Below are 72,089 nucleotides of genomic sequence, written 5' to 3'. Positions count from 1 at the left end.
GCCAGTCCCACATCACATCCGAGGATGATTTCTGTTTTATTTCCTGCTTTACTTGCATTACAAATTTGTGGACTTAGCATTGTATAATTCAATTTTATTTTAGAGTTTTGCTATGTGGCGTCTTGTATTTATTTTGTTATGGTTGTGTAAAGCCTAGCAGACTAGCAGCTTGTCATTTTTGGTTTATGGGTTTTCCTTTTGTCTTCCGTTGTATTTTTGGTACAACCATATGGGTTGTTTATATAACTACATGGTTGTGATTATTTCCAGCTGTATGGGATGCATATACAACTACGTGGTTGTATTTGTTCTTTTCAGCCATGTGGGTTGTAGATATTATTATTGTACAGCTATGTGACTATGTATTCAGGTTTCAATTGTCATAATTACAGGAGAGATGTTGTCCATTTGTCGAGCAGAGACTCCTCTAGGGCGTGATAGCACAAGTGGCAAAGATCAAGTTTGAGTCCAAAACTGGATCTGAATCCAAAGCTGAGTTCAAGAGAAGCTACAGATCCATATCTATTTCAGACGATCCAAACAATGAGGCATACTCTGTTTCAGTCTAAAGATTACATAAGTTAATTAATTATTTTACTCAAAAATTAGCCAAATTGAATGTTCAGTTCAAGTCACTCTAAAATGAAGTAATAGTCCTTAAGGAGAGATTAACCCAAGTTCTTTGAATGAGCAAGTTCAAATTAAATCAAGTCCAATAACTTGAGAAAGAAAATTCCACCTTGAAACTTAAGTAAAAGAACTTAAAGATTCATTGGAATAATTTACTTTGGGTTTCAAAAATCTTGATATGAGTCTTGGAAAACAAAGAGTCATATATAATTGATCCAGACTAGGATATAAGTCTCATTTTAAATCGTACTTATCAATTTTAAATCAAAATAGAAACCAAGTCTAAGCATGAGTCCTTAAGTTAAGCTTGAATAATTGATAACCATGATTTTACTATATTATTTTGATTCATACATGCATGGTTTGATGCTATATTCATAGATGAAACCTATATATGCATCACATTTCATGCATTATCTTTATTCTTGGACTTAATTATAAATTATCTTATTTTTGGTGTTATTTGATGCTAATATTTGATTCTTATTTTGTAAGTATCAAAGGATCTTGGATTTGGATCTATTCGAACCAAAGTTGTGCTCAAATCGGAGTTTAAACGAGAAGATCAAGCTGCGGAGCATTATGGACCGTTCATCAAAGATTGGACATATCTGAACCATCCATTGAAGATCTAGTCCATCCGACCTATGGGAGAGTAGATCTAGACCCTTAATCAAGATCAACACCGTCGGATCGGATTTTAGGCAACTTTTCACCGTTGATCAAGTCCAAATCAATCACAGCTGCCCGTTCAGATCTGGATCTGATTCAAAATAGAAGCTATAGTAGCTTCATCCTTCGTCGCCTCCTCCGCGCCGTGTTCGCGTCCCGCAAGCGCCTCCGCCGATTCCGACCCCATTTTCCACCTCCGATCATCCTTTCAAGCAACGACTTCAATAGAGAGCTTCAAAGCAACTGGATTCCGATCATTTGAGACATCGGCGGGCATTCCCTCTGGCGAAATTCTGCATTTCGGTGATACTCTGTTTCCACAAATTTATTGGGTGTTCCCTCAGATATGTGCTTCTCCACCCATCAGCTACACTCAGCGGCATTCCTCTGGTGTTCCTGAGCTTCATCTGACGATCATCCATCATCCGTAGGTTCCATTTTAGATTTAGAGTTGAAGGTTTGCAGATTTCTAGATTTTCGGCACTTGATTAGATTAGGGTTGTTTCCATCTTACCCGAGGTGTTCCATCGGCGATGCTGAGCAATCCTGGAACGGATACGCCGTAGAGATTCTCCACTGATGACCGGAGTAGGGCATTCTCGTCTCCGGCTTCTTGTGTTGCATTCCCTATTTTATTCAATGCTTTAGGTTAGATTTAAATATGTCTTGTTATTTCATTTGTTTGTTTAAGTGTGTTAATGATTTAATCACAACGTAGAGTGACAATGCGTTATGGTTTGATTGTTGACACCTAGGTAGATTTCATTTATGCATTAGATAAGTATCTCATTGCTTGTTTTTCATTTATTAAGTTTCGAGTCAAAGTTCAAACCCCCAATTACATATTAAAAAACTCAAAAATAGGAATAAAATACAATCCTAGATTACATTCTACCGTTAGTTCCTCGAGAGATCGATCTTGGGCTCATTATTACAACATCATTGTGTAGTTAAGGGGTTCAGTGGATATCATTTGTTAATTTGATAAGGTCATTCGTGACACTCAATTTTTCGGCATATCAAATTTTGGCGCTATTGCCGAGGAACGATGTTTGATAATCTTAGGATTGTTCTTTATTTTGAAAACTTAAAAAAATTTTGTTGTTTTGATTGCTTTCATGTTCATATATCCATGAGTTTGATTTTTTATGTTCCTGAGTCTTCTGATTTTATTTGCTAGTTGTCAGTGTAAGAACAGGAAATCTATTTGACCATGGATCCATATTATCAGCATTTTGGTGGTAGGAGTGAGAGTTATTATTATCAGCCTCAGTCTGGGTTCTATCAGCCTGAATATCAGTACTACCCACCTGTGGAGCAACAGAATAGGTATGAGTCATTTCCTAATACCTATAATTCTAATAGGGTGGATTTTTCACATTTCAGGTATGAGGATGCACAAGTACAATTTGCAGAGTCAACATGGAAATTCAATGAAATTATTCAACAATGAGTGAGCATCAAGAGCAACAATTTGCGAGGATACAAAACATACAATTACAATTTGATCAAATTGCATCATCCATCAACCATTGCAAAAACAAAATGCCAATGAAGAGATGGATTGTAGAGCTCTTGTCAGGCCTGACACTACATCTACTTCTTCACTAGACTCTTTAAGTACATTTTATTGTTGTGATAATGTAGTTGAACGTACTTTTGGTTCTACTGGCATTGTTGTTTTAGATGATGTGAATGATGCAGATATTGCTTTTGAAGATGATTTAAGTGTAGGGGAATGCTTACTGGAAGCATTACCTCAAGGATCACCAAGAATAGAGGATGTAAGTCTAGGGTCTTGTGCAATGGAGCCAAGTACCCAAGAATCACCACATGAAGTTGTACATTCACCAAAACCAGAACCTGAGCCATTACTTGATGAGAAAGAGGTAACAAACACCACTCTAGGTACCTTTCAACATGATAAGGTTAGTATTTCTTGTGATTTTCCAAGAAATTTCTTTAAGGTACTTATTTTTGACTTTATAGTATGTGATACTCATTTTTATCCATTTGGTTTAGACACTAATTGCATTTCATTTTCTCCTAATCATGTGAGTGCACGGGAGGTGTTTTTCTTTGATCTTGCAGGTAGTCATAGGATTTTGAAATGGTTACTTGATCTGAATCACCTCAGACCTCCGGAAAGAATTTTGAAAAAAAAAATGATGAATAAAAAGGATTTGATTGGAACCATGAGAACTCCACTTCCGACGTGGATTCTTTTGCTAAGCCCTCTTCAACCACCGGGAATTAAAGGGGAGTTGGTTCCAATTTCATTTTCTTATGCTTTTTAATTCATGCTTTGTTAATAAATTCTTTATGGGCAATTTTCTTTAGTTTAATACTTTATATTTGCACTTTGTTTCCATACTTTGCATTTTGTTTGGTATATAGCATGTTCTTTTGAATAAAATTCTCCATGAATTGTTTAGTAATATTTTTAAGATGGTAAAAGTTTCTTAAATTTGATCATCAATTTTAGGTCATATGACATAATTGGATGCTCTACTTACATGATGTTGGTTAGTTTGATGGTGGATTCCAATTTGATTAATTGAGCATCGATTGCATTAAAAAAACCTAGAGATGACTACTTTAAGACTATATTCTATTATTGTCTTTTGTGTGACATGTACTCATGACAATTGAACTCTAGAACTTGCTTTGTTTTTTTTCAAAGTCACAATAGCATATGTATGCATGGAAATGAAGGATATTGTCATTTTTGTCCCTCATAATTTCCAATTTCTTTCCCCATAATTTTCTTTAAGCATTCTCATCTAGTATTTTAAATCTTGATCATTTTTGCTTGTCATTCTTCTATTATTGAGAGTTTTGGTTGAATCCTTGATGAGTTAGATTGCTAAGATAACAAAGGATTAGGTGCGGGGGAGGTGTGTATTGTTTTTGGAATGTTTGGAGTCATTTGTTAATGTTCGGGATTCAAATTCAAGTTAATGATGGAGTTTTGGAAAAATGCAATTGAGTTAAATGCTAAAGGTTTTAAGGTTGGGGTGCTACTGTTCTAGAAAAGAAAATGCTGAAAATGTTGTTATGAATGAAGTGCTCTTAAGTGTATGCTAAATGTATCCATATCTTGAGTTTTATCATGTCAAGAGTAAGCTCCAATGGCTTTGAATTTTAAGAATTGATACTATGTTGATACATTCAAAACTTTGAGAGACATATGTTGGAAGAAGGTGTTAAAAATGCTGAATCTGAACATTATGTTGGAGCTGCTGACCAGGAGCTTTACTATATCCTTTTGAGAATGTGGTTATCAGTAAACCTAAATGGAGATAGGAGAATTGAAGCAAGTAAGTTGGGTTAGTGTAGGTCACTGAGGATAGTGCAGAGGAGATGCTGTTGTGCTGAATTCTACATAAATAGACACTGCAACTATGAAGCAATGGAAGACTGAAGGAATTCTAAGGAATATGATTGCATCTGAATTTTGCTGGTGTCGATGAAAGACTTGTTTAGAGTAGGTTGTAGAAACATGAATCTGTAGGAAATTGAAGGCTGAAGTAACATGGAAATGAAGGATCTATTATCAATGTTGTGTCGTAAATCAGGAGGAGTTTTAAAACCAATGTGAAACTCAAGTTAAGTTCAATATTGTGCTGAAACAAATGGTATTCTTGCTTCCACGGCATCTGCAAAATAAGAAAGGATGAATTCAGAAACTCCATCTGGACACCAGAAATGCAGAAACAATGAACTTTTGTGACTATTGAAATCTGATCACAATAGACTATAATTCAGAATTCAATTGTTGCTGATTTTCTGTGCCAAGTTGCTGATTTTTGTGTTATATGTTGACATTGTTTTTGAGCTATTATGGTTTGAATGAAAGCTCTGAATATGGAAGTGCCTAATGCAATCATTTTCCAAGTTTAAACCTTTGAACAACAATTTGAAATTATAAAATTGGATACTGCAGATGGGGATTTTCGTACAAGAGATTCAGGGTGTAACCCCACTTGAACCATTGGAGAACATGTGTAGAAGGGAAGACTTGGGAATGATCATAAAGCTAAGGAAGTTTATTTGGTAAGCATATAAACCATTTGGAGTTGAATTGGGAAAGGGTAGTGAAGAGGTTGTTAAATTGTGTATCAAATGAGTACCAAAATTTTGGAGCAGCACTAAGTCATTGAAAAACTCAAGTGGAGCTCATGTACTGAAAAGTGGTACGATGTCTTACCATGACCTCCATGAATTATATATATGAATTTTAGAAGCTTGGAATTATTGAAATAGTGAAGGAAATTTAAGAAACTAGAACTGAAAAGTGAGCTGGAAATTTCTTTGTTGGTATCAATTCTGTGGGGGTTTTAAATTACAAAGTGAAGGCAACTTCCACTAACCAAACTACAGGAGTTGAATGCAATGAAGATGCGAGTTTTAGAAGCTATAGTTGGGAGTTAACTTCAATAATGCAGTAAAAGCATATTCTGGAATGGAATTCAGAATGAAGAGATGTTGGATTTTGAGTAATGAGAATAGAATTGTCTAAGAGATGACGAATTATATCTTTCTCATCATCAAATAGTGAAGATTAAAATGTGAGTTTTACATTGATAGATATGTATGTTCTTTTCAAAGAATTTTGATGTCAGAGCTGGATGGACAGATAATAGAAAGTCTGGAACTGTGAACTGTAGTTGTTGGAAATCTGATCACTATGGTTAGGATTCAGAATTAAAGTGATATTTTTCAGTAAACCAAGAAAGAAGTATTAAATACAAATGATGAAATAATCTTTAGAGGCTATCAGTGGAAGAGAGCTTTAGAAATGCTATCTAAAAGGAGCTTAAATGACCATTATGAAGCTTTAACTCCAGAGTTCCATAGTCATGGAAGCTTAATAAGGACTCTCTAATTTGAACCATACAAGTTGGGTTAAATGAAAAAGCAGAATAAAGTTAAATGTCACTAAAGCTGCTGAAAAGTGTACAAATCAGAAAAGTTAGTGAAGAGTATTGAACCTTAAAGCCCAAACTGAAGTTCAAGAAGGTCAGAATTGTGTTGAAATTTTGACATCAAAATTTTGTTTGCTCCTTTAACCATGTGGTGTTGTGCTACTGCTAAGGAAGATTACAAGATATTTGAATAAAGTTTTATTCTGAATAGGAATGCAGAGAACAGGAATGGATTGGAATTTCTAAGCATTTATTCTGAAATTGTTTGCTGATGTAACGAACACCCTTCTTAATACTCTACTACTCTCTAAGAGTGACCGTTACTTAACTACTAACTCTACTTAACCGGTATAATTAAAAACCACGAGGAATCCCTACCGAAAAATTTCGACAAAATCTCCCCTATACCGGTGACCATAATCATTAATACATAATATAATATACACAGCCACAGGCAGCTGAAACATTTATCAAACAACCACGCAGTTTATAAGACACAACAACTAAAAAAAAATAAACTATTCTAGCAATAACAAATGAATAAAACTCTAACAGTGGAAAATAACCAAACTAACAATGCGGAATGAAAATACAATCTCAAAAGACATAAACCATAAGGTACAACTCAACTATTTCTATCCACTAAACATGAAAACTCAAAACTTCCCAGGTCTCTCCATAGTCCTGGCATCACACATCCTTCGTACACCTCCTTGTCGCATTCCTTTCTATATCTTTTCCTTTCCTGTATCTGCAGTAAGAGGAAATGCAAACTATAAGCAAAATTTACTTAGTAAGTGCTATCTAACTCACAAAAACACGAATATGCATGTATACAGAAAACTAGAAACTGAATACTCTAAAAGAAGACATATAAAGCTGCTCATATCAAAAGTACTGAAACTAGAAATATAACTGTTCATGCATAATCAATAGCAAAGCACTATAAACTGTATACTCATGATATACAAGGATAAAACTGCATGCTAGGAATAAAGCTAAACATATGAAAGCTGCTCATCTAATAGGTAAACATGAAAAACTACTCATCTACTAAGCAATGGTAGAATAAAGAACTAAACTTGCTGATTTTTAAAACTATATGAAACTTATTTCATTTGTTCTAAACTTAATCTTTAATACTTTATGTTTATGTAAAACTCGTTTTACTTGTTCAAAAACTTATACTTATAATACTTCAAAATAATAATCAACTACTTCTTGGGCCCAGGCTTAGTACCATCCTATGCGCGTTCCCTAATAGGTTGGGGTAGCGAGCCACCAATCCTAAAAGAGCAGACCTTGGTCTACCAGGGCCAAGACCTTGGAATTGGACACTTGGATTTGTTTAACGACAACCTTGTGAAGTCGGGTACTAGCCTCTTCTTAAAAATAAAATACTTATAATCTTAATTACTTCTTCTTTAAATGCCTTGGCATTTTAATAGGCACCTTGTGTGCCAAAATCCCTAAAGTCTTGACTTTGGAATTTACTTAAGGCCTTGGCCTTTCTCTTTCTTTTCTTTTTCTTTCTTTTACTTGTTAATACTTCTAAAAGTATTTAATAGGATTCTTATTTTTCCACTAGAATACATGGTTGTTCATGCTTGTTAAAATAGCAAATGAAAAATATAGGAAACTGCTCATGTGTATCTAGTAGTAAGGGACTAAAAATAGGAATCAATACTGCTCATGTTAAACTGATAGCAAAGAAAAACTGCACGTCTAATAGCAATAGAAAAGAAGTCTGCTCATACTTACAAATAGCTAAGGAAAAGCTAGAAAAGGAAAACTGCACTTCTATTACTTAGAAAAAATCTGCACTGCTCTTCTTAATAAAAGTTTGCACTGATCTACTTAATAAAAATCTGCACTGCTATTCCTAATAAAAATCTGCACTCTAAAGATTTAATCAAACTTCACTATAATCTTTTAAAACTGCACTATGAGGAGATCTAAACTACATTAAAACTTCCAAATTGATTCCAATTATCTCAGTTTCCCCACTCATCTAATATCAACCACTACTTTCTAAATTTTCTGTTTCATCATCAACATGATCTATTTATGATTAGAAGGATACTTACTCCAATTTTCCTTACTTTTTAAGTCTGTTCCTACTTCAACCAATATGAAGAAGTGATCTAACTGGAATTGTAAACTATGAATATTCAATCCAAATAACTTAAGTGCATATTGGAAAAACATTTGCTTAAGCATCATAAGTTCAGATTCTATTAAATCCATTCAATAGTCTAGGTGATCCACTAAAATGATCCTGCTCCTCTCTACTTGGTCTATCACTGCACAAGCTAAAGTCATTCAACATCTCTCACTTTACACTAAAGAGATTGCACCACCTACTTCATCTAGAAAAAGGATTCTAATTGAAATGCTTAAGGGAAGGAAAAATGTTCTGTTCGTGTACATCAAAATCTGTAGTGCAGATAGGCCAGCTAATCGTGGTCATTTCATGGCACAAAATCAATTAAAACTTCTCTGGAATTTACATTCCTCTAATTCTCACTTTATGTTCCTAACACGTATAATCAACTTCATAGGGAAATCCACTAGAATATTTTCCATAGTTCTCGAAAACCTTACGAAGAAACAGAATAGCGATCATCCAACTCAAACCATTAAATTGCTACACACTAATTTGGTACATAACCCAAATTAAACAAAACTTAAGTAAATCTACCTATTACTGGTTAAGGATACAATAGATCCGTGCACAACATATTTATTACACCATCACAAAACTGCAGAATTCAAAATACATAAGCTATTCCCAATTATTCTTTAACCTCCTTATTCTATGCTTCAAAAGAGAACTGTTAACTTAAACACTCCCTAAATTGAATGCTCATGATGTTAATACAAGCAAAACCATATAGCACAGCAACAAAACTTGCTGCTCATGATATTTATAGGTTGTTCAAAACTGAATGGCAAAGAACTAAAATCTACAGTGCTAAATACAAGGCTGCTCAAGCTTACCGAATCATTAACAAAGGAAATCTAAACAGCAAGTATCTAAAGCTAACACTGCATGCTTTAAACTAGAACAGATCTAAAACCATTCACAATCCTTCCTTGAAACCCATGGCAGCAAGCCCTTTAGACTAAGTTAACCACAAAAATCTGTACAAGAATTATCTTCCTAAATATAGAACTCAAGCTTACATCAAACCAATTCCTTATCTTTGAGTCTCACGACAGCAAACCCTAAACCAAAAGTCTTTACAACAAAATTCAAAAAAAACTGAAAGAAAAACTCTACACGAGCAGAGCATGCTCATCAAGGTCACCACAAAAAAATCTAACTTAAAAGCCGCAAGTACTAATTTCAAAGCTTGAAAGAATCCACAAACAGGAATTAAAATCCTTAACAGTGTTGGTGCAACATTCCTCAGGTCAAGGTTGACCTGGTTGACCAAGCTTGAGTCTTGGTTTGGATTTCGATGTTTGACAATGCAAGGGATTGAAGAAGAGTCAAGTAGGTCAAGGATGACCGGATACTTGACCAGGAGAAAAATCCTGGTGAGTGAAGCCAGGTGAAAGACCTAGTGAGTGAAGCTAGGCGGGAGAAAAATCCTGGTGAGTGAAGCCAGGTGAAAGACCTAGTGAGTGAAGCTAGGCAATTGGGAAAGTCCTGGTGAGTGAAGCCAGGCATGAGAAATCCAGATGGGTCAAGGTTGACCAGACATCTGGTGAGAGTCCAAGTAGGTCAAAGGGATTGACCGGATACTTGGCACGTGGAAGAAAAGTCCAAGTAGGTCAGAGGGATTGACCGGATACTTGGCAAGAAGAGAAAAGTCCAAGTCGGTCAAAGGGATTGACCAGACACTTGGTGAGAGAGTCCTAGCCGGTCAAGGGTGACCGGATGCTAGGTCTTATGTACCAACAAGTCATGGTTGACTAGATGTTGGTTTAGGGGCTTTGGGCGTGGTTTTGGGCAAAAACCAGGTTTGGATTGATCGTGGATTGATCCGCAGATTGATTGATCCGGGGATTGATCGGGCAAGTTTGATTGATCCGTGGATCGATTCAACAAGTTTGATCGATCCGGATCGATTCAGCAGATCTGAATCGATCCACCGATTGATCCGGTGAGTCCCCGCGAACAGACTTTGGATCGATCCGTGGATCGATCAGAGGTCCCAATCGATCGCGATCGATTGGGAGCGCCCTTCGCGCGATAAGCGCCGGATCGATCCGTGGATCGATCCGAAGTTTTTACAGAAGGCGCTCGGATCGATCCGTGGATCGATCCAGCCTCCCGATCGATTGGGAGCATTCCAATCGATCGGAATTCGACCGTTAGCGCCGATTTAAGCCGCAGCGTTCATTTCCTTCGGCATCTCTTCACCGATTCACTCCAGATCTCTCGCCAACTCCTCCACAGCGCTCTCAAAGATCAGATCGCCAGTTCTTGAAGGATCTTGGAAGCTTTCCAAGTCAAGAGGCGGATCAAAGGCAAGAAGAGAAGCTAGGGTTAAGGTTTTCTGTACTCATTGTAAGCTTTGCGCTTGTATTTTGTTTCCCTTTCCTTTCTTCTTGTACTGAGAGTCTTGTAGGGCTTCTCCGCCCTCGGTAGTTACCGAAAAGGAGTGTTTTCATAGTGGAGGGTGCGTGCGTGGTGTGGATCCTTGGATTAGTCATCTCCGTTGGAGGTGGATACCAAGTAAACTCCTAGTGTTAGCGTGTTTGTGTTTGTTTATGTATTTTCCGCTGCATATTCTTGAAGAAACAAGCAACGCCAAGCACCGAGCAAATGCGACGAGCTATTCACCTCCCCCCCCCCCCTCTAGCTACTTTTGGTCCTAACAAACAGCAAGTTTCAAAAATCAATACGGCAGCAAGCTTCGAAATCATGAACACAAATATCCGAAACCTCAATTCACAGCAACAAGGGCAGAAAATCTCGGAACTACTCTTACTGCAGGTGAGTGAGCAACTTACAGCGTGTTCTTGGATTAAAATCGAGAAGAAAGGAAGGTTCTAGGGTTCGGATAAACTCGCTTTCTCGACAATCTCTCCCTATCTTCTTGTTCTCCTTGGTGAGACGGTCCCGAAGATATGAGAAGTTCTCGGAACAACCCCTCGCCGGCCGCCGAAGGAAGAACCCTAGCTGCGGTTCCGTTTCGCCCGAAAGAGGAAGCGTCGACGCCGCGTGAGAGGAGAAAGGTGAGAAAATTTTCGGGGAAAAAAAAAGAAACTTAATTCTTTTCTTATACTAGGGTTTTGTATTATCTATCTACTGCTTAAAAATATTTCATTCCATATTTGATCAGTAATAACCGTCGGCCCACTTGGTTAGTCGGATTTTGTCCAGATCAGAGGTTGCTGGTTCGAACCTCGGTTTGGATATTTTTTTGTCAGAACTTCCTTCGTTTAGTAAAGATACCAAACGACCTCCAAAAATTACATAAAAATTTCTAAAAATCTCTAGAATTTTTCTATAATATTTTTGAATTATTTTTGGGGCTCAAAAGGAGGAAATTTGGGTCATTACAGCTGAGATACATTATTGATTCAATTTCTGGAATCTATTGGATCATATCTTTATAATGTGTGACCACTTAACACTTGAACTTTGCTGCTACAAAATAGAATCTACATAATGAAAAGGAAAGCAGTGGTTAAAAGAATTTCAAGCAATTAGATAGCATAGTGTGTTTTATTGTCCGAGACAGCCAATTTTAAGTGTGGGGGAGGAAAACTCTTCTCCATAAGGTGATTTGAGATTATTTTAGTCTCCAAGTGATGGAATTGAGGGTAAAAAAAAATAGTGAAGAAAAAAAATTGGCAAATCAAGAGTGTATCAAGTGGAAGATAGAGTATCAAGAATTTTGGATTGCCATCAAATTGAAGGAGAGGTTAACTTGATATTTTGAATTGGTAACAACAAATGATATTCATCTCTTTTCACAGCAAATTGGTTAACTCATCAAGTACATTCCTCCAATACTCTCATCTTCTCAATTTTTCATTGAATTCTTTTCTTTTGCCTATTTCATTCACTTTCATTGTTCTTTTTTATTCCATTTCAATTCTTGTTGATAAAATCCTTTTGATTCATGTATGCTATATTTTATAGTGGTGGAGAATTAGAAAATAAGCAAGCTTATGGTAGTGAAATGTTGTGAGTTGCATTGAGTGAGCTCCACTTATATGCATGATTGAGTGTGAGAGTTAGAATAGGTAAATCCCTTGTGAGATTGCAACTTGCTTAATTTTTCAATTGGATTGAAACTATCATACCTACTAATTATTGTTTGGATTGTATTCATGATTATTTGTGATCTTTAGATGGTCTTAGTTAAATTCCTTTTACTATCTTCTAGGTATTGCTAGGGAATTTGTGTGAAGATGATTTTTAGATTTTCTTTACTTGTATGGGACATTCAAGACTAAGTGTGGGGGATTTGATAACCATGATTTTACTGTATTATTTTGATTCATACATGCATGGTTTGATACTATATTCATAGATGAAACCTATATATGCATCACATTTCATGCATTATCTTTATTCTTGGACTTAATTGTAAATTATCTTATTTTTTGTGTTATTTGATGCTAATATTTGATTCTTATTTTGTAGGCATCAAAGGATCTTGGATTTGGATCTATTCGAACCGAAGTTGTGCTCAAGTCGGAGTTTAAACGAGAAGATCAAGTTGCGGAACATTATGGACCGTTCATCAAAGATTGGACAGATCTGAACCGTCCATTGAAGATCTGGTCCATCCGACCTATGGGAGAGTAGATCTAGACCCTTGATCAAGATCAGCACCGTCGGATCAGATTTTAGGCAACTTTTCACCGTTGATCAAGTCCAAATCAATCACAGCCGTCCGTTCAGATCTGGATCTGATTCAAAACAGAAGCTACAATAGTTTCATCCTTCGTCGACTCCTCTGCACTGCGTTTGTGTCCCGCGAACGCCTCTGGCGATTCCGGCCCCGTTTTTGACCTCCGATCATCCTTTCAAGCAACGACTTCGGTGGAGAGCTTCAAAGCAACTGGATTCCGATCATCTGAACCATCGGCGGGCATTCCCTCTGGCGAAATTCTGTATTTTGGTGATACTCTGTTTGCACAGATTTATTGGGCATTCCCTCAGATCTGTGCTTCTCCACCCATCAGCTACACTCGGCGGCATTCCTCTAGTGTTCCTGAGCTTCATCGACGATAATCCATCATCCGTAGCTTCCATTTCAGATTCAGAGTTGAAGGTTTGCAGATTTCTAGATTTTCGGCACTTGACCAGATTAGGGTTGTTTCCAGCTTATCGGAGGTGTTCCATCGGCGATGCTGAGCAATCCTGGAACTGATACGCCGTAGAGATTCTCCACTGATGACCGGAGTAGGGTGTTCTCGTCTCTGGCTTCTTGTGTGACGGCAAGAGGTGTTGTTTGAGTGGATTGATTGTGAGATTGGAATGGTTTATCATTTAGTTCCTTTTATTACTATTTTGTAGCTTGGTACAGGTTTCTTTTAATGCTTGTTATGTTTTAGCAAGTAATCTAGTATTTCTTTACCTTGTTGAAGCTTAAGTTTTGTTTAATTTGTGCTTAGTTAAGTGTTATGAGTTTAATTCCATGTTAGGGTTTGAATTGTGCTTTAGATCAGATTTATTTTATGTCTTGCTATTGCATTCCCTATTTTATTCAATGCTTTAGGTTAGATTTAAATATGTGTAAAAAGCATGCTAGTTCAAGTTTATATCATTTTAATGCTATTTACCATGAAAATAGGAGGCATGATAAAGTTAAGGAAAATCATGTAGCTTATCATGCTAAAACCTCTCAACCTAGGTTTAGAAAGGTAGATAGGAATTTAGACAAGAACCCTAAGGATTCTTGGTATTTACCTAACAAGAAGAAAAATCAAGGTTTTAGTGAAAACCTAAGGTCGAAGAATTATGGAAGGAAAATCAAGTCTTAAGGTCAAGACTTGACAAATTAGAGAGGACTTTTAGAAAAATCACAAATATGACACAAGGGTCCAAGAGTCAAAACCTAGGTCTAGAAGTATCAAAGTCATCCAATGGTCATAAGGGTTTGGGATACAAACCTAAAACCAAAAAGGATGTAATTTCTTACCATAGGGTTCTATATAGTTATGGAACCAACCCTAGGCCTAGTGGGCAAGCCAAATATACTAGGGAGGTCATCCCTAAGAGTATTTTTGCGATAAATGTGACTAAGACTTCTAAGAAGTCTAAGAAAGTCACTAAGAACGTCACAAGGGAAGCAATCCCTAGGGTTGACCTAGAAAATGTGACTAAGGCTTCTAAGAAGCCAAACAAGGTCACTAGGAAGGTATTTAGGGAAGTTATCCCTAGTGAGTACCTAGAGCATCCAAGGAGCACCAATAGGTTTTGGGTTCCTAGGAGCATCTTCTCTACCCTATAGATGGGTTAGAGAGTGTCAACTCTAAGTGGAAGGGTAGTTAACCCGATCATGATGAAGTTGACACTCAAGGAGCATTTTCAAGGTTATTATTAACTTTTGAAAATGAAAAGGATAAAGGGTTTACTCTTGGAAAGAGTAAAATGTGTCATATTTTGAGAAATTGGATGAAATTTTAAATGACACAAATTTAAGAAAATAATAAGAACTATCAAGTTGGGATTTTGGTATGTTCTTAGAAAGTAAAAGACAAATTTAAGCCTTAACTCAATTGATTACTCTTTAAAAAAGTAAATGTATCAAAATTTGAGGAATATGCTTAATTTAAATTGGCACAAATTAGGAAAAGCAAACGAAATGTCAAATTTGGTTTTTGACATCTTCTTGGGAAATAGTGGGCAATCTAGGGTTTAAGTTTTTAAGTTAGCTAAGAGGTAAGGATACTTAGGTAGGTAATCTAGGTATTTTATCTATGCTAACTTGCCATGCTTTGCTTGCCCATAAAATGCCATGACATCATATTTACTTATTTGTGTTTGCACTCATGCCTTATTATGAAAAATACAAAAATACCATGTCATGTCATCCATACATCATATAGTTATAGGAAGTTTTCTTTTGAGAATTATTTCTTGTTGATGTATGCCATAACATCATCACGCATCATTTTAATTCTTTGTTTATTAAGGACTAATAACATTAATTAACAAGTAACATCCTTGGTGGATGTCTATAATTCAAAAATGCCTAGATAGATATACATGATCGCTAGATTAGGGCAAAATTAAATTTTACATCTCACAAAGACCCATGAGGTGACTTGTATGTGTTTAAATGCACATTAGATACAAGTGAGATGGTAGGATGATGAACAAAACTCAAGATGTTAATGTAGTGCATTCTTTTGAGTTTTAAGTTTATCAAAACACATAGTTATGTATTTTCCCATCATTGGGAAAGCTAATGTACAAATCATGTGCATTAAGCCCAAGGAACATGGTGGGATATTATTTTTGAAAATCTTTTTAAAATATTTTTAGAAAACCTTGGTGAAGGTCATCTTTTGATAGTAATCACCATTGAAAAGTTAAGCACCAACTTGGAAGAAAACACTAAAGTTTTTGCAAGTTTTCAAGTTTGTGTCAATCTTGGAAAATTTGAAGTATTTTTTTATAAAACTATTTTTCCATGGTAATATATGCCCTAAATAGTGTCTACACAAATTTTTATGATTTTTAGAACTTTGTAGAATTTTCTAGGGGTTTCTGAAGTTGACTGAAATGAAATTTCAACAACTATCAGACCTCAATCGATCACCCGATCGATTGAAGGGTCTCAATCGATCGGGAGATCGATTGAGAGCAAGCTTCTCGCGAACAGAAGCTTCCTAGATAGATCCACTGATCGATCCAACCCTCCTAAATCGATCAGTGGATCGATTCAGCATGGTCCGATCGATTGCGACCCAACTCCAATCGATCGAAGCTGCTGATTTTGGCTGGGAAAGCCTGATTTTAGTATTTTTGAACCATGGTTAGTCTAGGTAACCATTCCTAACCCCTCAAAATACATGTGTATACATAAAAGGGGTGTTTTCATATTGAAAACAATGATAGATTGGTTAAGGAAGACTAAATTGAAGTTTAAGTTGAGGTTTGGTTTCAATTTTGAATTTTTCAACCTCAAAACTTCAAAATTTGGATTTCCTAAAGGTTTAGGGATTCCAAGTCATTGTCGGTGTAATGATAGAAGTTTCTGACCATGTCTTTAGGGGGAGTTACTCTTTAAGGACATGAAAATTATTTTTCATAAACCTTGGAAGGCGGTTAACCTTCTGGCGTGCAAATGCTCAAGGTTGAGCATTTAAAATTAATGGGGAGTGGATATCCTCATTGTTTAAGTGGTGTTTGCTCATGGATGAGCATTCGATAAAAATGAAGGGTATGAGACCTTTATTTGGATTATTCATGTAGTTAATGCTCAAGGGTGAGCAGTGATGATAATGAAGGGTATGAGATCTTCATTATCGTGTTGATCACAACGAGTGAAGTTATGAACAGCGATAAGCAACTCTTCAGGGGGAGAGGTTGTGTTTGATGTGTGCCAATAGGGGGAGAATGTGTGGTTTAAGTTAGGTCTTCATTTCCTGAAGAGGAAGGTTACCCTCTAGGAAAGGAGGAGAATGAAGGGAACCATCATTCATACTTTGGCATGAAGAGAGTTAAGACTATGGGATTAGCTTAACTCAAAGGTGTCCTAACTTAAAGGTATTGTCAAACATCAAAAAGGGGGAGATTGTTGGTGCAATATCCCTTAGGTCAAGGTTGACCTGGTTGACCAAGCTTGAGTCTTGGTTTGGGTTTCGATGTTTGACAATATATTGGGTTTATATGATATGGACAATGCAGGTGCAGTTGTTCATTTGAGGAGATTGTTGATACAATTCCCGTTTGGTCAAGGTTGACTAGTTGAGATGTGAAGGAGAGTCAAGTAGGTCAAGGTTGACCGGATACTTGACTGGAAAGTCCTATTGAGTGAAGCTAGGCAGAAGTAAAGTCTTGATGAGTGAAGCTAAGCAGAGGAAAATCCTGGTGGGTGAGCCAGGTGAAAGACCTAGTGAGTGAAGCTAGGCGAAGTAAAGTCCTGGTGAATGAACTCAGGTAGAGGAAAATCCTGGTGAGTGAAGCCAGGTGAAAGACCTAGTGAGTGAAGCTAAGCAGTGAGGAAATCCTAGTGAGTGAAGCTAGGTGAAAGTCCTGGTGAGTGAAGCCAAGCAGAGGAAAATCCTGGTGAGTGAAGCCAGGTGAAAATCCTAGTGAGTGGAGCTAAGTGAAAGACCTGGTGAGTAAAGCTAGGCAGAAGGGAAGTCCCGGTGAGTGAAGCCGGGCAATGGAAAGTCCAAGTAGGTCAAAGGGATTGGTCGGATACTTGACACGAGGAGAAAAGTCCAAGTGGATCAAAGGGATTGACCAGACACTTGGTGAGGGAGTCCTAGCAGGTCAAAGGTGACCGGATGCTAGGCATAATGTACCAACAGGTCAAGGTTGACCGGATGTTAGTTTGGGGGGGCTTAGAACTTGGTTTTGGGCAAAAACCAGCAGCTGGATCGATCAGCCGATCGATTGGTTGGAGCCCAATCGATCGGGCGATCAATTGGGGAGTCCCCGCGAGAAGCCTTCGTCCCAATCGATCAGTGGATCGATTGGGAGGCAGTCGCGAGCGCACAGAAACCTGCTGGATCGATCAGCTGATCGATCCAGAGGTCCCAATCGATCAGTGGATCGATTGGGAAGCTGCGATGTGTCGCGATAAGCCCTGGATCGATCGACCGATCGATCCAGGCAAATTCCCAGAGCACAAAGGCGCTTTGGATCGATCAGTTGATCGATCCAAAGCCTTTCCGATCGATTGGGAGCAATCCAATCGATCGGGATCCGACCGTTGGCGTAGATAAAGGTCGTTGGCGTGCGTCTTCTTCGGTAGAACTTCACCGATTCATCTCAGATCTTCACTGTGCTCCCATAGCTTCTCCACAAAGTTCATATCACCAGTTCTTGAAGGTTCTTGGAGGTTTTCCAAGTCAAGAGGCGGATCTACAGCTGAAGAAGAAAGCTAGGTTAGAGTTTTCCTGTAAGCTTGTGCTGTACTTTGTTTCCCTTTCCTTTTCTTCTTGTAGTGTGAACTTGTAGGGCTTCTCCGCCTTTGATAGTTACCATAAATGAGGGTTTTCTTAGTGGAGGTGTGTGTGAGTGTGTGGATCCTTGGACTAGTCACCTCCTTTGGAGGTGGATACCAAGTAAATCTACTTGTTAGCGTTGTGTGTATTGTTTCTTGTATATTTCCACTGAACATCTTTGTAGAAACAAGCAACGCCAACCATGAGCACGTGATGAGCTATTCTCCCCCCTCCCTAGCTACATTTTGATCCCAACACACCTAATATGGATAATTATATCTAACATCTTCTCTTCTCACACATGTTTTTTCCGGATTACTTCCTCTCTCTCGCATTCTGTTTTTTTTCTCCCGTCATAAATTCGAACTACAACTTCCCTCAACGTTGTCGACCCCGAACTATAACCCGAGTAGATTAACACACGCCTGGGAAGAAGAATGTAACTTTCTTTTAAAATCTTAAATCTCTTTTTTAAAAAATAAACAAATCTAGTGAAGTCTCTTCAATACTTGTTTATAATTTAAACCAATTATGTTTGAAATATGAAAATAATTATTTTTACTATTTTAAGAAAAAAAATTCTTGCTTTTTTTTCTTCATATATGCAGAACCAAAAAAACCTAATATATATATTTCAAAAAATAAAGATGATTCAAAGGGATATTGAGGTATTGTTAATATCCGATCAATAAATTTATATTTTAGGCGTTTCCAGGATTTAAAACAAAAAAAAAGACGAAAAATTAAAATGATCTAGAAATTTTGGGGATAATTCAGCCCTAAAAGCAACTGTCAGTTGGGCCCAAACCGTAGGGTTTGTCCGATTCGGAATCTTTTCAACTGAATTAAATGGACCTTTCACGGGCACTGCCCTTTCTTTCACGTGCGCTGCGCGTGATCTGAGTCCTTAATAGAATCCTCTAGCCATGGTTTGCATCTCGGTGCGCCGCCGGTGCCCTCGATCTCGTCGAATTCATTTCGGGCCTTTCTTTTTCTCTATTTCTCGATTCGGGGTCCCGGAGTCTGGATACTGGAAGAGGTAGGGATTCTTGATATTGCTTCCCTTTTTTATTTACTGTTGTTTCTTGATTTGATCTGTAAGTTTTTTCCTTCCTCCGATCTATCGAGCGATCGAAATTTTTCTGATGGGTTTTCACTGATACCGATCGAATGATGCACGCAGAGTAGGACTAGGGCTTTTGGTCTCGCACCATGGACGAATCGTTCTCGGATGCTGCAGTAAGGCCTCGAGTTCCTTCTTTGTTTCTGAAGCATCTTAAGATAAATATGATCGGATCTGTTTTGGTCTAGTTTGACTGCTGTAGATCCTATTGTCTTTATAGAAAGTAGCCATGATCTATTGATTGTGCACATGTTTGATCGCTCTCAGTACTCCTATATCGATTGCCCATGACTATATGCATAATTATTCACAAAATTAACTTTGCCGACAAGTATGTCCATGACATTATTTCGGAAGGTTTTTAAATTAGTGTAGTCTGGGACTGCTTGAATAAGCAAAATCCTCTTGAAATAAGTAATTTCAGAATCTAACCATATAGTATTTGTATGGCATTTCCAAATCTACCGACTTATTTTGTATCATCAATTGCCAAACTAGTTATTCACACAAGCAGGTTAGTTGTTTTTTTTTATTATACTTATGTTTTGTAACCTTTTTCAAGTTTAGTTACTTAATTGTGATAGCTAAAATATTCTATTCCATAGTTTATAGTAATATAATAGTAAATTATAGTCTACAAGTTCAAATTTGATAATCTATTTATGCATTTTTTTCTTAAATGGTAGAATGCCTTGAGACCTTTACTTGCTGCAAATCCTTTTGTAGCCTAGTCCAGCATGCACTCAAGCTATGTGCCAAGCACACATCCCAGTTAATGAGCTTGTACTTGTGGTGGCTGTACTGGCAAAATACCTTTTTTCTAATATCAACATGTTTGTGTTGGTAGTCCTTGATGAGAGGTAGCATCAGCCTTCATACTCAGAGGCTCACTAGAAACAATTATCTTTAACGAGATGACAGTAGGTTGAGTACCTTTTTTTTGGGGCATTACCCAAGCATTAACCTAACCAAGTGATTGCTACCTAAATCCGAACTCATCTCTTATGATTTATTAGTATGTAAAGCTCTTAATATCTGACTTAAATGTGTATAAAATGCATGTACACATAAATACCCATGAATTTAGCCAAATCCAAACTTTACCTAAACTCCATTTGTTTATATGATCTTACTAGCTAAACTTGGCTAAAACCAAACTATTAGATCTTTGAACATCACTTAAGTGTCTTGAGTAGGTCTGGGTTTCTATGATTACTATGTATTGCTATCCCTAAAATTTTAGAAGTTGTCTCTTGATGATAGATAATCAACTCACTGTATGGTATGTGAATGCAGGGGCACATGCAATCAAAATTAAAAAAAAAAAAATGTTAGGCATACTCAGATGTAGCTCACGTATACGGTATATCCAACAAAGTATATGGATTAATTCATCCAACTCACAATTCCACATAGAATATCTAAAGAATAATCTTAATGTGCAATGCAATATAACATGTTGAATAGGATATGTTTATTTGTAATGTCCATATGATTAATATCTAAAGCGTTTATCACTTACAGAACAAATGTTTTACTTGACACTACAAATTATGTGCTACCACTTCAAAAACATGATTTAGTATGTTGCAATCATAAGGATCTTCTTCATTGGAGAAAAAACATTATATAAGTCTTCATTAAGTTCTAGATCATCAAATGAACCAAACTAAGTTTTTCCCTTTTCACTCGATAGATGGCCCTCTTAGCTCGCATATGCACTTGACCCAAGTTGGTTGTAGAGGTGCTTGATTAGGTTCTTGAATTGTCTATTGGTACCTCATATTGCATATGTGATGTGATTCCTTGTCTAAAATGAGTAGGTGGTTACATATGTGCCCACTCAGAGCACTTTTTATCTTTAGTTTGGCAGATCCTCAATTTTGGCGAGGGTATACAAACAATATTCACAGATTACCTGACACAAGGGTCTGTCATGGTTTGAACTGGTGAGGCTGCAGGATTTGATGGATTAGTGGCCTATCATGCCTATAAAAAGGGTTTGCATTAAGAATTTATCTGCTCTGTTACTTGTGAGGGCATCATATCATAATGCAGGCAAAATGACTTCCTTAACTTAAGCAAGAGTGACAAATTTAATAAATGTAAAAAAGAAAAATATGAAATTCAGAAATGAAAAGAAAAAAGGTTTTAGTTGTAATGTGATTCCTATCTATTTTTAAGTTTTTGAAAAACTTTGTTGCTATCTAGGTATATTGGATATAGATGATGACAATATTCATTCATTTTGATCAATATGATGAAACAAGAAAGAAAAGGACATAGGACTATAATCTTCTCAAAAGATAGTGTTATTTTATATCTGTGAGATTTAAAAAAATAGCTAAATTTTCTTGTTCCTTATTAAATAGTTTTATTGTATTTGAATGGATTGTGTTTTTTAGATACTTTTTCTAAATTAAGATAGAAAATAAGTTATCACAAAATATTTGAAGTTACTCGAATTAGTCAATAACTTGAAAGATCGAAAGATACGATAGAGGGGGGATGAATATCACACATTAAAAATTTTTCTTTTCAAGCGTTAAAACAAGAGTAGTGCAACGAAAAATAAAGACAAGTTTCGGTTACTTGGTTCGGAGCTTAAGTCGGCTCCTACTCTAAGGCCCGCGATCCTTGATCGCACCGTTGGGCAATCCACTAAAACTCTTCTTTCCAAAACTTTGGAAATAAGCAATTCGTACAATGAAATATAAGATAGTAATAGTCTACTATCTTATTTGAATTTAAGTACAATGCAAGCTAAAATAAAGTATATTGAAAAAGAGTATAGATGGAGATTGTTGGCGGCTTGTCGGAGTAATAGTTTACTTGAAGATGTGTTGCAGAGCAGTAGCACGAACTGAGCTTTTGCACAGAGGTGAACAGAAGAATTGATGCCTGCCTCGGACCTCGAGCTCTCCTTTTATAAGCATGGTTCGATCGATTGATAAACTCATCGGTCGACTAATCCGTTCGGTTGACCGAACCTCCTATCGGTAGACTGTGTTTTCCTTCTTTGATAAGATTTGATCTTCGTGCATTTATGATCTTTAATGGTTCGGTTGACTGATTATCATATTCGGTCTATCAGATAGTGAACTTTCCTTGTTCGTCGAGATTCGCATTTCTTCATTAATGATGTGATCGTTCGGTCAACCGATCCCTGTGTTCGGTCGACTGATCAGCCTGGCTTCCTTTTTTTACTTCGGCTCGAACCTTTGAGTGAACTCTGTTCTACTCTGGTCTGAATTCTGGTCTGAGTCGATCTGGTTCGGTCGATCGATCCTTGTGTTCGGTTGATCGATCCCTGTGTTCGGTCGACCGATTAGGTCGATTCCTGTAAAACAGAGTTAAACACAATATAGCAAAATAAAGTTAGGACAATAATATATGAATAGTAAGATGTATGAGTAGTATTTGACAGTAACTGTCTTGATCTCAATTTGGAAGCCTTTCCGGTTTCTTCAGTTGGATCAGCGACCTAGGGTTTGCTCCTTCCCGAAACACGACCTCACCTTCACTCCTCTCTAATTTGTTTACCTCAACCTACCTGCTAACCATTGGTCCTCCAGACCTGTTTGGACTTTGCTGCTTAGCATCAGATCGGCTCACCAAGACTTCCTCTCGATCTTTGGTGCTCCAAACCTATTGAGCTACCCTGCCAAGTGTCGGGTCCTCTCGACCCACTTGGGTTTCCTACCTGGCCTCCACGATCTGCTAAGACTTCCTCAGTTGAGCAAGCATCATGTACACTTAGTTAACTTATTAGATCACAACATGACTTAACTTGAACTTTTGACAACATCAAAACTCAGGTTCGATTCTGGTCCATCCTACATCAACAATCTCTTCTTTTTGATGTTTGACAACTAAGATTCACAGTTAAGTTGATAACATATGCAAAGATAAGTAAACAAATAATTTTTTTACTTAATACTTCCCCTGAGTATGTTGAAATATACGATGACTCTAATACAACATGAGATAAGATGGTATCAAAGTTGAAAATAGTAGCTAAAAGTGTACTCGGTGAGTCAAAGGGACATGCACCACTAAGTAAAGAATCTTGGTGGCGGAATGAGAAAGTATAAGAGAAAGTGAAAGCAAAGCGAATAGCTTATAAGGAATTATATATTTGTAAGAACGAAGAAAACTTAAAAAAATATACAATAGCCAAGAAAGAAGCTAAGAAAGTAGTGAGTGAAGCAAACAAAGAAACTTTTGAACGGTTATATCAAAAATTGGATACAAAAGAAGGAGAAAAAGATATTTATAGAATAGCTAAAGTGAGAGAAAGGAAAACAAGAGATCTTAGCTAAATAAAATGTATTAAAGATGAATGTAATAGGGTATTAGCAAACGATGAAGAAATAAAAGAGCGGTGGAAGAGATATTTTCATCAACTTTTTAATGAAAGTTTAGGTGACCAACTTAACTTAGGTAATTTAAGTAGGTCAAATGAGCATAGAAATTTTAATTTTTATCGCAGAATTCAAACTTCAGAAGTAAAACAAACTTTAAATGAGATGCACAATGGAAAAATCTTTGGACCAGATGATATTCCGATAGAGGTATGGAAGTGCTTAGGGAAACAAGGTATTGAATGACTTATAAAATTATTTAACATGATATTGAAAATGAAAAAAATGTCAAATCAATGGAGGATAAGTACTCTAGTTCCCTTATATAAGAATAAGGGAGACGTACAAAATTGTGCAAACTATAGGGGTATTAAACTAATGAGTCATACTATGAAATTTTGGAAAAAAGTAATAGAAAAAAGATTAAAAAAGGAGACCACAGTGACAGAAAATCAATTTGGGTTCATGCATGGAAGATCGATAATAGAAGCTATACATCTTCTTAGACAATTAATTGAAAAATATCGGGAGCAAAAATAAGATCTACACATGGTATTCATTGACTTATAAAAAGCTTATGATAGAGTCCCAAGAAAAATTATATGGAGAATTTTAGAAAAGAGAGGTGTTAGCGTAACATATATTGAACTAATTAAGGATATGTATTAGGATGTAACGACCAGAGTAAAGACTTCAGGCGGAGTAACTGAAGCATTTCCAATAAAGATAAGGTTACATCAAGGATCAGCTCTAAGTCCCTATCTTTTTACACTAATTATGGACGAACTCACTGCGCACATTCAAGACACAGTACCATGGTGCATGTTGTTTGCAGATGATATTATTTTAATAGATGAGACACGTGAAGGAGTAAATGCTAAACTAGAATCTTGGAGGAAAACACTAGAAGGAAAAAGTTTTAAGCTTAGTAGATTAAAGACATAATATATAGAATTTAAATTTAGCAATATTAGAAGTAATGAAACAATTGTTAAGATAGGAGAGGACGAGTTGCTCGGAACCGAGAGATTTAAATATTTAGGATCATTTTTGCAAAATGATGGAGGGATTGAGAGAGATGTCTTATATAGAATACAAGCAGGATGGGTGAAATAGAGGGGAGCGTCGAGTGTTTTATGTGGCCGTAAAGTACCTTTTAAACTTAAAGGTAAATTCTATAAAACCGCAGTTAGACCTGCTATGTTATATGAAGCTGAATGTTGGGCTATAACTCGAGCTCATGAGCAGAAGATGAGGATGTTAAGGTGAATGTGTGGACATACGAGGATGGAAAAAATACGAAATGAGAGCATTAGAGAGAAAGTCGGAGTTGCATCTATTGAGGAAAAACTCCGAGAGACACGTTTAAGATGGTACGGACATGTACTTAGATGACCATTAAATGCTCCAGTTAGACGATGTGAAACTATGATAAACATACATATCAAACAAGGTAGAGGAAGACAAAAAAAGACTTGTTAGCAACAATAAAACAAGATAAAATTTATTTAAATATAGATGATGATATAATAGGAGATAGAGCTCAATGGCGTAAAAAGATTCATACAGCTGACCCCACCTAGTGGGAAAATGCTTGGTTGTTGTTGTTCTTGTTGTTGTGAATACTCCCCTGAGTTTAATAATTCCCCCTGAATTCACTATCTCTTTCCCTTTGACACACATCAAAAATAGAGGAAACATAAATAACAAATGTGAATCCATGAAGATGTCAAAAATATGGTTTTGAAAATAAGGACTGGTTAAAAAAAATTTAAGTAAGATTCTAAGATATTTAGATTTAAAAAGTAGACTTTTGAAAACTTATCCAAAGATTATAAAGATACATTCTGAAGATAAATTTTGAAAAGAAGTTTGAAAATTTTGGAAGTCAAATAAAAATTTGAAAGTAAGTTTGAACATTTGTTAAAGTTAAATTTTTAAAAATTTGCTAAGATAAATTTTTAAGCAGGGTAAGGTTGCGTACAATGGATCCTTCCCTGGACCCCGCATAACTGCTCTTGCTAAGATAATTTTTTTTTTTTTAAAATTTGTTAAGTTAAAAGTTTTCAAAATAATTTTAAAAATTTGTTAAAGAGAAATTTGAAAATGATTTTGAAGAAATTTTGTAAAGATAAGGGTTGAAAATAATTTTAAAAATATATTAAAGAAAAAATTTGAAAATAATTTTTTTTAAAAAATGTAAAGATAAAGGTTAGAAATAGTTTTGAAAATATGTTGAAAGAAATTTTTTTTTGAAAAATTAAGTTTGAATTTCCTTAGTCTTGAAAATTTTCAAAAATTGATATTGAAGCTTCTCCTAAAATTGAAAAGTACCTAAAAGTTCAAGCATGATTTTAAAAACTAAAAAAATATCTTTATGATGAAATGTCCAACCTTCATACTTAGCTAACTACCATTAGATAGCAACTGCTAATTTAAGTTGGTCAGTTTGAGTGTTTAGGTCTATCTAGTTGGTTACTAGCCAGATAACTCAAATTGATCAATATATTTGTTTAAAGTCTAGATTTATAGTGATTGACATAAGTTTCTGAAATCTTAGGCTAAGTCCTAAGCATCTCACAACAGTCTATGTTTCAAAATACACAAGCAAGGTATCTTATTGTGCTTGTGAGATGCTGGCTGCTAAAACTATAGGAGCATGCAATTCTACGCTAAGGCTTTGGCTAGTATGAAAAGATAAAATATTTTGAAAACAAATTTTGATAGGGGAATTTTGAAAAACTAATTAATAATTTTCAAAAATGTGTTAAGAAATAAGGAAACCTATTCTATAAAGCACATACCTAATTGCCTTTTTAAGTTACTAAATTCAGTTTTAGGTAAAGGCTTGGTGAATATATTGGCTAGGTTAGATTTTGAATCAATATAGTTAAGTTTGATGTTTCTTTTAGTAACATGATCCCTAACGAAGTGATGTTTAACTTCTATGTGTTTAGTTCTAGAGTGATTGTTCGATCGACCAATCCCTGTGTTCGGTCGATCGATCAGTCTGGCTTCCTTCTTTGCTTCGGCTCAATCTGATCTTTGCTATGTCATCATGGTTCGGTCAACCGATCATCTGGTTCGGTCGATCGATTAGTCTTTGATCGAACTATGTTATGCTCTGGTATGAATTTTGGTCAATCTGGTTCGGTTGACCGATCCCTGTGTTCGATCGACCGATCAAGCCAGTTCTTGCAAAACAGAGTTAAACACAATATATCTCTGCAAAACAAAGTTAGGACAAAATATACGAATAGTAAGATGCATGAGTAGTATTTGACAGTAAAACTGTCTTGATCTCAACTTGAAAATCTTTCGGGTTTCTTCATTTGGATCAGCGACCTAGGGTTTGTTCCTTCCCGGATACAACCTCACTATCGCTTCTTTCCAGTTTGTTTACCTCAATCTACCTGTCAAACATTGGTCCTCTAGACCTGTTTGGACCTTGCTGCTTAGCATCAGATTGGCTCATTAAGACTTCCTCTTGATCTGTGGTCCTCCAAACCTATCGAGCTACCCTGCCAAGTGTCGGGTCCTCTCGACCCACTTGGGCTTCCTACCTGGCTTCCACAATCTGTTAAGACTTCCCCGGTTGATTAAACATCATGTACATTTAGTTAACTTATTAGATTACAACATGATTTGAACTTTTGACAATATCAAAACTCAGATTCGATTCTGGTGTACCTGCATCAACATATCTCATATTTCATAATAAATTTTATGTGACCATTCCTGCCTTCTTTATTGAAAAAATACAAAATTTACAAGATTGTTAACAACAAAAGATAGTGTAGCCTGAGCATTCGCGAGCGTAGTATCATGTGACTTTATATGGCGAGTAACATGACTACTTCCATTGGAAGATTTGCAAGAAAATTCTTCCTTTCAATTCTTACATTCACTCTTCCCTTGCCATTTTTAGAAATGATGAGGGTCACCTAATGACAGTCTCATCCTTGTATCCTCAATGGAAGTGCTTTGAGGCTCATCTCCAATTTTGGTGCTTGCCACAACTTTTTTGACACAATGATGAGGTGAAAGATGATGTTGAATCTATTGGTAATGGTAATTGTCATATAGCCTTACCCAAGCTCATTCGCGTATGTTGATAAGAGACTAAAATGGTATGCAACTAAAATTGAGCAATTGAATAATGAAACAATATCTAGTAGAGTCGTCTATGTTGATTAACTAACATACACTAAATTAATCATCTTGATGCCTTGTGCATAATTTAGATACATATCTGGTAGAATAATAGATTAGCTCAGCCGTGTGTTGTTGATTAGAGACCCAAATGATATGTAACTGGGCATTCCTCTTTGTCCTCAAAAACCTCTTTCTAATGCAAATGTGTAGGATTAGTCAGTTGCCTGACTCAGGACCTGTCAAATATCGACCAGTAGTACTTACTTTGAACCTCTAAAATTAATTGATTTATCTGCTCTCTCTCTCTCTCTATATATATATAATGCAAAATGCAGAAGTTATAAAAGAATTCTAGCGTCATGCTTATTGGATGACCCTTTAATTTTATTTATTTATTATTATTGTTATTATTATTTTGCTTTATTCTTTTATACAAATGCTCACTTCAATATCTTGTTTGCTTTGATTCATCTGAGTGCTATAGCTGATTTCCTTATAAAAATGTCTCATTTGAAGTATATGTATTATCTTATCGACAGGGAAACGTAATCAGGGAGAGAGCAACTAACGGACTGAACCCTGGACTGGTGGTCTTGCTTTTTATTGGTGGACTTGTATTGTTATTCCTTGTTGGCAATTATGCTCTCTATACTTATGCACAGAGAACCCTTCCGCCTAGGAAGAAGAAGCCCGTGTCAAAAAAGAAGATGAAGAAGGAAAGGCTCAGGCAGGGGGTCAGTGCCCCTGGAGAATAAACATGCCCTAATAAACGAAGTGGGAGAACCCTATCAACTGTTTCGAGGTTTGGTTCCATGCCGATATGCATTTGAAACTGAGTTGTGTTGTAGCAGTGTGTGTGAACTTTGAATTTCCCTGTTCAATTGGTGTCAGTCCAACTAGTACTGCTTGTCTGAAGAAGAATTGTTGTGATTTACTAGTCTTGAATTGGTATATTAGGGTCCGATCTCCTAGTACATTTGTTTAGTATCAATAGTTTGTGTTTTTTCCTTTCAGTTAATAAATAGTACATCAATTTCTAGTGTAACTATCTTTTTTATGTTCACCAATTTCTGCTAAAGTGAAATCGAAGAGAAAGGGGCCAAAAGGGAATGGATAGGAAACTAAAATGACGAGATTTTTTGCGTTCTTCTTTTGAGAGAGACTGAAGAAAATATGAAGAATTTTTGCTTACGTTTCAGAAAATCCTTTTTATCATAGAAAAAAATATTCTTATGTCAGAAAGCTATGTAATAATCTATACAGTATTAACTTATTATTTTCGGCAATTTACCAAAAGGCGTATAAAGGTTAATGTATTTATCAAAAAGTGTATCATGATTTTATATTTACCAAAAGGTGGAGTTTATCAAAGTCAATTCTCAGATTAACCCTCTGGCTAACCTGGCAACCGCCTTTTTCAAACACATTTTTCCAAGCATCCAAGCCGAAAGTAGAATAGAAAAATAATTTGTGATTCGGATACACATCTTCTCACCGTCTCTCTCCCTTCATCCCTCTGTGTGGTGTTATAAACTTGAAAGAAAAAAAAATATATGAACCCTGCGCTTGCCATTACTGCTCGTGGCGGTTGACGATTGCAATAGACGAGTTAGGTTTATGACATAATTGCGTAAGAGTTGCTAGAGGAGACGAAGGACAAATTAAGTTAAGAAGGTCAGCCGAGAAGGACAAACTTCTTGCAAGAGGGAAATTAGTAGAAGCACACATTTAAAGATTTAGACATGTATGTATGGATTTTTTTACTGTAAAATAGGCTAGTGAAGGTAAATAAAAAGTACACCATTTGTGTGTGAAGGGTGGCAGCAAAAAGTGGTTTTATGGTTATTTTTGGTTGTGTGGGGAATAATATTCAATAACACCTGAATTATGATGTAATAGAAGACTTAATCGATTTAATTCATGTTAGTTTTTGACGTAAATAGTTAAGTTTGGCTAAAAATTATTTATTTATGGTTTAGGGTTTAGTCAGTGGTGGGTCTAGTTTACAAGAAGTATCTGCTTCAAAAGTGGCCTGATATCATAGATATCAGGCCCAAGGTGGACCTGATATATATGATATCAGGCCCAAGGTGTGCCTGATATATATGATATCAGGCCCAATGATATCAGGCCCACCTTGGGCCTGATATATATGATATCAGGCCCATCTTGGGCCTGATATCGATAATGTGTTATGTGGTTAAAATTTTACTTTTACATCAGACCCTTCCTAGTTTGAGCAAAATTACAATTTAACTACAGAAAAAGATTATGGAGTTGCAAATTTACTAAAATAGTTTGTAATTTATTTATCAGGGATGATCATATAACTGACGAAATTCTATCTGAGATATGGAATACTCTTGATGCAACTTCTAGCATTGGACATGCGGATAATGTAGGAGAAGTATCCAGAACAAATATTCCATCATCTTCACAGTATAGTTGTGTGCATAACACAAATAGAAATACAAGCAGTAATTTCACATTTGATCTAAATGAAGAAGCTAGTATTCAAGAAGATGAGGTTCTGAACCCGTGTGCAACACTTGTTGATTACTATGAGCCTAGTTGGAGTGAGGAGGAAGGGTATTATAACCGAAATGGAGAGGAAATGCAATGCAATACAGATGTACAAGAATTCTTTGCTGATGATATGCAGATTGAACAATATGAAATATCTCAAGAGCAGTACAGTGACTTAGAGGAGGAGTTCCCAATAGCTGATGATCCATATATTCTAAATTCTCGATTGCTCAAAAGGCCAATTGAAGAGGCAACAGATCAGCATGAATTTTTTGTAGGACAGATATTTCAGTCTCGACAAGAGTTCAAGAATGAACTTGTGAAGCATGCCATGGTTAAACATATGAGATATAACCCAGTTGACACTCGGAAAAATAAAGTAAAAGCTGTCTGCTTCAATCAACCGTGTAAGTGGAGAGTAGTTGCCAGGGGGGATGTCGAGTTCATTGTTACGAAATATATAAAGGAACACCAATGTGGGACCATTAGGGAAAGTGTTGATCATCAAGCATGCTCTTCATCCTTTGTAGCTTCTTTTGTTGAAGAGCAATTTCTTGCTAATGAACAATACAAGCCAAGTATGATTATAGCAGATATAAAAGCCAGGTTCGGAGTGACCATATCCTACAGAAAAGCTTACATAGCTCGAGAGAAAGCGATGAAGAAAGTTGTTGGAGATTATGATCAAGCATATAGAGATCTTCCACTATATCTGCGTGAGTTAAGAGTAAGGGATCCTGAAACCTATGTTGCACTACACAGGAATGGGGATAATCAGTTCCAACGATGCTTTTGGGGTTTTGGAGCTTGTAGGAGAGTATTCAGGTCTTATCTGCGTAAATTAATTGGAATTGATGCCACACACCTAAGAGGCAAATATCCGGGTGTGTTGTTGATGGCTACATCAATAGATGCTAATGACAATGTCCTCCCAGTAGCGTTTGGAATCGCTGAAGTTGAATGTGGGTCTGCATGGGAGTGGTTTCTGGATCATACAAAGAGATTCTTTAATGTTGATCCAGAGTCAATGAGTATAGTATCAGATAGACATCGTGGCATTATAGCAGCAGTTAGGAAAGTCTACCCTACTGCCCATCATGCTTTTTGTTGCCACCACATGTCTTGCAATATGGTAACAGATACTGGCAGTAGGTCAGGTTTAGGGTTGTTTTGGGCAGCTGCTCGAGCAAACACAACACTACAATATGATCTCATAATGCAGTCCATGCTTGAAAAACATCCAGATGCTCATAAGTGGCTTCAGAACATTGACCCTAAAAGATGGGCTAATGCACACTTTAGTGGGAGAAGGTACACAATGCTAACCACCAATTGTGTAGAGAGTTTAAATGCTTTGTTCAAGGAGACGCGTGAACTTCCGATAAACAGGTTAATTGATAATACCAGAAGAAAGGTAGCTCAATGGTTCTGTAACCGTAAGGAGGAAGCGTCGAAATGGTATGTAGCGTTGACACCTCATGCTACCAAAGAAATGCAATCAAGGAGGGAGAAAGCTAGACGATATAAAGTCCACCCCTACTCTCAATCCGAAATGGAAGTAAAGACATGGGGTGCTTCATACATTGTTGATTTGGAGAGGAAATATTGTAACTGTGGGGAGTTTCAAATTTCAGGATTGCCTTGCTCACATGCAAATGTCGTCATAATTCACCGGAACATGGATACACTCCCATATTGTGAGCATTACTTTCATTCACATAATTGGAAAACGACATACATGGATCGTATTTACCCCTGTCGAAGTAAAGAATTTTGGCCTAGGGGTGTCAACAACATTATAGTGCTATGTCCCCGTAGCCTTGTGCAGCCTGGTAGGCGAAAGAAGGCAAGGATCGAGTCAAAACATAATGGGAAGGTAAAAATCAAATGCAGCAGGTGCAAATAACTGGGCCATAATCGGAGGACCTATAGAATGTCGCCAGCCCCTGGATCTTGACTGAATTGTAAATTGGAGGAGTTGAGGCATATGTTTTGTATGAAGTACATAAATAGGTTTGTAAGACAAACAGTTGTTAAAAGTGATGTTTCTGTTATATACGTTTATGGAGTATTTAGTTTGTGTTACAGTTTTATGGTAAGTATGAGAAGTGTAAACCATCACCTGCAAGGCAGAAATAATACTTCACACCATATCTCCATTGTGTCAAATAAAAATGCGATACATTTCAATTCAACAGGAAGGGGTTCATAATTTCAAAGTCACATTAATATGTAGTGAAATATAGATGTGTTAAAACATGCACAAAGGGAGTGTAGTAATCCATTCCATAGGGTAGAAAAAGAAAAGGTGTGCACTGTTCCGTGCCTACTGGCACGGTGCCATACTTCCTAATCCATGGTGTATAAATTATGTTTGACACCATAAATACCATCTTCCCACCAAGACCTTCACAGGGGACTTGATTTCATGAAAATCCAAGTAGGGGAGGGCCATCAGTGGGTTCTGGTCAAAACCCACTGATGGACCTAGACACATCGGATTGGACCCATTTCAGCGCTAGTGGTATTCTGGAGTTGCAAGGACTCAGAATCTGGTGGAAAATCATTATTTAAATATTTATAGGTGCTGGGAAAAATTTAAAATACAATCAGCCTCCGTTGGGCCTGATATGCTTGGATATCAGGCCCAACGTGGGCCTGATATGAATATCATTTAATAAAGCAGTATTCTATCTCCCCCTAATATAAACTCCAAGCATTCTTACAGGGGCCTGATCAAAATAATAAAATAACATCAATTTTAATAGTCACCTTCCATAGGGTAGAAAAGAAAAGGTGGCAACTAGCACGGAGCCATACTTCGTAATCCATGGTGTATAAATTATGTTTGACACCATAAATACCATCTCCCCACCAAGACCTTCACAGGGGACTTGATTTCATGAAAATCCAAGTAGGGGAGGGCCATTAGTGGGTTTTGGTCAAAACCCACTGATGGACCTAGACACATCGGATTGGACCCATTTCAGCTCTAGTGGTATTCTGGAGTTGCAAGGACTCAGAATCTGGTGGCAAATAATTATTTAAGTATTTATAGGTGCTGGGAAAAATTTAAAATACAATCAGCCTCCGTTGGGCCTGATATACTTGGATATCAGGCCCAACGTGGGCCTGATATGAGTGCATATCAGGCCCAACGTGGGCCTGATATCCAAGCATATCAGGCCCAAAGTGGCCTTGGCACTTATAAATGGCAACTGGCACGGAGCCATACTTCGTAATCTATGGTGTATAAATTATGTTTGACACCATAAATACCATCTCCCAACCAAGACCTTCACAGGGGACTTGATTTCATGAAAATCCAAGTAGGAGAGGGTCATCAGTGGGTTTTGGTCAAGCATATCAGGCCCAACGGAGGCTGATTGTATTTTAAATTTTCCCCAGCACCTATAAATATTTAAACAATTATTTGCCACCAGATTCTGAGTCCTTGCAACTCCAGAATACCATTAGAGCTGAAATGGGTCAAATCTGATGTGTCTAGGTCCATCAATGGGTTTTGACCAAAACCCACTGATGGCCCTCCCCTACTTGGATTTTCATGAAATCAAGTCCCCTTGAAGGTCTTGGTTGGGAGATGGTATTTATGGTGTCAAACATAATTTATACACCATGGATTACGAAGTATGGCTCCGTGCCAGTTGCCATTTATAAGTGCCAAGGCTACTTTGGGCCTGATATGCTTGGATATCAGGCCCACGTTGGGCCTGATATGCACTCATATCAGGCCCACGTTGGGTCTGATATCCAAGCATATCAGGCCCAACGGAGGCTGATTGTATTTTAAATTTTTCCCAGCACCTATAAATATTTAAACAATTATTTGCCACCAGATTCTGAGTCCTTGCAACTCCAGAATACCACTAGAGCTGAAATGGGTCCAATCCGATGTGTCTAGGTCCATCAGTGGGTTTTGACCAAAACTCACTGATGACCCTCCCCTACTTGGATTTTCATGAAATCAAGTCCCCTGTGAAGGTCTTGGTTGGGAGATGGTATTTATGGTGTCAAACATAATTTATACACCATGGATTACGAAGTATGGCTCCGGCCAGTTGCCATTTATAAGTGCCAAGGCCACTTTGGGCCTGATATGCTTGGATATCAGGCCCACGTTGGGCCTGATATGCACTCATATCAGGCCCATGTTGGGCCTGATATCCAAGTATATTAGGCCCAACGGAGGCTGATTGTATTTTAAATTTTTCCCAGCACCTATAAATATTTAAACAATTATTTGCCACAAGATTCTGAGTTCTTGCAACTCCAGAATACCACTAGAGCTGAAATGGGTCCAATCCGATGTGTCTAGGTCCATCAGTGGGTTTTGACCAAAACCCACTGATGGCCCTCCCCTACTTGGATTTTCATGAAATCAAGTCCTCAGTGAAGGTCTTGCTGGGGAGATGGTATTTATGGTGTCAAACATAATTTATACACCATGTATTACGAAGTATGGCTCTGTGCCAGTTGCAATTTATTTTTTCATAAGGAGCATGGTAGCACATTTTGAGTTTATAGAAAAGGGGAGATTCTTGCTAAATTTATAAGAAAGGATACCATACCAAGACCACTTTGGGCCTAATATGCTTGGATATCAGGCCCACGTTGGGCCTGATATCCACTCGTATCAGGCCCAACGGAGGCTGATTGTATTTTAAATTTTTCCCAGCTCCTATAGATATTTAAATAATTATTTGCCACCAGATTCGGAGTCCTTCCAACTCCATAAAACCACTAGAACTGAAATGGGTCCAATCACAGGTGTCTAGGTCCATCAGTGGGTTTTGACCAAAATCCACTGATGGGCCTCCCCTACTTGGATTTTCATGAAATCAAGTCCCCAGTGAAGGTCTTGCTGGGGAGATGGTATTTATGATGTCAAACATAATTTATACACCATGGATTACGAAATATGGCTCCGTGTCATTGGCACGGAACAGTACCAAGGCCACTTTGGGCCTGATATGCTTGGATATCAGGTCCACGTTGGGCCTGATATGCACTCATATCAGGCCCACGTTGGGCCTGATATACAAGCATATCGGGCCCAACGGAGGCTGATTGTATTTTAATTTTCTCCCAACACCTTTAGAAATTTAAATAATGATTTGCCACCAGATATGGAGTCCTTGAAACTCCAGAATACCACTAGAACTAAAATCTGTCCAATCCGAGGTGTCTAGGTCCATCAGTGGGTTTTGACCAAAACCCACTGATACCCCTCCCCTACTTGGATATAATAGAAATCAATTCCCCTGTGAAGGTCTTGGTGGGGATATGGTATATATGGTGTAAAACATAATTTATACACCATGGATTAGAAGGTATGGCTCCGTGCCAGTTGGCACGGAACACTGCACAGCTTTTCTTTTCTACCGTATGGAAAGTGACTTTTAAAATTGATGTTATTTTATTATTTTGATCAGGCCCCTGTTAGCATGCTTGGAGTTTATATTAGGGGGAGAAAGAATAATGCTTTATTAATTGATACTCATATCAGGCCCACGTTGGGCCTAATATGCCATCATATCGAAATTAATTTTTATAATATATATATATATATATATATATATATATATATATATATATATATATATATATATATATATATATATATATAATGATTTGCCACCATCTTCTGAGTCCTTGCAACTCCAGAATACCACTAGAGCTGAAATGGGTCCAATCAGAGGTGTCAAGGTCCATCAGTGGGTTTTGACCAAAACCCACTGATGGCCCTCCCCTACTTGGTTCTACCTGAAATCATGTTCCCTGTGAAGTTCTAACTGGGAAGATGGTATATCTGGTGTCAAAACGTATTTATACCCCATTTCTAATAAGGTATTGCTCCGTGGCAGTTGGCACGGAACCTAGTGACGTGCTCTGGAAACCGACTGTTGGTCCGAGCCTATTTGATTTTTTAAACAATCCCAACCGTTACCATGTTTTCAGTTTTGAGAAGATAGAAATGGTGTGCATTACAACTTATATACATTGTCTCTTTCCACTGATAAGCACCAGCATTGCATTTTGTATATTGTGATTTATATTTCTGACTAATCACTATGCAATATTATTAATATTCCAGTGACAGTTTCTAATATTCTCATACACTACATACCACCGTATTATACAACAAAGACTACATACAAAGATATTAAAAGTCCTACACTACGTAATAATTGCATTTACATTCTATACAAGTTTTTGCCTTACAAGACTGGATATTTAATCCAATGTTTGAAAATATTTATCCCTCAAAATTGCTACCATTACATCAATTCTAATATTTTTCATGTCTCCTTGTTTGAAGTCCATCTTCATATCATATAGGAGACATCGAATGTATTGCATCACAAAGAAGCCACAGTCAACGCTGTAAAGAACAACAGCATTTTAATTGTCAATATTTTTTTATCAATTATTTATATTCACACGTTGTGCTCTATTTACCTTGCTTGTTGTTGTGGACATTCAATTGTGCGAGAGACCCATCTATCAAACGGATAATGTCTTTCCAAGTTTGGATGAATAGCAGCAACATGCTCACGACTATATAATTTAAAATCTGATATCTGAAGATTGAAGAGGAAATTTCCATTTTCCATCAACTAGCATTTATATTAAAATACAAACAATATCATAATTATTAGATGCTCACCGCTGCTTCAAATTCATATTTGTATTTACTTCCACTTGCAAGAGAATTGTACTTATTGAACGTCATTGATTTGGTGTCCACCACCAGCAAGTGGAAGTGTGCATTATCACTGCACAAAGGTATAAATATATACCTTACCTCTTCATCTCGTCTATCCGTCTTTATCATGTGTTGGAAGGCAAACTTACTTGACGATTTCATTAATGACTACAAATATGCAAAGTTATACATACATAACCAACTAATAAAAAGAATTCTATTTTTTACTATAATCAAATCAATTCCTTACTCTGAAGAATGTTGAACAATATATTGACTTGTTGTATGTGCTTCCAGACGGGAATGCCCCCCTAAATAAAAGTTTACAATACCTGTCGATTACATCCCCTCTTGTCAACATTTCTCCATTCACACCAGATAAAAGGGAATACAAATTTAAACAAAAGGGTGGTTCCTCCCAAACTATATCATTTGTAAACCTACAAAGTAAACAAATCACAGATTATTTTTACAAATTTCTTTTTGATAACCTTAGCCCAAATATGTAATCAGATATGCATATATTATACTTTACTATTCAACTATTTAATTTACATACTTTATTTCCTCCAAGGCTTTTAACAAGTACGCCACCTCTTCGTCTTGTTTTTTTTTCTTGGAAGACTTAAATTGCTTCTTCACATACTATGCATATAAACAAAAAAGGCAATTAGATAATCCATTATATCTAACAAATTGCAAAGAAATTTGCATATATCGTCTTACAGCAATTGCTTGTTTCCTCATTTTGTCATATTTGGCAAATATTTCTACATCCTTGTCTGCCTCTTCATTAGATTTATCTTCCATTATTTGTACAATATTAATTTCTTCTTCCATTTCCTCCAAACCTATTTTTCCTTTCCCCTTGCCCACAACAACATATTCTTTGACAAATTTTTTTCCTTCTCCTATACTTGTAACTTTTTTCGCAGGCTCACTTATATGTATATTTCTACGCTGCCTCTTAGGTAAAGTTTTGAGCCACAATGGACTATCAATTGGAGTATCCCTGTAATCATAGCGACTCCTGTCACGTCCTCTCCTACTTCTTGTTGTAACACCTACAACTTCAATTTGAGGATTGTCTACAGGCTCGCTATATTGAGATTCCATGCCCTTTTTTTTCAACTATTTTAAGTAACTCTTTCACCCTCTCCTTCAATTGCATGTTCTCCATTGTTAACTCTTTATTTATGTTTGTTTGAATAATGCAATTACAACAATCCTTATTAATCTGCCTTCCTCCTACACTCACTTCAATTTGTGATGCCTCCATTGTATGTGGACTGTCATCAACGCCAGCAAGGTTCTCAACCAATGATCTTTCATCTTGGTTAGGAATTAGGTCAATCACAACCTGTAAGAATATTAAACCACATGTTAAAACCATACTTTTTAACCAAACTATAGTCAAAGTATTCTAAATTTACCTCTTCAGATGAAACTTGGTTAATCATTTCTCTCACCTTACTAATATGTGAAGGAATATTCCTCCACTTATTTATTCTGGCTCCTTTTATTTTGTATGATTTTTGGATTGGAACATTCTCCAAAAAACCATGCCTGATTCACCATGACAAGGGTTAACTATTTTATAATTATTCGCAAAATATTAAAAATTTTTACACAAATTAAACACTTACTGCCAAAAGACCAGCAAATCCCTTTAGGTAAGGGAGGTTGGTGTCAGCATGTTTTCTCTCAATTGATGAAAATATGTCCCCAATCTTAGGTAATTGTGGAGCCATAAATTCATGGATTGATTCAACCCAGTTGAATCTATCAAGATTCTCAAAATCATCTACTATATCTATAAGACTTAACGGGACCTTATATGTACTAGAAGAAAATAAGACACAAACAAATATATACAAAATATAGAATTTGCAAAATAATAAAACATCATCTTCGCCTTCAACGCGATTGCCATAAAATTTAAGCAACTCCTCAATTCTTGATCTAGTAGCTTCTTTTTTGTTTGAGAAGTAAGTTAGAAAAAGGTCACTGGATGCTTTAGCTGAATCAATCGGAATTGAAGCTCCTCGGTCTGCAATACTGAGCAGCAATGAAACGTCTCCTCTTGTGAAGCAAATCGGAACACCTGACCAAGTTAAATTATTATTAGAATTCTACCAACACATACAAAAGTATTAGGAACACCGTGGACATGATGCAATGTCATATCAAGCACTGATACTCCATCGTATCAGGCCCACGTTGGGCCTGATACGATGCCGTATCAGCCCCACGTTTAGCAAAAGCTTAAATTTTACCATACAACTACTTTGTAATTAAAATACAAATTTATAAATTGTACCTGAGAATCTAAAGGTTTGACTACTTGAATCCCAATTTTCAAATATATTTACCAAAATCCCACGGATGTGCTGCATATCTTCTATGTCCAAAAAAATACGAAAGGGTGACTGTTTGATCAGCACTATGTGTCGGTCATGTAAAATAACACCGCCTCCATGCGTTCCTTTCTTCGTGGATGGTTGAAAAAAACTTTTAAAGTGACCGAGGACACTGTTCCAATGCAGTTTCTGTCCAACATCAACTGAACCCTATACTTTATAAAAATAAAAAAATTGAAATCATACTAGTTCAGCTTCTCAATATCACAGAGTTTGTAAAATGATAACCTTTACAGCTAATTGATGTGGAGAGGATGATGATTCACCCGATCGACGTCTTTGCGCCATTATGATACTAGCTGATTAATGTAATGTAAACCCTAGAATCCTTCACTAATGGCTCACGAACACTCCTGGTTTTTAATTAAACTGAAATGCTAGCTAGATGGCGCTTGAGAAAAACTCGAACTGATGGCTCACGAACACTAAACTAGGGTTTCACAAGACCGAACTGCACTCGCATGTCACGAAGGAGGGAGGTACCCTAATGATTATTTTTTTTTAATATCTAAGTTTTTTAAAAATGTGGTTCGGATGCCTGGGAATTGATGACTGATCAGAGGTGTTGGTTGGCGGTAGGGTTATATTCGGTAATATACATCACTTACCTGCGCCTTTTGGTAAATACAAAACCGTGATGCGCTTTTTGGTAAATACATTAACTGTAGTACGCCTTTTGGTAAATTACCGTATTATTTTCCCTATCCTCATTGGTTGTATGAGTACTCACTATTAATGTGGAGCCTCCCTTTGATGTATCTACCACGCAAATTTTTAAGGGTAAATTGCCCCTAATTATATGCATACAAACTTAACTTCTTAGATTCTTTCAAAATTTATTATATTTAAATTATAATATAATATATAATATATTATATATATATATATATATATATATATATATATTTGCATGACCAATCGATTAATATACTCTATTCTAATTAAATAATAATAAATTTTAAAAAAATTATATAATCGATTGATATATTCTATTCTAATTAAATAATAATAAATTTTAAAAAAATTATATAATTATTTTTTAGAACAGAATTACTTATTATATTTTATGGATATAAAAGGTTCAAAATAATAAAATATAATTTCTTTTAATTCAGCATCATTTAATTAGAATCGTGTACATCAATCTGTGTAAAAATAAGAATCATATTAAATTTAATAAAAAAATATATTAAATTTTAATTTAACTATGTTACATTAAGAAAAATTATATTTTATTTTATTGTTGTTGTACCTAAAAAAACCAAATAAAGATACTTAGATAAATCGATGGAATTATTGGACAATTTACATAATTTTAAATCGGTTAGAAAAACAAAACAAAAAACAAATAAACAAACAGGATACGCCGGATCAACGAAAATTCAACCAATTGGGGTCTAAAATGAAATTTTCTGTTCGTATTTATATAAGATTATATAGGTTACCTGTAGGGACGCTCGGTTCCCCATCCGACTTCCCTTCACCTTCCTTGATTTGCTTATCCGAAATCTCGCGCTCGAAGGTAATCTCAGTAGTGGAATTCTTAAATGATCGCCTTCTAAACGCCTCCTCTTTGTTTTCTTTTATGCATTTTTGAAAATGAAATTTGATTCGTGGCAACCGATCTAGGTTTCTCCCAGATACGACTTTGTAGATCTTCTACCCGTGAGTTTTGCCATCTGATCTGTTCTGTTACGCATTTTCGTGCTTTTTTAGGTTTAATCAGCGTCGTTCGTTGATCTTCGTGGAGTAAATCAGAGGTTTTGGGCAATGTGAGTATTAAAGCTTGAAAAATTTTCTCGAGGGATTTGCTGAGTGAGTCCGAGTTGATATTTTCCTTAACAAAAATGTTGTCTGATAAGATTTGTAATAGCTCGAAGGTTGGCCTTCGGTTAATGCAAACAAAAACTTTTGTTCAGTCAGAGAGAATAATCTGAAAATTATTTGTGACTTTTCTACTTTTCCTGCATGTGGTATTGAATGCTATGGAAGCATTTGGTATTAGTTGAGCTTATTTCCAGTGATTTCTCAGGTTTATTGTAAATAAGTTCATTAAATTGGAAATAATATTTGATTGCTAATTTTGGAAAGGAATTGAAAATTTCTATTAATCAAGAGTGATGACCAAGGGGAAGTATGCTTTCTTTTTTAGTTATTATTTTTAATAACTATCTCTTATGTATATCTTTTTTGGTGAAATATCTCTTGTCTTTGTCATTGCTAATGTCTTTCTGATAGTTACGGCAGAAGTAATACACAAAAATATACGATAAATCAATTAATTGTCACCCGCTTCATAATAATACCTTCACCAGCATTTTGTTATTAATTGGATCATAATGATATATCAGGCTACGCCAGCACCATAATAATACCTTCACCCTGCATTTCGTTCCAATGGAATGATAACTCATGTTTTTCTTAATCTCGCCTTAGCCTTTAGTATTGTATAGGCTTTTTCTTGACCAATCCATCAAAAAGTGGAACTGAGAGAAATTCTGTCACCCCTGAAATGAATGATTTTGATATTCTCCATGGTGGTGGTCTAATGGACATGTTACAGAATTGTCAAATAACCAATTATTTTTCTTATGTATAACAGATTGCTATGGGCTCAAGATTAAGTTTTATGCTTCTGATGCTGGCAGTTAGCTTAGTCTCTGTAAATGGCAGAAATGGGGTTATCTTCAATGATTTAGGTAAGCTATTAATATGGTTTAGCATAGACAAAAGTTAATAAGTTTTTTGTATTTCTTTGGGTATTTTACAAACCATAATTTGTAGTTTCATGATTTCCATCAATGGCTCATGACTTTCTTTTTATCTCGTTTTATGGTCGACTATGTTTGTTCTAAAAGTTGCAGTTCTCCAAAAGGATAGTGGAGTAGAAAGTCAAAGTGATGTCAGAAGAAACCAAAAATTTTGCACACTTTGTGAAGATTATGCTTCCCAGGCTTTAAACTACATTGGCAACAATGAAACTCAAAGTGAGATTCTTAGTAGACTTAACAGAGTATGCTCTCGTTTTCATTTTTATGAGAAAGAGGTATGTTCGTCTTATGTTAGAAATTAACTCTTCTGGTTAATTATTTAGTATAACCAAGGAGTTCATGCCTTCTCGCAGTGCAATTCATTGGTAGATCAGTATGTGTCATTTGTTTTCCTGGAGGTTTCAAGAATAACTCCTGAGCAATTATGTGAAAAAGTGAATCTCTGTGGGGAGGAGACTGGTCTTTTGAAACTGCCAAAGCAAGAGAATACCTGCAACCTTTGCCATATTGTTGTTGTACAGACTCTTATCAAGTTGAAAGATCCGGATACTCAGGTTAGCATTTAATAGGCTTACTAGGCGATTGTGATAGAACACACTGCTCCTTATTCCACACTATCTTTAGCTGTTTTCCTTCATGGCCAGAATATATTTGCTGTGTGATTTCTGAAGTGGTATGGATTTTATTCCACTGTGTGAATGTTACTTGTTCCAGCTTTTATCTAGTAATGCATCACTCATTGTGTTTGTATTTTATGAAATATTATGATTGGAATTTCTCACCTAAATGTTGTACTACAATCAGCATAAATTACCATACACATTTTCAAGACATGCCAACTTATTTCAAGCTAGCATTTATACGTAAATATATAATGATTTTATGCTTGAATATGCTATTCTCTCCTATTTTATTGTGGTGCCAAATATATTTGTTTCCATCAAGGTGAATTAATAATCTTCTTCCAACTGGTATTGTATTCCGAAGGAAATGAGGGAACTAACAAGCTTTAAGAAAACTCCTTTTATTTGTATAAAAAGCTTATCTGAACAGAAACCATTGGCTAAAGAATGAAAAAAATATTGTGCAAGTGAAAAAGAGTCGTCTTGATTCCATGGAAACACATTCTCACTATTTACCAGGAAACATTCTACCCTGGATAATCCTTTGCATCCTATTAAGATTTGAGTTGAAATATCTTATCCATTGGTTGTTTTCTGAATAGAATTTTTGTAGTAGTATTGCTGAGATGTCATTCCATCTAACTGGAATTCTAACTTAAAACCACACTGTAACCCAAATTAATTGTTCTAGATTCTAGGACATCTGAAATTGCAAAATGCAAAACACAAAATACAAAATGACTATTCATGGTCACCTATAAGAGCCTTTTTCTACAATTCAGCCCTATTCTAGAAACTCTAAAAAATGCTTAAATTTTATGTTCCCTACTCCTAACAGTGTGATCCTTCTATAATTAGTATTTTTATCACAATATCAATCACTTGTGTTTTACAAATTTTCACAAATATAGCTCTTTTAGGAGGCACTGAACTAGTTGTTAGGTTTTTTACAACTTTGATAGCATATTGTTGGGAAGTCCTCATTGTTTATGTACACTATCCCATTTTCGCTGGTGTGTTGAACCTTTAAATGGACTGTACTTCTAGAGTTTCCTATTATACTCAAATCTCACAAACTACTGAATACAACTTGATATTCTTCCAAAATTTCAGCTTGATGTGGCAGACATTCTTCTTAAGATATGCAGTTCATTGGGAAATTATGGTCCACAGGTGAGCATTTCATTGTTTATATGCTTCAATATTTCGTCCGAGTTAAACTTGCATTAATTTATGAATTTTTATGGTGATTGGTCCTACTGTCCAGCCAAAACTAAGTTTTGAGATTGTTCATTAACTAAGCTTTTACTTGATAGCTATCTCCACCACTAAAGTTAGTTACGACTCCAACCGTTCTAAAATGCAATTCCCTGCTGTGTTTTAATTACAGTGCCAGATGTTGGTCTTCAAATTTCTCCCGCAAATCCTGATCGATGTCCAGACATTTCTCGAGACAACAGACATCTGCACTGCCATACACGTTTGTGAAGACAATGAACATAGCACTGGATCAATGATTGCTGATGCTTGATCAATGCAATAAACCAACACTAGATCCATGATTGTTGATGTTTGATCAATGCAATAAGCCGTATAATCACGTATTTTATGATTGATTATGTTGGTGCCTAATAAATTTCATGCAACTCCTTTTCTGCCTGCGATTAAACTTGATGAATTAGATTCAGTTCGTAGTCATTTATTATTTTGCTTGTTCTTCATTTTGGGCGCCACTGAAAAACCAACAATATGTTATTCAACTGACTCTGAGAATAAACGGTTATTGAAGTCCCCACGGATGTGATAGTAATAAAATACTTTGAAGTTAAAGTTATCAAGTTAATATAGGAAACTCTCGTAATTTGAAAAGGCATGATGAATACATGATCATCATGATTGTGCTAAAATTGTTATTGTCAATGCATTTGTTCTTCTTCCGATGGTGAGTTCATTCTCTAGTTGACAATTGTATACGATAGGATCATCAATATGGTAATGTGGATCGCAACTAAAGTACCTCTTCTAGTAGACACGCTCCTTTGTGTATTCTAGGGTGATCTCGTTCACCCGAGCGTTCCTCATCGCCAACCCCGAATCCTTCATGTATTCTAGATACCTGTTTAGGTAGATGTGTCTTTTCAAATAGTTTAGGTACACCTTCAAGTGGTCACATTTTCACACTCCTTAAGCAGTCTAGGTATCCCTTCGAGCAGTTGACAACTCTCCTGGTTATGATGTTGTATTCTTTAATTGAGGTGTCGGGTTCGAGTATTTTCCTATGCAGACTCTTATCAATTAAGTGGTACCGTTTATTCAAAAATCTCTTCGGGGATTTCTGATAAGGGGTCGTTTCGGTGGTGGTGTCGATCACTATAAAAAGTTTACCCATACAATTTTTGTCCCCTCGGATGGGTCTAGTGGCTAGCATATGAGGTGTTGCCACAATGAGGTTTGGGGTTCGAATCTTGGCAAAGCCGAGGTAAATACCTCCCTTATGTGTTAGTGCTGGGGGCGAACGTATTCGCCTTTTGCCACAATGCCTCTTTTTTTTTTTTTCAAAAATTCAAGTGACCTTTTCTAATTAATCATCTTCAATGTATATCATTGGATTTTTATCATTGCATCTCTTCGGATGGTTGATCCACCATTTTGAATTAGTTGTAAGGTTGAGGAGAATGAAGATTTGTTTTTTTTTTTTTAAAAAAACTTTAAGATAATATTGCTCTATCCTCCTCTAAAATGCAATTCTCTTACTAAGAGCATCTTAAATTTAGCAAATTATTCTCTTATTAACTTGAAAATCTACTACTTGTGAAATAGTTCATCCAAATCTTTACTTAATTATATTGATTACTAAAATCATTTTCAAACAAAGAATTAATTAATTTTGCTACCAAGAACCTCTCTATGTTATATGAGTGTATTGTTTGGTGTGTATCTTAATCATGAAACATTGGACATCGTTTTTTTTTAAATAATCAATCAAGTACATAGATTATGCTCTATTCTAACATTAAAGACTAAGAAGCCTCTACAAATGTATTTGTATTTGTTAGCACATCATTTTAATTATATCAAAGTAATCATTTGTGAACTTTATAAACATCATTAATTAAATATAGACCGATAAAGTAATATGCAGCTTGCATTTGAATTTGAGCAGGAAAAATGTAGTCCCCACGTTACTTGATGGAAACTCTCATATAACCCCCACATCTTACTTCATTTTTAAAAACACCATTCCATGATTTCAGTTTATCAAAAATAACCTTATTGTCCTCAACTATTAATATTTTTAACGCCACTGTTCAATTAAATATTACGACGATGTTGGCGATTGAGAGCGTACGCTAAGAATTTGAAATTACCAAAGAATTTTAGAACTTTGAGGAGTTTTATGAAAAATAAACTAAAGTACGAGGGATGGGAATGAAATTTTCCTAAATCCAAATTCAAATCGGGCGAGATCCAGGCCCCCATAAGCGCCTCCGTTCGAACTCAATAAAACCGCTCCCTCCATTCAAATTCTTTCTTCCTCCCTCCCCACCGAAACCCTAGCGATCTCTCCCTCTTTCCCGCCTCCTCTCTCCGATGGCCATTCTTGGCTCAGGAATAGCGTCGGATGGATCAGCCGCTACTCCCAGCTCTCTGCTCAAGGTACGAAATCGGATTACTTCAAGATTTGAAATTGGGGTTTTCCAACTCTGATATTGCCTCTGCGGCTCTTACCGGTTTGAAGGAGGACGGCTTCGATGAGTCGAAAGATGGGCCGAAAGAAGTCAAGCTGCGAGATCTGGAGTCGGTGCTTCAGGTCCAAGGTCTTGTTTTGTTTTTCTCTTTCCTTGTTTCTGGATCGGATCTGTCGACCTTGTTTTGCTCGAGTATTTTTTACCCCCTTCTTTCGTTTAGCAACAATTTATTTATTTATTCTTGTATCATGCTCTCTGATCTTTGCAAAATGAAAAAACTTCTAACCCTGAAATAAAGATTGCCATATTCGCATGATACTTTCAAGTACAACACGTGCTCATTCGAGTACCTGAGAAAACATGAATAATTGCCGTAAGTTTCGAGTCCGATTAGAAAATGCATGCTTGATTTGTGTTGCAGCCTGCAGTCTGCAAACGACTTTGTGACGATGATTTATCATTTATTTACCTGACTGTATTAGCTTGCTATATCTACAACACGTCCAAACTTTTTTTATAACAAGTATCACTGTAAAAAATGGTTTATATTTGCTTATTAGTTATTGCAATGAACAATGGTTGTATTATTTTTGACAAGATATATACTAGTGCAATTGAACTACAGTTTCATTTATTAATTATTACGACGATCCTCATGATTTGAATTTTGTTTGTTTGCTCATACAATCATGGATGGCTGGTTTAAAATTCTCTAAAATCACAAAACAAATCTGTTTTTCATTCTGTCCAAGTTTTAAGATTCAGGATGACATAGGTGAAGGTTATGCGTCCATAGAATGATGCATGAAGGTCATGAGCCCATAGAAAGATGAAGGTTGAAAATGACCTTATTTTTATCTTTTGAAAGATATGCTTTATCATCCTGTTTTTTACATTTACTGTTTGAAATCTTTAAAGATGATTGTTTTCTGTTCCAGAAGTTGGGAACCAACCTTCAAATTCGTCAACCATAAATGAAGCCAAGGTACTTCGATGCCAACCAAAAGAAGGAAATTCGTTAATCTCAGTAGCTGCTGAATCATTATTTTTGGATAAGCTTGCATCAAAGAGTACAAATGATAGTTCAGCTGAAAAAGTTTCTTCTCATCTAACACTGGGTCCTCCTGAACCTAGTAAAGAGTGTGAGCAAACTAGAGTTAACATTGGCCTTGGAGTGGATCTCAATTATGATCATCCCTCACATATAGCAGAATACGATCCATTTAATCCCTTCAAGAAGTTGGTAGAAATCAAGTCTGCAGATGCTTCTGAGTGTGGAAGTACCACAGGTCCTATGGAGGAAAGCGAACCTTTGAGGAAGTGGAAACAGATGAAACAAAATGGCTTTCTTTCATATTCACACAGTGGCATAGCAGTGCCCAAACAGAGCAGTCAGCCAAGAAAGAGAAAATCTGATAGAAGTCAAAGCAAGAGTGAGTTTTCAAAAAAAGAGCAGATTAGTAGGTTCGCAAATCTTGCTGCACCAAGTGGATTACTTTCTGGATTAAATCCAGGAATAATCAACCATGTAAGAAATACAAAGCAAGTTCACTCCATTATAAAAGCTGTCGTGAAATCAGAGAAACATGATGGACAAATTCGGAATAGAATTAGTGACCAAGTAGGTAGAGGGACTAAAGAAATTATTGGCAGAAGGAAGGATCATATTCACAACAATGTTTCAACATCTACACATAATCCATGTATTTCTCCAAGCATGGAGTATCTAAGTAAGGAGAATGAAACAGAGATGGCTAAACACAATTTTCATCAAGGAGCTTGTGCAACTTCACAGCTGACCTCTGGATGCGAGGATGATGCACTAACATTGAAACTCTCATCAACTGCTACTTTGGTTTCAGAAATTGCTAGCAGCGGAGCACATGATCATTTTTCTGAAAATCAGCAAAATCTTGATTCTTTGTCTATAGAAGGTAACCATTTATTTTCATTTGAGTGTTGGAGTAATGTTTGATAATATTGTAGTTTTAAGAACCTTTAACCTGCAACAGGGAATAAAAACATTTATGAACTAGTAACAATTTGTAAAAGGTACAAATTACAGTAACTCAAAATGAGATAGAATGGTATAACACTATTTAATATATTGTATCAAACAAGCAAAAAATTATTCAACAATACAAAGCATATCAAATAATTAGTAACTTAAATATCTATAATCCTATAGCACCCTAAAGAGTGATTTTTGCTCCTTATATGCAAGTTTGATGAAAACACAATTCTATAAAGATATGAATGTGATCTGCTTCTATAGATACAATCATGAGAAGAGTGACATGTATTTCAAGTACATATTTGAGCAACATGACTATAGAGTCAATTTTGATTGTGTTGAGCTTATCACACCTCTTTGTCACCGGCTTATTTTTAGCACTACTTGTGTGGCACTTAGACAACTTGTCCCCATAAAGTTGCTAAGTGTAACTTGCTAGAGACTTGTATAAAAGAAGATGAGAGGGATTGAGAGAGCTTGCAACTTTAGTAAGTAAAGAGGGATTTTTAGTTTTGATGATTATTACAAATGAAGGAAAGGAAGGTATGTATGGGCATCCTCCTCTCAAATAAATGGTTAGGATATATTTGATCCTTTGGTGTATATTATATGTCTAGAATGTTCCTTAAAATATTTAAATATGATTCTAGAGAAATGGCTAAAGTAATCCTAATCAAGGATCTAGAAGAAAGACCATGGGCCAAGATTATGGGTGAAGAGGGTGGGCCAAAGAGTAAATCAAGAATTTCTCTTGCACTTGACATACAATTCACTCTCGTAGCACTCAGAAGATTTTCTTTAGATGTTGCATATGATCTTTATGCGTCGTGCTATACAATACATAGTTTGTCATCCAAGCATATTACCATAGAGTGGCTGAGATTGGGGTGACTGAGTTTATTCGTAAGGGTGTAAAAAGTGACCAATGCATTTGTAAGACCAAAGGGCATAATTAAGAATTCAAAAGTGTCATATGTTATTACACATATTGTCTTGGGCTCATCCCTTATTGCAATTTGCATTTGATGCTAGCCTAACTGCAAACCTAGTTTGAAGAAGTACTGAGGCTTCCCCAACTGATTAAGAAGTTCAACTATTAAAGGATAAGGTACTTTTTGATTAAAGAAAATTTCTTTTCCCAAAACCTATTAACTATTTTTGTTGATGTTAGGAGTAGGCTATATAGATGTTTAATTTATTTGTTTATTATATATATATATATATATATATATATATATATATATATATATATATGATCTTAATTCTAATATGCTTTTGTTGAATGATGATAATTGGATGAAAAGAAGAAAAATTATTAGCATAAAAAATATCTGATCCTTTAATGGGTATGAGGATGGATATCCGATCCCCGATGGGTATGGGGATAGAGGATATAGAATCCGACCCGAACTCGACCCATTGTCATCCCTACGTGGAGTGACCCATCCTTGTTCTTTTGAAATAAAATTGGCGTGTTAAAGGGAAGGATGAATGTAGCATAAGTCTAGTAAATTTGTAGTTGTTTCCACAACTCAACTAACTCAGAAGTTGCATGCAATAAGGTGCCCTAGCTGATGGATTAGTACCTAACTTTAGCTTGATCAGGTAATTACCTCATGCCTGAGTGGAAGCTTATTTGGAAATTCTTGAGGCATTACATCCTTGTATGCTTTAAACATAGCTTGGATGGCCACTTGTATGAACTGGAGTTGGTAAGATGTTTGCATCATTCAACTTTCACATAGTGGCAAGGTAGCTTGGATTTGTCTTCAACTCTCACTTGAATCGTGATGTTGATAGCACCTTAAACTCTACCTTAGCGGCACACTTTGTCGAAACCACACATGCCTTATTTTCACAAATGTACTGAGGGAGTGACTATTAATAGAGAGGAATTGCAAATGCTAGTCGAAGAACTCTAATACCAACCACTACATGGAAGTCATTCATGGGAACGATGTCTCGATTTTTATTCCATTGTCAGCTCTAGCAATCTTGAGGTTTAATCATTTGGTCTCACTTTCAACAATAAAATTGTCAGTTGCTCTTGTATTTGGCATGACTCATACTTCTTTGCCATTAATGGTTGCACATATGAACATGAAGCCTTTCTTAGTTAAGGAATGAGTTATGACTTTGTCCTTGAGAGCACTAATTATTTGAAGTGATTCCATGTCAGCTTAGGAGCCTTCATCTTAGAGTTGACTTCTTCATACCGGCTTATCATGACAATAAGGGTGTTATGTTCAGCAGATGTAATTGACCATGTGTTTCAGTGTTAGTTGAATTGAATTGCTCCTTGAGTTCCTTATTGAAACTCTCTTAAGTATCTATTGAGTGAAGACCTTTACTTGTATTGCCAACTTGCGACACAACCATAGTTGCACAATATCTTGTAAGTAAATGAATGTGCCATTGATACTTGAAGCATCATCTAGTATGCTCTTGAATTTGAAAAATCTTTCAAGGTTATTTAAGAGAGTATCGACCTCCTTGGCATCGTGGGTACTTTTGTAGATAACTATTATTGTCATTAGGTTAGTGTTGCTTTTGTTAACACTTGAATACCTTGAGCTACCCTCACATGTGTGCTTATGACCTTTCTCATGTGTGCGTGCTTCCACTTCTACCCATAAGTCTTGCAACTCTTGCTCTACTAACATCGTAAGTCCAACGAGCTCCTGTGCGATAGCTTTTAGATATACATGGTAAGCCTTTTTGCAATTGACGATGACCGTCTTGGCAACAACACCTTACTCACCACCCTCCATCTCTATGCCATCTACACTTTTAGTGAGATCTCTAATAATAAACTTAGGAAATATCTTCCTCAAGCTATCAAATACTAATCTCTCCTATAGTGGGTTGCACTTTAGAAATAGCTTGCTCCAAGTTAGAAATCCGAGCTTCAGTAGCATCCACCTCCACTACCTTAGTCTCGCTGCCCCTACCTTGTGTGTGTTGCACCTTTAGTGCACGAAATTGATTTCCCAAGGTCTCAGTGTCAGATGCCTTTGCTCCTAGAAAAATGCTTAGATGCTTGATGGTGGCATACTAATTGTCACGGGCTTGTATTAAGCACCATCCACCCATGCAATACTTAGACAATTTGGCCCTACAAAGTTGCTAAGTAAGCTTAACTTGCTAAAAACCCAAACAAGAGAAGTAAAGAGAGATTGAGAGGCCTTAAGTCTGTAGTAAGTAAAGAGAGTTTTTTATTTATAAGGATGATTACAAATGAAGAAAAGAGAGTTATTTGTAGACGTCCTTCTCCCAAATAAATAGTAAGCATCAATTTAATCCGACAATGCACATTATGTGTTCAAAAAGTTCCCTCTCCTAAAAAATATCTAAATGTTTTCATGATGAGTAATGTTAGAATAATCCTGAACAAGTTAGAAAAAAAAATCATAGGCCTCAATCTCTCTTGGCCAAGAGTGTGGGTCAAAGAGTAGATCAAGAATCTCTCTTGGGCTTGAAAATTGGTGGGCTGTGACATCTTGGTGTCTTCAAAACGTTGATCTTGGTGTAGATTGAGTTGAGAGTCACAATGTAATAATGAAAATCTCCATTGTTGGTGTGATCTCTTTTGTGTTGTCTTTGTTGTGATTGTTGTAATTGGAACATTGGTGCTTGACCTCATATTCCTTATATTGCTGAATAGTTTTTGCAGGTTTAGTGTGATGGATTAAATCATATACTATTACTCTTATCTTATTTGGAATTATTATAATAAGTATTGTTAACAAATTATTAATGGTTTATGTGATAAAAATTTAGTTGTTACCAAATAGATGAAACTTGGATTGGTAGCTTGTACTTAGTGAGCTATCTCTGAATTGCTCCATCACATAGTTAGCAAGCCATGCAAAGTTGAATGATTTATGAGTTAATCTATTAAAAGAAAACTTTGCCAAATTGTCTACATTTGAACAAACAATGTAGCTTTGAACTGTTTGGTATACCCATCTTGTCAGAATGCATTTTTTTTTTCTCCTTCATCATTGTCTACATTCTCAATAGTATAGCATTTTATTTATAATTTTAACACTAGAATTACTATTACTATGGATCACTTGCACATCAATGTCCAATGAGATCAGAAATCAGAATCTCACCTAAGGAATCAGTCACCTTGCTCAGTTGTGCTAGGAGAATTCCTCCATATCTGGACAAGTAATAGTCAGTTTCTAGTTGGGCTTATCGACTTACAATAATTACTATATAATTTACCATGGTTTCAGTTTACTGGAAACGCTTGTTATTTTGCTTGGTTTGAACAAATGCAGAACTTGAAATATCTGATTGGTTCTTTGGATTTTTTTCAACAAAAGCCCATTCACTGATATGAAAAATCTGGCCCTGCACCACCATTATCAGGACATTGTCCCAAAGCTGTGGTGGTTGTTTTGATCACCATTTCTGCTGGCGAAGCTCATCTATATAGGATTACCATTAAAATGGAATAACGTTTACAGCATTGACTGCAATGAAAAATAAGTGTTTTTTTTTTCAAGTATTGCTGATCAATGCAAAAAAGAAATAACAGTGTTAATTGTGGAACACTTATAATAGTATCATTACTAGTAACTAATAAGAAATGATTCATTATTCATTTATTTCAAAGTTCTCCAACAATTAGAATAGTGAGCTCTTTATATCCTGTATTTGCTGAATTTTTATTGATCAATAAATATTTTCCATTAAATTTTTTTTCTCTGGTTTGTGCTTCACAGCACTAAGTGTGAATGATACTTAAAATTATGTGCCAGAGCATTTGGTTTAATTTGATACCACCAAAACTAACTTGACAATGATTGCAGCTGCTAAAATTGCATCTCAGTGGTTAGACCTTCTTCAACAGGATATCAAAGGGCGCCTTGCTGGTAATAGCCTCTTTAATTTAAAGTATTATCAGTTGTTGATCACTATAACTTAGTTATATATCATGTTTTGATTTTGTATGAAGCACTAAGGCGTAGCAAGAAGAGGGTAAAGAATGTCATACTGACTGAACTACCATACTTGATTTCCAAAGAATTTGCACCCAATCAAGAAAATGAACCTCATTCTTCACAATCATCTGAGTTTGCTTGTTCAACCAAAGAGATGCATGTGTCACGTTGGAAGTCACTTTTCAGTCAGATGGATAGAGCACTGTCTGAAGAGGGAAAACAACTTGTGAGTGTCACCTTCTCTCTCAATTCTTATGCAATTTCTTTTTGTGAGATGTGTAGTGTTAACTGTAGCATGTGAAATGATCAATTGCTTTAATTTTACATTCCCATCTAAGGTTATCGTTTCTATTCCCCTTTATGTTTAAGATGTTAAGAGTTCTTTCATTTGCTACCCTAGATTTTGATAAGTGGTTTTCAATATATATATATATATATATATAGAAAAATAAAATTTTACCCATTACTAGATAACTTTTCCACCTTTTTTAAAATCTGAACTCAATTTAGAAAATATGAAAGAATCGGGGTGCTTGGACGAGTATCCGGGCGTCCGGACTTGTGAGGGTCATCCAGGAGTGTGCAGGGTAAGCGTGTGCAAGGTAAAAGTTATATACATATCAAAAGTTGCGTATTTGTCACTCCTTTTGCAGTTTTAATACCAATCAATGATTTTAAACATGTAAAGGTTAGGGTTAACTAAGCTACCAAATTACACAGCCTTAGTGTGGCAAGTCTTTAAATAGATTGAGTATAATGCAACAATTTTTATAGTTGAGATAAAAACAACTTACAAATTAAAAGAGATTATCTTTCATTTAATTATTTTAACTCAGATTATGATTTCCCATCTCAACTATAGATAGGTCATTATCAAACTTTTCCACAATTTTTCATGGAGGAAAGGTCATGGTAGTTGTTTCCACTACGACGGTTTGTAGGTCAAAATCTCAGTTCAACTTAAATGGAGAGTTAGATTTCAGTTTCAACCATTGTGTAATTCATTCCTATTTTTTCTTAAACTTTTTTATTTGAACATTTGATTTCAAAAATTTATTCTTCACTCTCATGGATCTTTTGTCGATATTATTTGTCTTGTCCTCCAGGAGAATTGGTTAAAACAAGTTCAAGAAATGCAACTACACTGTGAGAACGGTCTTAAGTTTGTCGGCTCATCCGTTTCTTCACATTTAATTTCAGCGGACAATCCAAGGTTTGCTTTTTAAAAATATTTAGCAGCAAAACGTAGATTACTAATGCACGCATCAAAACTCCTATATGTACTTGCCAACCAAGTAAATAAAATGAAGTTTCCTTTGTAGAACTTGTAAAATTTTCATACTCATTAAAAAGACGGTAGTATATTGATACCAATTTTTGTTTATATATTTTTAATATTCCATAATCACATTCATCCTATTAGGGTAAGAGAAATTGTTCTTTAGCATTCTTCATCGAAGATAAGATGATCTATATGGTCTCGGTTGCATGTTGTAATATACAGTTTGTGGGATCTATATGGTATAAGTGGTTAAGTTTGTAATCAAGATGGTCCAAATATATGATTTAGGCAGTCCATTATACAAAATATATGGCCAAATTGTAGTCAAATTAAAATGATCGAGTCAAAATAGTCAAGTAAAACTGATATAATAGATAATAGTGAAATTTTCCTTTAAGGTTTAAAATTTTCTTTTTATAGAGATTGTTTATATCAAAATATTTAAAATACTGCATGGTTGATCCAAACTTTTCTCTTTGAAATGGATTGCTTTGATGATTACTTTGTTATAAAATATTGCCAATGAAAATATAAATAATCATGAACTGTTGTGTATTTTTATAAATATAAGTGCTCTCGGATAGGCTTCAACTTCTATGATACATCGCCTAAGGAAACATTAGTTTATGCTAGAGTTGAAAGATGCATTCAAAGGTTAAGTTGATGGGCCTTTTTTTTTCCATTTGTTTGATGGGAAATTTTGTAATCTTGTCTATTAGCCCTTCTGATATATACAGAATCTGATTCATTTGCCTTCTTTATTTATTCTTGTTTATGATTTTTTGTTTCACAGTAAATTTAATACACCTGAGGCTTTGGAGCTTAAGTATGCGGTGTGGGCCGCTGCAGCTTCCATATACTCTACCTGCAACTTAATCACGAAAACAGATAAGTCGTGAAGAACTACTTTCCTCGATCTTTTCTTTTTTTCCACCACTAATTAACTATTTATATGGCGCACACATCTTGTGTGCGTCAATTTCTATAACATTTTGTGCACAATCAAATTACTAAAAATTAAGTTGCCAGTAATTGTGAGTTTTCCTCAGAAAGCTAACCATGTGATGATCCTATCTTCAAGTCGCAACCAGCGTTAACTTTGTGATGTTATTTCCTTATAATCAAGATGCTTACAAGAAGCATTGTACTCTGCTCGAGTATCTCTTGGGAGACCAATTTTATGATTAGTTGCTTGCAAATCATCTGTTGTTAGTTACGTTGCTGTATTATTGTTTTGAGAGCTTAGACGATGACAATTGATTTTCAGGGAAAAAAAGGAAGCAAATCTTATAAGATAGTGTTCTTGGTGTTTGTTTTATTCCCGGTGAAAGAGTGAATGTTCTATAGTTTCTAATTATTCCAAAGGTACCCCATTTATAGAGGAAATACCTTACCAGGCTCATCTCTGCTTGAGTCGTTCAGGCGTGCTCGCCGTCACTCACCCATTGCACTACCTGCTGCATCCTCTGGTGCAAAACTTAAATGATCCGATGAGAATAAAAGAGACTAAGGGCACTTTTTCTTTTTTTTTTTCCGGAGAAACACTAGTCATTCATCAGACAAAAAACAGTCGTCCCTCGGAGGTTACAATCTTAATAGTCGGGCAAAAATAAAAGTTCGTAATGCTTCGGACTAACTTCTTATTTAGACATGTCTTCGATTAACTCCCAGACTCTGTTTTTTTCGAAAAGTTGTTTCTTCAACCAATCAAAAGACTGCAAAGACGGATTATAATTATGATCAAATGAAAAGATCTCATGCTTGAAGACAATAACAAGTAAAAAAAGAGTCCAAATAATAATAACTACCAAGCAAACAAGTATTGTCCAATAAACAATACTCATATTGGGATCATTGTGAACACCAAATGTCCTATGATGAACCCTAGAGTCCACTGATCATCTTCTCATCCTTAGCTGGTTGTCCAATATAAATTGCAATACTACTGATGGTTGAAAACATGAGCACAACTTCAAAAAAATATACATGGACCTCCCAATCAACTTCCATAAACAATTTGTTAATTGGGCTTCCGTTTGAGGAATGAAAACATGTAACATTAACCTTATCTCTAGTTAAACTTGGTAAAATATTGAGTTCCACTCATGCTTGATGAGATTTTTTTATAAACAAGCTTGAACTTGTTTCTAAGCTTGGTGACATAAAGAGACAAGCAAGAAGATAGTTGAGCATGGTTTGGCTCAGATCACTTACAACTTTGTTTGCCCTTTCCCCATCTTCCTAATAGGAATGCATTACTTGGAGCTTGTGCTTGTTGTTGCATTCCAATCTCAACTATCTATATTCTATCATGCTCGCATTCATGAAATCGAGAATATACAACTCGTGTATAGAGCATATAGCATATTTCAATTGTTATTAAATCAACTCTATATATTCTTTCTTCTTCTTCAGAAGAGGAAGAAGAAAGACAAAAAAAATACAATCAGCTCTCCAGAAATCCTTTTCAATATCTTAGATTTCTAGCATTTCTCACTGCTTAATCACAATGTCAAGCATTGCAGGTAAATCCAAGCATAAAAAGGAAAAGTTTTTTTCAGCAATGAACCCTAATCTTAAGAAATGGTAATCCCAATTCCCTACCCCTATTCCCAAACAGAGAAATATATATCAACTACGGAGTTATGATTCTAATTCCCTGAAATCCTCTTATTCCAAGCGAGTATTAAGAGAACGACTAAATCCGAAAACACAACAGATCTGCTACGAGAGCAGAACATGAAGAAAACTTGCCAGCATGATAATTCCTCAAGGACAACTCTGAACAAGTTCTAATGTAAATGGATAGCAAAGAGAAAAATATTCGATCGAGGATATTCTGAACCTGGATGAGCCAGAGGGCGGTGACAGTGGCAGCCACACCCCAGGTGGCTGCGGCGGTGACGTCCGTTGGTTGCGGTCGGAGGCGCGGCCGGAGGAAGTTGAACAGACCTGATCCGGCGGCGGCGGCGGATCCAATTGCCATATCTGGCCACAGCCAAAACGATCGATTAGGTGAGAAGAGGAGAGTCTGCATGGAGAAAGGTTGCTTTTTCTACGGTCATCCAGCGATCAAGAAAACCAAATGGACGGCTCACGTAATTAACGAAAAAGCACACTATTCTTTTATTTATTTATATTTTTAGGAAATGATCACAAGAAAATAACAATTACATATGTAATGTTTTTCGTATAATCAAAAGTAGCTAATTAATTGAAATAAGTAGTTTTATGAAAAAAAAAATTAGAACACCGCTTCTCTCTTAAAATAATAATAATAGTAATAATAATAATAATAATAATAATAATAATAATAATAGATTCATTATTTTAATATCCTCTAATATTAATATCATGATAAATATAAGTAATCAGATAAATCTTAAGTTGTTAAGGATCGATCTTTAACTATCCTATCAAAATCACGTGTCTATCATCATGTACTATGCCCTGACTCGCCTCTCTCTGTAATGATCATATGGCACTGCTCTTTCAATTTTTTTTTTTTTTATCATATGATATATCAACCCGTTGAGAAGACACCATTGATCTCAAGGACATTATTCAACATTATTAATTTTTACCATACCCATTAAATCATTGGGCAAACCCATTAAATCATGAATTGATCGCTAGTTGTATGAATATATAAGATAAGTTCGTGTGTATTTCTTGGGGTAATGATATAGTTGTTAGGTTCTTTAAACAATTAATTAGATATTTAATGATCGAATCCCAATTAGTGGCCAATAAATACTTTCTAATTTATTATAGTAGTCGATGGAAAACTTGTATAGAATTGTACTGGTCAACTATAGGATTAGTTAGCTTGAATAGTTGAATAGTTAGATTAATAAATCGTAGTAGTTATGATTTTATAATTGCTATCATTGTTGTAGCAAATATAATTTCATAGTTACTATAATATAAACTTATCTGGTTCAATAACCGGGTAATATGAAAATGTAATGGTTATAATTACTATAGTAACTATGATTCTGTAAATTGTATAACATCCTATTTGTATAATTGATTGATCAATTTATGATTTAATATGCATTTGAAGATAATTGTATCATTTTACCATAAAACTAATAAGATTAAGCACTCTATCATGATCTCATATGATGATAAAAAAAAGTTGCTGTTTTAATTTTTGTCCTAATTTTATCCTTTATCATTAAATTTAATTTACTTTTGATCACTTCGTTATTTCAAAGTTTTATCTTTAGGAGTTTTTTTTTTTTTTGATAAAAAAACAAAAAAAAAAATTGTATTTGATATAAAATTTGCCCAAGGCACCTTTCTTCAAAATGAAAATAAATAAAAATTTAAAAAATGTAAAAAAGATTAAGTGCCTAGGTTATTTAGGACCATTGGTATGATTTTTAAAAATTATATATATTTTGACATTGATAAATATTTAGTTAAATGTCCAAAAAAATTAAAAATATATATATTTTGATATGATTTTGAAAAATTATATAATATATTTTCACACTTAACAGAGTTTTTTTTTTGAAGCTTAATTAAGTTCTAAAATGGAAAAAATAATTTCCAAATTCTCACTGGGAACTAAAAATAGTTTTAATAGAGGCTAAACATGCTAATGCACCTTTAAGATACCAAGTATGGAGAACTAATGCAATATCATATTTTGATCAATATTTAGTATCAAATATAGTTGGATGCTTAAAATTATCATTTAGGAATAAAGTTGTGTCAAAATATATTATATAGTTTTTGAAAATTATATCAAAGTTTTAAATTATCCTATGAATCATTTATTTTATTTTTTGGTGCTCAACTAATTTTCAAAGGGGCTTGACAAAATAATAATCAATTTTAGGTGTTTTTAAGGAGTACTTACCCTTTAATTTGCAAAAATATATAGCTAGTGGACCTTTAATCGAATTATCATTATCATAATTCAGCAAAATTTAATGAGCAAGACTCTTGGTTGCACTTTTGTTATCAATCTTAATTAATATTATAGCTATCCCTAGGCGTAGCAAAGACGATTGGCGTGTGATATTTCTGGCACAATGGTCAGAGGTCGATTCTTAGGAACTGACGATCTGAGATTTATCTCATCATGCGCCTGATGCTTATATACCTGTTATCAATTTTAATGTAACGAATCTATATTTTTTAATTAATACTACAGCCAGCCTTGAATGAGTGTGTTTCTTCCACTTCTAGATTCGTTTGCTTCCAACTAGGAGGAAACTCGCCCGACCGTGAGCATCAATGCTTCCTCCGTTGAACACTCGTCGTTTCTGCTCTGTGAAGGTCCAACCTAATCATACCACTGTGAACCGAAAGAATAGACGAGCATGTGGTTCGAGCTCTTGATGGTCACTATGATGGCACAGTGTCATATGGGGGCTATTTCTTATTAAGTTAAGTAATTAATTAAATATTTGTAGTGGTTTATGATCGGAGCCTATCCTTGTTGTTTAAAGATCGGGGTAAAATTATAAATTATGTCTTAATTTTATCTTCCGAGCACCGTTTCTTTCAAAAAGAAATTTTAACATCATCATCATAGAATATATACACCTATAAAAAAAAACATAAAAGTAACTCATTTAAAATGTTTTCGTGGTGCACTTTTAAAAATAAAACCATTAATAATATCATCATAGTCAATATTTTTCAAAATATTTTTTTCAATACATGAAATTATTAATCTATTTTAAGTCATTGTGGTCCTTAAATAAATTTTTATTAATTTTAATTTTGAAAAACTTCTTTTGGTAGATGCTATTGTCATAGGTAATCATTACATTTGGAAGCATATCCATTGTTTTTAAAAACTCTAATATTTGATTGGAAGATTATTTTTTATTTATTTCATAAGATTCACTTGATAACATTACTTACAAAACTTAAGTTATGAAAATATATATTTTACATCAATATCAGAAGTGTTACCATCTTTTAAAGTATTTTCAAGATTTACATAAGAACTCATCAATTTATCATCATCTAATGAAATTAATTTTGCAACATCATACAAGAACTCAAATATAGATTCAAAATATTGCAACGGTTCAAACCTACTCTTCAATTGTCCAAGAGCAATATCGACCACTAGGATAAAATACTCTATTTGAAAAGATTCTTCCCATGATTGATTTTACCTTTTAGGCTACATTTGTATGAGTGTAATGTAATCGAGCTTGTAATGTAATCAAATTTGTAATGTAATGTAATCTTTATTACATTACTACGTTTGGTAATATAATGTATGTAATATTTGATTACAAGGGTGATTACATTCTTTTGTTTGGTATCCATTATTTTTTATAAGGAATGTAATTCATATTATTATAAAATCACAAAAATATCCTGCGACTTCTACCGACGGGTCACCGCACCTCGGCCGATGACTGGTGACGACGACGGCCGACGATTGACGGTGGCGATGACGGCAGGCGATCGGTGGCGACAGTGGCCGGCTGCGGCGGCGGCAAGCGACCGACGACGGTGGCGCCCGACGACAAGCGGCCGACGGGCGGTCAACTAATTAGGGGTATATTCGGCGTTCAAATTTTGGTTAAACAGTGACCTCGTAATGTAATCGAATTATATAGTATTTGTTTTGTAATCAAGATTACAAAACTTCACTACCTTTTGTAATCGAGATTACATTACATTACAGGTTTAAAGTTAAAACAAACAAAATAATCAGTCTTGTAATGTAATCCTGATTACATTACAAGGTAGATTACGCCCTACCAAACGTAGCCTTAGTGTTAGTAAACCCATCAAAATGTCTCTTTCTACATATTTTACATTTTGTAGGAAATATAAGCTCAATTTCCATATCAGATTATACATATTTTTTTTTTTGCATCAATCATAGCAGAAGTAAAATCATTTTTTCTTTGTTTTTTTTTAAAAAGGAAACAAGACTAGACAATTATTTTACAACCACATTAAGACACAAATTCTCTGACAGTAATAAGTAATGAGCAATAAACAATAAGCAAAGAATAATAAAACATTATATGAAGAATTGTTTTGCAATTCGAAATCCATTTATATAACACTTTACACAGATATCTTATAAGTTTATATAAAAAAAAATACAATAATTCAATTGTTAAGGAGTGAGGATCTTATTCGTGCAATTAAAGACACAAGTAACTATAATTGTAAAGAAAAAAAACTAAGCATACAATTGTGAGCATAAAACACAGATTACTATAAGTAACTTCTACCAAATGGGATGAGTAATGCAATCAAGCATTAAAAAATCCTTAATTTCAATGGAACTTTAAAAGTTGCACAAAGGCAGAATAAAATGTAGGGATAACAAATACTTCTATTTGAATCTAGATCGGTTAAGGATTTTGACCTCAGAATTTGGGAAAACTTTAACACAATAACTAATAAACACTAAGGTCTAAGCTAAAATGTATTTGTTTTTTATATCTAAGTCAAACATAAGCATCAAGGGCAACAAATAACACAGAAATTAAAAAATAAATATTACAAATATCAAAATACCTACTTTATGATAAAAGTTATAAACTATCAACCAACTCCAACATTAAATCAGACAATATTCACTGAAGAAGAGGGATCAACAGATCACAACCTCAACAAATACACATCGATATTTAAGTAATCCTGAATTAAAGCTAAATGCAAGCATATCAATTATGTCCAACCAAACCCACAACAACAATTCAATTTAATCAGAAGCTATAACTTATATTTTGATCAAATTGAAAAAAAAAAACTGAGAAGTGCCAAATAAACTATCTCTGAAATGACCATCAAGCCTTTATTTTGATATGGGTAATAGGGTATTAGGGTAAGAGCTGAGAGCATGAAACCAACTTTGAAAATACATCGACACAATAGCAAATAACTAAAGACACTCACAGATGCAGTTTTTTATAGCAAATTATAACCATGAACAAATACCACATTATATATCTTGTTCGTATGGCCACAACATGCAGGAATTAAGCTGTAGATTTCATAAAAGCATTTTCACAAACACAAAAGCCCCTAAAATAAACACAGCCAATAGGGTCTTGATCATAACTTGCAAAACTCTAGAAACCAAACAGAAAATTCGAGCTTCAAAACCCCAACTCTAGAAACCTAAGCGAAAAATACCAGAGTGTCATCCAAATCCAGAATCCAATAGAAGAAAATCATGGTCTCCGACCTCATATCACCAAAAAAACACAGGGAACCAAGATCCGACCCTAAATGACCAAAAGAAGCAACTAACCCCAGAAGAAACCGATAGAATGGGAAGGAGAACTCATAAAATTTAGCAGCCATTAGGGATCAGCAAAGCTCTCAGCGAGATTACGGTCTCCGGGAGCACCGAACGAAGCCTGATGAGCAGATAAGGGTGAGAACCGAGAAGATACGATTGCGATTGAGAAGCCAAAGGGGTTCTCTTCACCCTCGCCGCTCTCTCTCTCTAAACCCTAAACCCAAATTAAAATCTCCCCCGCCGCTCTCTCTCTCTCGCTCCCGCCATCTTCGTCATCCGTCGTCCGTCGTGGCTGAGCGACGCCCGCTGGGAAAGTTTCACCGGCCTCTTCAATCTCACAGCTGCTGCGAAAGCTTACCACCTCTCTCCATTCCCAATGGTAATTCGTTTCATTTTAATTTTGTTATTCTCCACCGTTATAGCATACATATATTAGAAAGATTAATTCTATAACGTGCAGGGACGACAACGCCTACAAATGTCTACAGGCTACACTCACGTCTATGCATTAGCTGCTACACGCTATAGTTGCTACAAAGGTGAAGCAGCCACTTGGTAAGTCGGTTTTATGGAGACAGGATCTCCTGGACCACATTTTGTGGTACAGGGGATGCGCTATTCGTATTTGTGATCAGATCGTGATCGTGATTCGGCTGCAAATTGTTGCGATCCCTTCCTAGGTTCATCCCCCCCCCCCCCACCAGGTTATAATTTTTGTTTGGAGCGGACGGTCGGAGGCCGCCTGGAGGACAACCTCACTCAGCGCCCAGTAACCTGGTCACTTATCCACCACCGGAGGCATTCGGGCGGCCTCCGGCCGCCCGCTCCGAACAAAAACTATAACCTGATGGGGACGGTAAACCTAGGAAGGAATCACAATAATTTGTGACCGGATCGCGGCCACGATCCGACCGCAAATACGAGTGGCACATCCCCTGGACCACAAAAAAGTGGTCCAGGAGATATGTGCTCGTTTTATGGTAGATAAATTTTCTAGCAGATACTACCCCTACAAATATTTAAGTTCATGTATAACAACTTGGTAAACAAATTATTTGAAATTATTTTTTACTGATGCATCACCTTTTCTTCACTTCTAAACGTTGCAGCAACTACTTCGCAGCAAACTGTCCTTGTAGCTGCTACAACTTATAGCAGTTAACTTGGAATGACGGTGGTAGAAGGAAGGAAGGATTTATGCTACGACGTGCAAGGCCGACACCTGCTACAAACCCTTGTAGCCGCTTGGACTTTGCTTTGTTGCTACTAGTTATAGTTGCTACTTCGACAGGCAACTGCTACACCTTGTAGCAGCAAACTCTGCATGTAGCTGTTACAATGTGTAGCAGCTACTTCGATAGGTAACTGCTACACCTTGTAGCAGCTAACTCTCGATGTATCTGCTACAACTTGTAGCAGCTACTTCGATAGGTAACTACTACACCTTGTAACAGCTAACTCTCCATGGAGCTGCTATAACTTGTAGCAGCTACTTTGACAGGTAACTGCTACACCTTGTACTAGCTACTTCGACAGGTAACTGCTACACCTTGTAGCAGCTAACTCTCCATGTAACTGCTACAACTTGTAGCAGCCGCTTGGTAAGTCATGTTTTTACTAGCTATATTTTCTCGCAAATATTAACCCTAAAAATACTTGCTAAAAATTATTTAAAAATATTTATGCTGCTGCAGTGCCTTTGCTTTGCTGCTACACGTTGTAATAGCTACTTCGACTAATAACTGCTACTCCTTGTAGCAGCTAAATTGAAATGATGAAGCTGCTACAACGTGTAGCAGTTACTTCTTTGTTTACGTTCAATAAGATGTTACTCTGCATTTTCAACCAATAATAAATAGATCATATCAATCTCCATTTTTTATTTAGATCAATTAAATGAGGTTCTACATATTGTAGAAGCAATTGCAGCACGTTGAAGTAACTAGTCGTCAGAAGCTGCTACACGGTGTAGCATCTTGTCAAGAGTAGCTGCTACACTGTGTAGCAGTTACTTCTGATTAGTTGCTACACTTTGTAGCAGCTACTCAAGAATAGCTGCTACAACGCGTAGTAAGTACCCCTGATCTTTAAATAACCTTTTTTGACCAATTAACTTTTTTCAATTATTGTGCAATTATATTTTTACCCTTATTAGCCAAAGGTTTAACCCCTAAACTCGTCGTGTGACAAACACTTTGAAAGAATTTCAATCATAGTAGATCGGTGCCCACACGGTGTCTTCGTCAATCAGTCTCATCGCGATGACTTGTTTCTCATCCAAATCTTCGCCTCCATCCTAAGTATTTTGTTAGGAATGAAAGTTTTGAGTCATCTCGTTTTGTTTAGGGGTTTGAATTTTTAGGGTTTTGATTTGTCACCTAACTGCTACAATGGGGATTAATGATTTTATGGCTTTTAGGTTTAAGGTTATAGTTGAGGGAATATAGTGTTTAAAAAAAGTTTATCTTTATTGTAGCAGCTACTATAGTTGAACCCTAATGATTGATACACATGGTTAAACCCTACAGTCCCGATGGGCTTCTAGCTATAGTAGCAGCTACTTGACCCTAACTACTATAACGTGTAGCAGCTACTCATGTTTAGCAGTAATTACTCACATTGATCTTATGTATTTGTTTGACAGAATTAAATGGCGAGCCAGAGAACTGCTGCTTCCCGGGCATACCGTAAGAAAGTGCATTGGAAAAGTAATTACCCACACTTCAAGGGATTTTTATCATCACTACACATAAATGACCGACAGATGAAGATAATTAATAGAAGCTCATTTGCTTGGGCAGTAGCCATGCCTGAAATTGCAAATACCCGAAGCTTTATACAAAATATGTTTGACAATTGGGACGTTGAAGCCAGATGTTTCATCTTTCATAATAAGGAGATCATCTTCACAAGGAAAGATGTTTCACTAATTCTAGGACTCCCAGACCAAGGCGATGAAGTAAATTTGCAGCAGCAAGCTGCCACCACCCCACTATTTCTTCAACACTTCAGTAATGTGGAGTGTACACAAAAGGAGTAGAGAGCAAGATGATCAGCCTCAGCAAACAACCTTCATCTGCTGAATCTGATACTCTCTTTTGCCAATTTATAATACTATATTTCTTTGTTTCTATTTTATTTACTACTACTAGCAGTATATCTAGATTACCAGTACAATCATTAATAGATTGTGTAGATGATTTTGCTAATTTAGGTAGGTATAATTGGTGTAAGGCTGTATATGACTATATGAGCCCACAGCTAGGGGTGATTGGTGTGATGCTTTCCCAGAGGCCGAAACCAGAGGGCCTTGCCGGAAATCAAACTCCCATGCTCAAAGGGTTTGCACATCTCCTCGCTGTAAGTGCTTTAATTTTATGATAGACTCATAAGATTTATGCAGAAAATTTCATATTTAACCATTTGTATTGTATGCCACAATAGTGTGGACGTATACAAATTCAAACATTTGTAAGAGGAGTGTCTTACTCATTAATTATCTTGTCAACCTAAAATTACCTCAAACACTATGAATTTTATATGCCACGATAATGTGGACGTATACAAATTCAATTATTTGTAAGAGGAGGTTTTACCCTTTAATTTTATTTTGTCAACCTAACTTTATGACAAGTAAAATTACCTCAAACACCATAAATTTTGTATGCCACGATAGTTTGGACGTATACAAATTCAATAATTTGTAAGAGGGGGTTTTACCTAGCTTTATGACAAATTAATAGTTGGTTTTTCTTCAGTCACACAAATAATAGCAGTGACTCCGATGGGGAGGATATTATTAAATGTGCCTAAGTGTATACCATTACTTGATACTAAGTCCACTAAATAGAATTGTACTCCTTCAGATGGAGAAGATCATACACATCCTAAATAATTTCCTATAATCATCCATTAAAGAAGTTTGATATAGTGATCCGCAAGCAAAGTCATCCGATGTGGAGGAAGACACTCAGAGCCAACGCGTAAGTTTGAATGCATTACTTACAAACCAGTAATGGGGACCGTGAAATTTAATTAAATTCCTCTCCCACTTAATTATTTAGAACGAGGAATTTTAACATGCACACAAGCATACAAACACAAACACACACAGCATAAAAGGAAATAAATAAGAAAAATGATTTTTCAACTATTATGGCCTTTATCCATAACTGTCCTTCGTGTGCCATCAACCCTAGCAGCTGCCATCTTTAGCCACCGCCATTGGGTCTTGTCATCGCATCTATCTTGCTTCTTTTTCCGCTGCGCCTCTAGTCCTCAAATAATCCCATCCCTCGCAAGGATACGATCCACGACAAAAATAAAATTTTACATTTATCGATCCTATATTCTACAAAGGAATGTACATATAATCTAGATCGAACAAATGTAAAATCCTAATAACTAATACAGCTCCTGCTGTCACTACAACAAAAATTGCAAACGACAACGGATATTATCCGTTGTCGTATGATCAAAAAACTGTTGTAACTGAGGGCGTTGTAGAATGTATTGCCCTACGACAACAGTTTTGAAACCGTTGTCTTTGTAGACATTTGACAACGGTTTTTATCCGTTGTTGTTTATATGCTCAAAATTTTTTACGAAGGATACGACAACGTTTTAAAACCGTTGTGGTAGATAATTTCAACAACAGAAATAAACTGTTGTGGTAGACTCTTTTTACAACAGATTAATTTTAAAACCGTTGTGGTAAATAATTTTAATATATTTTACAACAGATAAAACCGTTGTCTTTTATCACATTTTATAAAAAAAAAAAATCCGTTGTGGTTATGTACTTTTTATAATATTTCTAACCGTTGTCTTTAATGTTCATGTTGTAACATGATAATAACAAACAACCAATCTTTATTTAATATAAACAAACCACCAATACAAAACTAAATATTTACTACATTCAATCCATGAAAATGTTATCTTCAAATTTCAAAAATTAACTACATAAGAAAATTAACAAACAACCAAGCTTTAAGCTTCTGCTTCCATTTCAAGGGGGTCTCTTTATGATCCAAAATTCTCTTCTTCTTCTCTTTAATGAATTGCAGGAACTTCTTGTAGTCCATTTGATACTATACAAGAACAACTTGAAACCTACATATCCATGAAATGATGTAAGGAAGTGCATCTCACAAAGAGAAAAAATTAATGTTAACTCTTCTAGGATATCATGAGTCAAAACACCAGGGATTCAATGCATCATAAAGCATAATCTTAGTATTTCTCAAATGTAACTACCATAGAGTGCTCAATTTTGCTACCATCTATGTTATACGTCATGTATAAGTGAGAAAATATTTCTAGACAATCATATTGCTAATATTTTAATTTCAGGCAGATACTATATCAAATTTTATCTATAACCACGATAATGACTTTTTGACAACTACCCTAAGATTATAGTTGGCAAAATAATAGATCCCTAAAGTAAATACCCAGCATTGGAAACAGTAAATTTTTCATCTATAAACTAACTTTTGGAAAAATAGCAAAGAATCAGACATATATGTATGTGTTTGAGAGGTATTGAATACTAAAAGATTCATTAGAAAGAAAATTACACACTAAGGAAGAAATATAGGGTCAAATTTTTACCTTATGCAGATGTGAGAAGGCACACTTGAACAAACAACCAATTCACTTCTTGGAACAGATCAATAGGAATCTCTGTCACACAAATACAAAACATGCTTAGAACCTATAGACTTTTAACACTATCAAGTGCAAACTAAATGGCTGAAGAAAAGACATGTAAATGTAACAGAATCCAGCAAATTTGCAAGTGTATTTAAAGGAAAGAACTGTTATGTATCTGCAAATAAAAATTTGAAAGAACTTCCAGAGTCAAATATAGAGCAGAATAAGACTAAGGTACCTAGCTATTATAATAGTGGATCTCCCCAACATGAGAATATCCAGAGCCTCTTGAACAACCTTTTCGGCCTCAAAATCAAGTCCACTTGTGACCTCATCCAGTAGAAGAATAGAAGGATTTGAAAGCACAACACGAGCTATTGAGATTTTTATTTTCTGTTCTTCAGTCAATGATAAACCAGTCCTACCAACCTAAATTGCATCATGTTCAATAAGTGTAATGCAAAATAGAATATCAAATGAGACTCAACCCAAAATTAAACATAATCAAAAGACAAGCTCAAAATTAAACATGTGCAAGATCAACCTGAGTTTCGTATCCCATTTCAAGAGAAGTTATGAAATCATGTGCATGAATTATTTTAGCAGCTTCTTCAATCTGATCAGATGTAGCAGATCTTCCATAAGCTATATTATCCTTGATGCTCAAACTTAACAAAGTTGGTTCCTGGGTAACTAGTCCAATTTGGCTTCTCAACCATTCCAACTTCAGATGTTTTATATCTCCTCATCCAATAGAACTTCACCTGCATCAAGAAATCAAGACGAAATTGTCAAGCATCAATGAAACATACATTAGTGTATGATAGGAAAACATAGTCAAAGAAGACAAACCTAAGGTAAGATCATAGAAACGCTCCATAAGAGGAATTATACTACTTTTTCTAGAATCATTCCTACCAACAAGGGCCACAGTTTTTCTAGCAGGTATATTTTGGTAAAAGCCACTCAGTATGAGAATTTCTGGACGTGAAAGATAGCTGAAGTAAACATTCCTGAACTCAATATTTCCTTGCATTGTAGCTAAGGTACTTCCATCCTGATTAAGAGAAGAATTTGAACAGCTTATCATCTCAAAAAGTTTGTAAGCAGCAATTCTCCCTTGCTCAAATGAATAGAAATTGATAGCCGCTTGATTAAGTCCACTAAAAATGACAGACTTAATGAGAACAAAAGATATCCTAGAGAGAAAATGAAAAGATATACTGGAGATGAATGTAGGTTTCATAACAAAGCTTACTTACAGGCTACTCAAAATTACAACAAACAAAGTTGTAATAATTTCTCCACCATTAGCCTTTCCATTCGAAATCAGGAACCTCCCAACCCAAAGTTGTAAAGCACAAGAACATATAGTAAGACCATATGTGAAGTCAAGACCAAGGCCTTGCACTAGACTAATCGGTATTCCATACCTTAGTGTAGCTTGAAGTGAGGTTGCATAAGAATACTTAGCAAGAGTATCATTTGTAAAGGCATACAATGTTCTAATGTATGAAATCACCTGCAAAATCAAAAAGTGTGTAAAAAGAACCAAATTGTACGGCTGAACTACAAAATAGAGATCATTGTTCACCATTGAAATTATATTGCTATAAATAGGACAAAGCACTGTCAGATTGATAATTTTGAAGATAAATCAACAAACTTTTTCAAATCAGTTTAGGTTTTATCATCATAGTTAAAAGGTCTAAGGTTGGGTATAAATATTTTTACATGTTCAATTGCACTAGTAGTAGTATCTCCATTTTCATGTGCTAGAGAATACCCATGAATATGACATCAGTTAAAGGACTTCATCAAATGGGATCCTGGAAAATAGTTGATAATTTAATTAAAATATCTTCTTCCAATGAAATGAAATGAAATTGGAGAATGATTTTTCACCATAAACAGACCTCGCCACCTTCTCCAGAATTTGACTTCCCTCCTAATAGGTCCATTACAAATTGCAATTGCAATTGCTTCATGTGTTTCCCTTGAAATATCTCTGAGAGGCATTCCACCCGTGGAGAAATGCTAAGCAATGGATGATGCAGATTCAACTTGTTCAAGTGGTATATGCTCTCTATCACCCTCTGTCACCCTTAAGCTCAAGTAGATCACGGAGAACCTAAGAAAGTGAAGTCATTGTCACTGACACACACACAAAGAGTTGATCGGCAAACTTTATAAAGCTTCAAATATGCCATGCTTTTATAAACGCAGTTTTAATTCTGAACAATAGATATATATAGGTTTTCTATGTAGTATGAACCATTGTGTTTGGAAGGCATAGATTAGTATACTACTCAATGCACACATCAAATCTAGTCTAGAAACAATACTAGAACTAGAAGATAAACCATGGATACAACTATTTAATTAACACCAATCACAATTAATCCACCTATAATACCACAATGTGATATTAAGATAACAAGTCTTATTTTGGCATGTACACCTGAATATTTGATCTTATTTCATGAAACAACGAATGTAGTATGGCATGCAGTGCATAGGTGTATGCTCTAATTTTCAATGCAGATTTATGCATTTTCACTCTTTTCCAACCAAAATCAAGTCTAATAGCATTAAGTACAACCACTAAAAAGCCTATTTTATTACCATCAAACATGTTCATGCTGCTTGCTAATGTCAACTAAAGCAAAGAATTCACAACCATATGCAAAGCGAGAAAAAAGAAATATAGATTAACTTAATACCTGTAATACGAACAAGTGTTTTCCTCCCAGACAAATCTGTAACATGCTGCAAGCCCAAAACAGGTGAGAAAAATCAAAGCTTTAATTCCCCTTCTAAACCAACAGATCAGGAAGTGGACTTGTTTGACTCACAATGAAAGTATCATTAAAAGAAGAAAAGATGTGGGCAACACCGAACACTTGCTCCCCCTCCCGTACAGTTGGCCCAAGCATCACATTCTCCTCCTTGGGCTCCCTAGTCTTCTTTCTTCCCGACTACAAAACCAACAGGAAATAAGAAAAAAAGAGAGAGACGAGAGAGCAGTAACAACGAAGAGGAAGACGGCGACGACAAGAGGCGGATTGAGCTTCGGCGATGGCGACGATAAGAGGAAGACGGCGACGGCGAGAGGCGGATCGAGCTTCGGCTGCGATAGGTCGAAGGGAGGATCCCATGGCTTGGGGGCGTGCTTCAGAAGGCTGTCGCAATGGCAGAGGAGGAA

The 72,089-nt window shown here is 35.7% G+C and overlaps 3 protein-coding genes and 1 long non-coding RNA gene across 10 annotated transcripts; 3 read left to right on the top strand and 1 right to left on the bottom strand.

Moving 5' to 3' along the window:
- Positions 1-19,229: 19,229 nt before the first annotated feature.
- LOC122001900 lies at positions 19,230-29,016 on the top strand. Its single transcript, XR_006117519.1, has 3 exons — positions 19,230-19,368; positions 19,513-19,568; positions 28,511-29,016. It is a non-coding gene; the product is annotated as an uncharacterized LOC122001900 (long non-coding RNA).
- Positions 29,017-41,034: 12,018 nt separating this feature from the next.
- LOC122001898 (prosaposin-like) lies at positions 41,035-44,736 on the top strand. 7 transcript variants are annotated; one of them, XM_042556877.1, is made up of 7 exons: positions 41,035-41,166; positions 41,274-41,309; positions 42,247-42,343; positions 42,509-42,690; positions 42,769-42,969; positions 44,152-44,211; positions 44,429-44,736. In XM_042556877.1, the coding sequence occupies exons 1-7, from the start codon at positions 41,047-41,049 to the stop codon at positions 44,567-44,569; spliced, it is 837 nt and encodes a 278-aa protein (XP_042412811.1). In that variant the 5' UTR covers positions 41,035-41,046; the 3' UTR covers positions 44,570-44,736. The 7 variants fall into 7 exon arrangements, with proteins under 7 accessions (XP_042412811.1, XP_042412810.1, XP_042412813.1 ...); XM_042556876.1 differs by having other exon boundaries at positions 42,503-42,690; XM_042556882.1 differs by lacking the exon at positions 41,274-41,309 and adding an exon at positions 41,361-41,416 and having other exon boundaries at positions 41,073-41,166.
- A 1,817-nt stretch (positions 44,737-46,553) lies between these two features.
- LOC122001897 lies at positions 46,554-56,294 on the top strand. The gene is made up of 7 exons (XM_042556875.1): positions 46,554-46,695; positions 46,778-46,856; positions 47,666-48,661; positions 53,565-53,627; positions 53,711-53,922; positions 54,803-54,909; positions 55,772-56,294. Exons 1-7 carry the CDS (start codon positions 46,630-46,632, stop codon positions 55,875-55,877), a joined length of 1,629 nt encoding a protein of 542 aa, XP_042412809.1. The 5' UTR covers positions 46,554-46,629; the 3' UTR covers positions 55,878-56,294.
- A 175-nt stretch (positions 56,295-56,469) lies between these two features.
- LOC122000306 (ubiquinol-cytochrome c reductase complex 6.7 kDa protein-like) lies at positions 56,470-58,027 on the bottom strand. The gene is made up of 2 exons (XM_042554757.1): positions 57,824-58,027; positions 56,470-56,693 (listed from the first exon to the last, which is right to left on the bottom strand). The coding sequence occupies exons 1-2, from the start codon at positions 58,013-58,015 to the stop codon at positions 56,619-56,621; spliced, it is 267 nt and encodes an 88-aa protein (XP_042410691.1). The 5' UTR covers positions 58,016-58,027; the 3' UTR covers positions 56,470-56,618.
- Between the last annotated feature and the right edge of the window lie 14,062 nt (positions 58,028-72,089).

The sequence above is a fragment of the Zingiber officinale genome, chromosome 7A (assembly GCF_018446385.1).
Source record: "Zingiber officinale cultivar Zhangliang chromosome 7A, Zo_v1.1, whole genome shotgun sequence".
Lineage (NCBI taxonomy): Eukaryota > Viridiplantae > Streptophyta > Magnoliopsida > Zingiberales > Zingiberaceae > Zingiber > Zingiber officinale.
The sequence above is the reverse complement of the archived record's forward strand: the minus strand, read 5'-3'. Positions and strand labels throughout refer to the sequence as shown.

Coding starts and splice junctions, on each gene's coding strand:
- LOC122001898 (XM_042556876.1), top strand. CDS start 41,047: ATGAAATTTTCTGTTCGTATTTATATAAGATTATATAGGTTACCTGTA. Junction 41,167..41,273: donor CCGAAATCTCGCGCTCGAAG/GTAATCTCAGTA, acceptor CAACCGATCTAG/GTTTCTCCCAGATACGACTT. Junction 42,970..44,151: donor TGAAAGATCCGGATACTCAG/GTTAGCATTTAA, acceptor CCAAAATTTCAG/CTTGATGTGGCAGACATTCT.
- LOC122001897 (XM_042556875.1), top strand. CDS start 46,630: ATGGCCATTCTTGGCTCAGGAATAGCGTCGGATGGATCAGCCGCTACT. Junction 53,628..53,710: donor TATCAAAGGGCGCCTTGCTG/GTAATAGCCTCT, acceptor TTTTGTATGAAG/CACTAAGGCGTAGCAAGAAG. Junction 54,910..55,771: donor ATTTCAGCGGACAATCCAAG/GTTTGCTTTTTA, acceptor TTTGTTTCACAG/TAAATTTAATACACCTGAGG.
- LOC122000306 (XM_042554757.1), bottom strand. CDS start 58,015: ATGCAGACTCTCCTCTTCTCACCTAATCGATCGTTTTGGCTGTGGCCA. Junction 56,694..57,823: donor CCGCCCTCTGGCTCATCCAG/GTTCAGAATATC, acceptor CCGTCTTTGCAG/TCTTTTGATTGGTTGAAGAA.